Genomic DNA, 72,089 nt, shown 5'->3' with positions numbered 1-72,089 from the left:
GGACTGGCTCGGGCCTGATCGACTAGACTGACCACTGAAAGCACCTCGTATAGGAGGTACAGAAGATACTGGCGGTGCATAATATGGAACCTGAGGTCTGGGAGTAGCCGGAATACCACTGGAAGCTGGAAGTGCTGAATGAATAGGACGACTCACATAACCTCTACCATGACGGGCTGCAACTGGGGCACGAGAATTATTATATGTGCCAGAATCTCGGGGTCTCTTAGCTTCTCTCTCTTCCCTCTCCCGAGTCTGCATACCTTCTAATCTCTTAGCAATTGACACCACCTGTTGGTATGTGATATCCATCTCTAGCTCTCGGGTCATACTGTATCTGATACTAGGGTGGAGACCTCAATAAATCTGCGAACTTGCTCTCGAACAGTAGCAACTAAGGCTGGTGCATGCCTAGCCAAATCACTGAATCGGACTGCATATTCTGACACGGTCATAAAACCCTGGCGCAGCTTCTCAAACTTTGCGCGCCATGCATCTCTAAGACTCTGAGGAACATACTCCCTTAAGAACATATCTGAAAATTGAGTCCAAGTAAGTGAAGTTACCTCAGCCGAACTATCCAACTCATATTCCCACCACTACTGGTAGGCTGCTCCTCTAAACTGGAATGCCGTGAAAGAAACCCCACTGGAATCCACAATACCCATAGTACGAAGGATATGGTGACATTCCTCCAGAAAACTCTGAGCATCCTCTGAAGCTAAACCGCTGAAAGTGGGAGGGTGATACTTCTTGTAACTCTCGAGCCTGAGCTGCTCCCCCTCTGATACATCTGTCCTAATCTCAGTCCGAACTGGGACAACTGGTTGCACTGGTATAACCTCTGGGGCATGGTCAACTTGGGCTCGTGGCTCTGGAGTACGGGCGGCGGGAGTCTGCGCTCCTCCCCCAGCCTGAGATGTGGCAGGAGCAAGTGGAATTAATCATGCCTGGGCTAAAGTGCCCAACATGCTCAAAAACTGGGCAAGAGTCTCCTGAAGTGCAGGAGTAGTAACAGGCATCTCAGGTGCCTGCTCTCCAACTGAAACTACTGGTGGCTCTGGTGAAGCAGCTCGTGCAGGTGCTCTGGCTGCACCACGTGGTCTTCCTCGGCCTGTGCCCCCGTCCCCGGCCTCTTGCAGCTCCAACAGGGGGTGCGGGTGTCTAATCATCAGATCCAGTTGTGCGTGTCCTCACCATCTGTGAGAGAATAGAAAGATAATTGTTTAGAACTTTGAAATCAACAAAGGCGCACGAAAAGAAATCTAAGAAGTGAATATTTCCTAACAGTTCCATAGCCTCTCGAAGATAAATACAGACGTCTCCGTACCAATCCGCAAGACTCTACTAAACCTGATTGTGACTCATAACACCTATGAACCTAGTGCTCTGATACCAACTTGTCACGACCCCAAATTCCCTACGTAGGATGTCGTGATGGAACCTAGTTTCTAAGACTAGGTAAGCCTGTCAATGCAGAATAATAATAAATATATGAAATAAATAAACTACAATTCAAACAATTTCAACTCCCAAAACCCGGAATAAATAAGTCACAAGCTTCTAAGAATTTATTCTCAATGTCTCTATATATCAAGGTCTAAAGAAAAATAAGTAACATAAAAATGATAGAAGGGGACTCCGGAGTCTGCGGACGCTGACAGATATACCTCGAAGTCTCCGTGCGCAGGTAACTCACTGACGTCTAGACTGGTAAGATGTACCTGGATCTGCACAAAAAGATGTGCAGAAGCGTAGTATGAGTACACCACAGCGGTACCCAATAAGTGCCAAGCCTAACCTCGATAGAGTAGTGACGAGGTCAGGTGAGGCTACTGGAATATAATAATGGCATGGTAAATGTTTAACAATATAGTAAAATAAAATAACATTGGAAATGAATCAAGTAGTGTGTCACCATTTTATTAAGGAAAATAATGGCAAATAATATCTCGTGGAAACAAAACAGAATTTCAAATAATATCTCGTGGAAACAAAACCGAATTTCCTTTCAACTTTAAGAAAATCTCAACAAATAATCAAGGCAATTACGGCCATAAATCAATATCAATAAGGGCACTCTCGAGGAACCGCTTCGTAGTTCCAAATCATAAACAAATTCACAATTGAGCATTTCCTTATCTTACCGCGGGAGCCTTCACAATTTATTTGAAAGAAAATATTTTTTCCGAAATAGCATCCCGCTTTTTAGCCATCCTTATCACACCGCATGGCTTCTAGTAGTTCCCCCTACTAGCCGCGCGTATCAAGCCACCCTTATCTCACCGCATGCATTTCAATACCCAGACCTTATACTACCGCATGCATATCTATATCACAATTTGCACCTCAAGTGCTTAAATAATGTAACTTACCAAAATAATTCAACAATAATATTTTTTCACAATAAAGAACTCACGGCTCATGCCAAAATAAATCATCAATAATATTTTTCCACAATAAAGAGCTCACGGCTCCATCACAATGAGTACAAAAGTCTTACAAAATATTCAAGAATAAATAATTCAGAAAAATAATATTTCAAAATCTTTAATACGTTGCTTCAATATCAAATTTAAAATGTCAAATACTTCATATTAATAATATTTAATTTAAAAAATATCACCCTTCAAGTAATACACAGAATAAAAGAAACCAAGTTTCAACTAAACATGTATAACAATTAGCAGGAAAAGGTCAAACAAATTTAAGATATATAACTCAGATCAATGATGAAGAATATAACAAGATAAAATAATTTAATAAATAATGCGACAATGATCTACACAATTTAAAAATATAATCTTTCATATTTAACCCGTGTACACACTCGTCACCTCGTGTACACGACCTTCAATACATTTCAATAATTACACTAATATCAATTCTAGGGAAAATTTCCTCCACACAAGGTTAGACAAGTCACTTACCTCGACTTGCTCCAATTTAACCAAGTAGTATGTTTTTTCCTCGATTTTTCGATTCCGATCGACTTGTATCTAGTCATAATTAATTCAATACAGTCAACAAAAATTATAGAATCAATTCCATAAGAAAATACTATATTTTTCAATAAAATCCTAAATTAATTCAAAAATGGTCCGTGGGGCCCATATCTCAGAATCTGGTGAAAGTTACGAAATACAAACGCCGATTCAACTACGAGTCCAACCATACTATTTTTACAAAAATCAAACATCAGCTTGACCTTCAAATCTCAAATTCTTATTTTGAATTCTCTAAGCCCAAATCCTTTAATTTCACCTCAAAAACATGTAATCTATTCGAAATATTCAATGATAATCCAATATAATTGACTAACAATGATCACATGTGACTTACCTCAACTTTTCCCGTGAATTCTCTCTATACAATCTCCCAAAACCCGTGTTGAAAATGTCCAAATGACAAAAATATCGGAACCCCTCTGTTTTTATAATCTGGTTAGTGCTTTTGCACCTGCGGACAAAATTCTCGTACCTGCGGTCCCGCATCTGCGGAAATTGCTCAGCCTAGTTGCCTTCGCTTCTGCGAGGTTTGGACCGCATCTGCGCCTTCGTAGGTGCGGAAAATTCCATCGCACCTGCGGACCTGCCCGCACCTTCGCCTTTCCTCTTGCTTCTGCGCAACATGAGCCGCATCTGCGGCTCCAACTGGGCAGCCCTTCGTCTGCTGTTGTGAGCCACAGCTCGCTTGTGCGAGTCCGCACCTGCGGTCAGTCTCTCCGCAGGTGCGATGACACCAGAAGCTGCAAATTTCAGAATTTGCCTAAGTTCAAAAATTGATCCGATTTCGATCCGGATCGCACTCGGGGTATTCGAGACCCCGTCCGAAAATACTAACAAGTCCTAAATCATCATACGAACTTAGTCGAATCTTCAAATCACATCCAATAACATTAAAAATACGAATCACACATAGATTCATGCCTAATAAATCTTAAGAATTTCTAACTTCTACATTCGATATCGAAACCTATCAAATCAAGTCTGATAGACCTCAAATTTTGTACACAAGTCATAAATAACATAACGGAGCTATTAAAAATTGAATTTTGACCCCGATATCAAAAAGTCAACTCCCGGGTCAAACTTAAATTACTATTTTAGCCATTTCAAGTCTAATTTCACTACGGACTTCCAAATAAAATTCCGATCACGCTCCTAAGTCCAAAATCACCATACGAAACTGTTGAAATCATTAAAATTCTATTCCGGGGTCATTTGCACATAATTCGACATTCGGTCACTATTTGAATTTAAACTTTTAATTTTTCTTCAAAATTTTATATCTCGGGCTAGGGACCTGAGAATTTGATTCCGAGCATACGTCCAAGTCCCAAATTATGATACGGACCTATCGAAACTGTCAAAATACCTATTCGAGTCCGTTTGCTTAAAATATTGACCAAGGTCAACTCAATTGAGTTTTAAAGCTCTAATTCACATTTTAATTCATTTTTCGCATAAAAACTTTCCGGAAAATTTTACGGACTGCGCACACAAGTCGAGTAATGATAAATAGTACTTTTCGAGGTCTTAGAATATAAAATTAATTATTAAATTTAAAGATAATATTTTGGGTCATCACAAAAGCGATCAGTTGAACACCCTTTTATCGAAAAATTATACTATATATAAAAAAAATTATACCATATATAAATCAAAAAGAATTTTTATATATGTATATTAAATCTTGAATATGCTTAATGAAACTTTTGACTTCTCCACTATTTTCCCTCAATCTAATTCTGCCACTAAACACGAAAATTTAGAAAAAAATATCAATTTTTAAAAATTGTCATTTATTTTAATTATGCCATAATACTTTTGTGGTTGTAAACGAATATTATTAAATATAAAATGAAAAATTTAGAATAAAATAATTTTTCAACAAATTATTTTTTCGAAATAGATTAAAAAGAAAAGAATGATAGAGAGGAAGTATATTTTAATGAATGGTGGTGGAAGAGACAGCTGAGTGCATAACTGCATATATAGGTTTAAAGGTCTTTTTCCTAACCCTCCACTCCTGCAATTATGGGCACCAGACAGAAAATTTGAACTACCACCGCATTAAAATAAATCTTGTAATTATAATAGTTTGCTATCTAAAATAGAAATAATAAACATTTAGACATTGATATATTTTTAACTATTAAGTTACTTGACGACTAATTATAATTATCTGACAGCAAACATGCATGTATGGTAACTTAGAAGATAGTAATGACCTTTTATTAAAGGTAAACCCATACTGAAATTGTATAAATTATTAATATTATTTGTATATATAAGCTAAATTAATCTTTTATAATATATCGATATTTCTTCATAGAAATACAAGAGGCCTAAATCAAAGCTATTGCGTTTGCTTGAATCCATAGATTTGATTGTACATCCTCCCACGGTTGTAGTACAATTTTAAGGAAGTGAATATATTAGTTTTTGTTTATCTCCGTAGAATTATTTTATTGTGTGTGATAGACAAATGCAAAAGTAATTAGTGTTAGGTGTTATTTCTGAACACAAATATATAAGTATATGTAATCGATAAGTAATAAATTAAAGTACTATATATAAGTAATAAAATAATAAGTTAAGTACATATTTCACGAGCACTTATTAAAACGACCACACGTCTTGAATATTTTCAAGACAGTAAATGACTAAATGATAGTTTTGTATGCATGATAAGCACGTGGGAATGATCTTGTGAGAGTGCCGGAACATAATTATAAACTACGTGACTAGTGACTAGATCAACTAATATTTGTGATGTTCCTATATATTATGACTATCACATGAAAATATATTTCATGTAATAGGTCATCAAATGAATAATGACTTTATTGGCGACCTACTCAACTTTTAGTAGCAACATAATCAATATTAAGTGGCAATTAAAATTGGCTACAAAACGTAAATAATTATGCCGTAAAATTAAAAAAAAACTACTTTTACGTATGACCTATTCAACTTTTGTAGCGACTACAATTGTTACAAAATATCATCACTTATGCGACTAAAGGGAATAAAGTTAAGGCTATTCTGGTCAAAAGAGTCGCCTTTGAAAGGTCAAATTATTTTTGTGGCAACAAAAGTCGCCACTAAAAGCCGGATATATTGCCTAAAAGTCAGCAGGCCGCCTCTTCTAGTAACGAGCAGCCATGCATCCCGACTTTTGGTAGGGAAATTTACACTTTTAGTGGCAGACATATTTCAACTTTTGGAGGATATATTTTACTTTTAGGTCACAAAAAATAATATATCCTTTAAAAAATAACTCTCTTGGCGACAATTGTCTTAGCTTTATGGTAACTTTAATTGCCGCAAATACTATTCTTTTTTATACAATTTATGTTGTCTTGTTTTAGTTCAAACTATATTTTATTTGCTTTAAACTTCCATTATATTAAATCAAATTCAATGAATATTTGTTTTTGAGTTCCTTCAAAAGGTTATTGTATGGGTCAAAATCTATCTCTAGAATACTTAAGTTAGGATGGCATTAGCGAAACATTCTCAGGCCGCCACGTGTCGAAGTTGTTTAAGGAACGATGAAGGTCGTGGTCGAAGAGTCAGTAAGGATTTAGGTCGAGGAGTCGTCAAGGATCGAGACCGAGGTCGAATACCCATGACAGAGTTATAACGGTTAGTTTCAAGATAGGATATTAAAAAATATATTCTAGTGGATATTTTCTTTACTTGTACTATTAAGGTTTCTAGGAACATGTTCCCTATAAATAGAAAGAGGCACAATAATATGAGATATGAGATATGAGATATTCATTTATAAAATACACTTTGACTTTATAGAGAGAATCCGGTCTTATTATTGGCATACAAAAATAACCTTTATACTAAGATTCTTGTCCACATTATTCCACTAAATTCGAGAATAACTCGGATATTCAAAGGCTTATCAATCATACATCATTGTGAGAAAGAACATTCACTGATTTCATTCTTTCTTGGGTGACTCATCCGTTTTATTTACATAAATATTTTTTATTGCTATTCATCACTATTTAATGATACATTTCTTCTTATCAGGTCCTTGAATGTTATCCTTATTGTGCACCATCATAACCTTCGGAATAGATTTACGTGTTATTTATCATAATACCGAAATTTCGTCTGTAGGATATTATTATTAATCAAGATTAACCCTTATTTGCATAAATCTAATTAGTTGAACCAAGATTTATATTTTTGGTTAAACAATTTGGCGCCATCTGTGGGGACTTCTTGGTTAAATTTTTAGTTTTCTTTAGATATGCAGCTAACGTAAGTCACTAACCTCACAAACCTCGAGATCTTTCTTTGCGCGTACAAAAACATGCATGGTAGGTAACCAAGGAGAGAGGACAAAAGTAACGGGTGATCTCCCTAGCAACCTCATGAATGCTATCAACGAGATCTATGAAACTCTAGGCGAAGACGTGACGCCCACTGCCTCCCCTAGAAGTGAGAGGTCGCCCCCTCCCCATTGCAGCATAACAAAACCTAACGGAAGAGGGGCTTCCACGTCCATAGAAAAAGGGATGCCACTAGGTGTGAAAAAGCTCCTCGAAGCATGGTTGATTGATACGCTGGTGAGTGTGCTCAACTCTAAGCACGACTACAGAAACCGCAAGAGCATGCACAATACAACGAGCAAATGAACAGAGCAACCGACCAAACCCTCTGATACCAGGTATAACTCACAATGTCACTAACAATGCAGGTGATAGCGCCCTTGCCACTGTTCTAAAGAGGATGGAAGAAATGGAGAATGAAAATAAAACACTCAGAGATCAAATGAAATAACACCAAGAATTAGTCGACAAGATACCGGGCACCCCTAAGCTATTGCCAAAAAAGGACGCAGGCAGGTTCGTAGAGCAGTTGTACAACAACGAAGCAGCCCTGCATACTATACTAAAGACCTTCAAAATGCCGCCCTACCTTAGAATATATGACGGAACGACCGACCCTGAAGATCATGTGATCCATTATGTCACCGCCGTGAAAGGCAACGATCTCACCAAGGAACAAGTGTCCTCTATTTTGCTGAAGAAATTTGGCAAAATCGTCACAGGAGGGGCATTAATATGGTACTCACAGCTACGAACTCGCTCCATAGAAAATTTTGAAGAAATGGCCGATAAGTTTGTAACGGCACATGCCGGAGCCAAGAAGGCCGAAACAAGGGTAAACGATATATTCGCCATCAAACAAACCTTGGTAGAAGGACTGAGGGATTTTCTATCCCAATTTAATAGGGAAAGGATAACTCTGCCGAACGTATCCGAAGAGATGGCAGTCCCCGTCTTTCAAAACGGGTTGAGTAGAGATGGTTCGAGAGTAACTAGAAAATTGTTGAGCTGATTGATGAAATATCCTCTAACCATTTGGGACGAGATCCATAATGCTTATTATGCTGAAGTCCGAGCAGATAAGGACGACCTTAACGGACCGACCCATCGGCTCGTCTCGGTACAAGACGAGTCCAGAAAAGAACGAAGAGATAATATCGGAAGAGATCACCCGGTCTCACGACCCAACAAAGAATGACACCAACCATATGTCAAGGCCCACGCCCCACCTTCCCTCCGCTACAAAAAAGGCACATCCAGGCCGAGGACAGGGACTCATCGGAACGAGAGAGGTATGTCCTCCTTTTTATATACTCATAATTTTTGTGTATCACCTACAAAAATAGTCTACGCTCTGGAGAAGCTCGGAACGAAGGTAAAGTAGCCGTCGAATATGAGGTCCTACCCCAAACACCAGAAAGTCTGACGCCCTCTATGAGTTTCACCAAGAATAAGGGAATAAAATAGAAGATTGTATCGCCCTCAGGCAAGAAGTCATGAACATGTTGCAGCAGGGACACCTCAAAGAGCTGCTAAGCGACAAAGGGAGAAACGACTTTATTAGAGGACGTGAACATCGAGGTCCGCTGAAGCCGCCATTACTAGCTCGTACTATCAACATGATCATCGACGGCAATGATGATGCCTCTATCAATGGCGTGAAATTCACCACCACTCACAAGCTCAAGCGATCTATCACCCGCGAACGGTACGACATATCGATATTATGTAATTATAGAATGATCGGAGGAATTTGTACAAATTTCTCGAGGTGAAGCATTTGGTATTTCGGCACGAGTACTGTGAGTAGTAATCTTACCACAATTTATGTTTTCATAACTTGAATGATTTACACATGATTTTTAATAAGAATATGTTACCGATTATTTTGAGTTGCATATGGGACAAGTCTTTTACTCGATATGATACCGAAATAGTTATTTGAGATGATTACCATTGTTTTAAATATTCTTGTTGTCACTAGATATGTTTTACCGTTACTTGAATTTACGGTTATCGAAATAAAATTACATGATTTGATAAAAACCGAAATTCCCTATATTGTTTTAAAATACTTTCTTATGAGTATATACGGGTTAAAGAGACAAGTATAAATTGGAGTAGACATTGAAGGATCCTGTAGCTAACGGCGGGTTCGTTAGACCTAGTGCACCTTGTAATTACCGATTACCATTACAACCCTCGCTAGTGGGAAGGTAGAACTAGCATACCATTACTGATTTCCCTCGAGTAGGAACTACTCTTATATTTGACTTCTTGCGAAGAAGACCACAGTTATACCGATTACATGATCTGTTCCTTAAAACCTCCCAAACATGAATATTGATACTACATAGTATTTATCGAGCTTATTACCGAATTGTCAATTGATTTATATTACATGAAAAACATGATGAGACTGATTATTATTTATTGTTCTCAAAGGGAATTCTTATGATATTTTCTGTTTAATATATATACTAGAATATTTTCAGACTTGTCCCTAATAAAAATAGTTGTGGTTAAGTGTTATTACTCACTGAGCTAGCGATTAATTCCCCGCTAATTTTTTTACAGAGACGGCAGTTGACGCGGGCGAGGATTTCGTTAATTAGAGCGCACATGTTGATAGTTCTTGGTGAGCTTCGCACTTGTTCGCGTGGGCGGAGATTTTATTTACTGTTATGGTCTTTTCTTAGAACTCTTAGAGTCGCTCCATAGTCATTCTTTTAGTGTCTTGAGTATTCTTTTGTTATTATAGACTTATGTTGAGTATCGCTCATTATTATCAAAGTTGGAGATAAAGTAGTATTTCTAGTTGTTAGTGGGTGGGCTATTAATGGTAGATATTTGTTTTGGTTAATTGATAAAGTCATTGTCGTTTGAATTGATATTAGGATATTTGGTTGTTGATTTGAGACAGGGAAGTTTTAGGGATAGTCCAAAAATAGGAAAAACTCTATTCGATTTACTGTAAAATACCGATGAGGCTTACTTGGGGGCACTTGATCCTAAGTGACGGTCATGATCCTGAATTGGGTCGTGACAAAGTTGGTATCAGAGCTTAGGATTTAAGTCCCGAGTTATGGATAAATGTTTAGTAGAGTCTTGTTCATGGGTATGTAGGCGCCCATACTTATGATCTTGAGGCTACTGAACATCTAGGAATGTTTTCCCTTCTTTCATTCTTTTATCGTGCGTTGAGATAACTTGAGATTGACTTTGGAGTATTTCTTTCGCAGATGGCTAGAACACGCACACCTTCATGTGATGACCCAAAAGGTCATATTATATTTTAGAAGTTGAACCTGCACTCTTAAGCCTTAAAAATCTCATTTCTACCCTCCTCGATTTGCGTGCGCAGTCCGGCAGGTTTTCAGAAAGCTTTTATGTTAAAAATTGATGAAAATAAGAATTTATGCCTTAAAAGTTAATTTTAGTTGACTTCGGTCAATACTTTTAGTAAACGGGCCTGGATCCATGTTTTGATGGTCCTGGTTGGTTCGTATCGAATTATGGGACCTGAGCGTATGTCCGGAATCGAATTTGGAGGTCCATAGCTCAAGTTATGATTTTTGATGAAAATTAAAAGTCGAAAAATTAATTGTTTTTAAGAATTGATTGATATTTGGCATTGTTAGTATCGGGTCCGTATTTTGGTTCCGAAGCCTGGTATAGGTTCATTATGATATTTAAGATTTGTTTGTGAAATTATGTGAGAAACGGAGTTGATTTGACGTGATTGGGACGTCCAGTTGAGAAGATATGAATTTTAAAGTGTTCTTGAGAACTTCATTTGATTTGGTGCTAAATTCGTAGTTCCAGGTGTTATTTTGGTGATTTGATCACGCGAGCAAGTTCTTATGATGTTTTAAGACTTGTGTGCATGTTCGGTGTGGATCCCCGAGGGCTCGAGTGAGTTTCGCAAATGCAAACATCTACTCGCATTTGCGAGGTTCAGTGGTCGCAAATGCGACACTTTCCTCGCATTTGCGAAGGCAGCGGGATTGTGAAGGGCATTGCAATTGCGAGTGTTATTTCGCATTTGCGAAGCTCAGGTCGCAATTGCAACACCTGCAGCCGAGTAAAAGGGACTTAGACGGGATGTTTCATCCATCTTTTCATATTTTCAAAACCCTAAATCTTAAGAGGCGATTTTCCAAAGACCAAATCTTCCCCAAATCATAGGTAAGTGATTCCTAACTCTTTTCTTTCAATCTTTTACATCTTATAACAAGATTTCAACCTAAAGTCTAGAATTTTTATGGTGAAATTAGGATTTTTGGGTAGAACTTAGGAATTTTGAAATTTGAGGATTTAGACCTCAATTTGAGGTCGGATTCCAAAACTAATTACATATTCGGACTCGGGGGTGCATGGGTAAAAGGATTTTAGTCCGAACCTCGAATTTTGACCAAGCGGGCCCGAGGTCGATTTTTTCGACTTTTTGGAGGAAAATTTGAGAAAATTTAACTTACGCAATATAATTGATTCCTTTAGAAATATTTGATATTATTGAGTCATTTTTGAATAGATACGAGTGGTTTGGAGGTGAATTCCAAAGAAAAAGTTTTGATTGAGAATTACGTGGCCTTCGGAGCAAGGTAAGTGTTGTGTCTAACCCTGACTTGAGGGAATTAGGAAGCTCAGATTACTTGCTTAGTGAAATTCATGTGAGCGGCGTATATGTGAGGTGACGAGTACCTATACGCCGCCAATTTACATGTTTTTCCATGTTTCTCAGTTTTTCTTATATTGTCTCATTCCTATGCCTAATTACTATGTGTTATACTAGTGTTGTTCAATTTATCGTTCTTATCATGTTTACGGATTTTCTGGTGATAATTGAGTTTTTATTTCAAAGTTGAGATTGATGTTATGGAACAAAATGTTGAAATAAGGTTTGTACTTGTTATTTTATCTCCCTGCTGTTATTTTTGCATTGCATTATGGTAAGGGAGAGTGTTAATGCACGAAGGGTGATGCCGTGCCATATTGTGAGTGTTAATGCACGAAGAGTGATGTCGTGCCATATTGTGAGTGTTAATGCACGAAGGGTGATGTCGTTCCATATTGTGAGTGTTAATGCACGAAGGGTGATTTTGTGCCACATTGTGAGTGTTAATGCACGAAGGGTGATGTTGTGCCATATTGTGAGTGTTAATGCATGAAGGGTGATGTCGTGCCACACTGTGAGTGTTAATGCACGAAGAGTGATGTCGTGCCATATTGTGAGTGTTAATGCACGAAGGGTGATGTCGTTCCATATTGTGAGTGTTAATGCACGAAGGGTGATGTCATGCCATGTTATGAGAGTTAATGCACGAAGGGTGATGCCGTGTCGTTTCTATTAATTTTATGGTAAGATTGAGAGTAAAAGCACGAAGGGTGATGCCATGCATTTTTCTTTAATGTATTCACTATTCCTGTTGATTCATGGTATATTGGCTGCTCCGGTGATCATTTTGTTGTAGTTCTTTATCTTGCATTCCCCCTCAGTATGTTCCCCTCCCGACATTTCCTGATTAGTTCTTCATTTCTGTGATTTGTATATACATTGTTAAATTGTATAGGTTGATTTGTAGGTGCCTTGCCTTAGCCCCGTCACTACTTCGTCGAGGTTAAGCTCGACACTTACCAGTACATGGGGTCGATTGTACTGATACTGCACTCTGGACTTTCTGTGCAGATTTTGTTACCGGCTCGGGTTGATCAAGATTTTTTGCTATTAGTCCACGGTCCGGAGACTCAAGGTAGATTTGTCGGCGTTCATAGACCTTGAAGTCCCCGTCTATCTTTTTCTGTTCTACTGTTTCTTTCATTCAGACAATTATATTTCTTTCAGACTATTACTTGTAGTAAATTCAAGAATGCTCGTGAATTGTGACTCTAGATCCGGGTGGTAGTAATTAATATAATTTTATGATATTCCGCACTTATTATATTTTATCTTAGTTAATTATTGTTAATTACTGAATGGAAATAAGGAATTGGTTTAATGATTCTCTAACATTGGCTTGCCTAGCAAGTGAAATGTTAGGCGCCATCACAGTCTCATCGGTGGGAAATTTCGGGTCGTGTTGCCTAGGTCTCACGATTCACGAGCAAGCTTAGTAGATTCTGGAGGATCGGTATGGAGACGTTTGTGCTTATCTTCCAGAGGCTATGAAGTTTAGGAAAAAGTTTCATTTATATTCTTCTCTATCGTGCGATTTTTCTCTCTCAATACTTATTGAACTATTCTACTCTTATTCTCTCGTAGATGGCAAGAACACGTACCGCTTCCTCAGCTGAGCAGCAGCCAGAGCCTCCAGTGGCAGCTCCTACGCGGGGCAGAGGTCGAGGCCAAGGTCATGCCAGAGGCCGAGGCAGGGGCAGGGCTCAACCTAGGGCCCGAGCAGCATCCCCAACAGTGGAGCCTCAGATAGAGCTTGACGAGGAGGTTCTATCCCAGACTGTTCCTATCGGACCAGCTCAGGTTCCGGAGGGGTTCATTGCCACCCCATTACTTTAGGACGCTTTGGTCCGTTTGGTGGGCCTTATGGAGAGTGTGGCTCAGACTGGCGCATTTCCCATGGCACCAGCAGTCTCTCAAGCTGGAGGAGGATCCCAGACTCCTACCACTCCTGCTCTAGAGTAGATAGCTCCCCAGTTGCAGGCTCCAGCAGCTCAGCCAGTCGGATTAGTTCAGTCGATTATTGCGGCACAGGTCGGAGATGGGCCAGCTATGTCTTCTGAGGCTTTATGGAGATTGGATAGGTTTACCAAACTCTTTCCTATTCACTTCAGTGGTGCTCCTTTAGAGGATCCCCAGGAGTATCTTGACAACTGTCACGAGGTTCTACGAAACATGGGTATAGTGGAGATTAATGGGGTCGATTTTGTTGCATTTCAGATGGTTGGTTCCGCCAAGAAATGGTGGAGAGATTACTTGTTGACCAGACCAGCTGGGTCGCCTACTCTTACTTGGGACCAGTTCTCTCAGCTCTTCATAGAGAAGTTTTTGCCTATCATAGTGAGAGAGGAGTGTCGCCTTCAGTTTGAGCATCTCCAGCAAGGCAGTATGACTGTTACTCGGTATGAGACCCGCTTTGTGGATTTGACCCGTCATGTCATTCTTCCGCTTCCTACCGAGAGAGAGAGAGAGAGAGAGTGAGGAGGTTTATTGATGGACTTGCTCAGCCTATCAGATTGCAGATGGCTAAGGAGACTGGGAGTTAAATTTCTTTTCAGGCGGTTGCTAATGTCGCCAGACGGGTCAAAATGGTTCTTACTCAGGGAGGTCAGGGGTCTGAGAAGAGACCTCGTCATTCCGGTGAGTTCAGCGGTGCCTTATCTAGAGGCAGGAGTACTTTTGGTAGAGGCCATCCTTCCAGGCCGTTTCAATCAGCGCTTCAGACATCCCACGGTGCCTCAGGTGGTCGTGGCCCTCAGATGCATTATTCTGACCAGCTAGCCTACAGTGCACCACCAGCTCCTATTAGTGCACCTCCACTCCAGAGTTATCAGGGTGGTTATTCAAGTCGACAGGGTCAGTTTCAGGGTCAACAGTCACAACAGCCGAGGTTATGTTATACTTGTGGTGATCCGAGACACATTGCTAGATTTTGCCATCGAGCAACTGGCAGCTCACAACATCAGAGTTGTCGTGCCATAGTTCCGGCACCAATTGCTGCACCACCTACTCAGCCAGCCATAGGCAAGGGTCAGGCAGCCAGAGGTAGAGGCCAGATTGTTAGAGGTGGAGGTTAGGCCGTTAGAGGTGGAGACCAGCTAGTTAGAGGCCGTCCCAGGGACATAGTTCAGGGTGGTGGGGCCCAGCTCCAGTGTTATGCTTTCCCAGCCAGGCCTGAGGATGAGTCATCTAACGCTGTTATCACAAGTACTGTTTCAGTTTGTAGTAGAGATGCTTCAGTTCTATTTGATTAGGGATCTACTTACTCTTATGTGTCATCCTATTTTGCTTCCTATTTGGTTGTGCCCCGTGATTCTTTGAGTGTTCCTGTGTATGTGTCCACACCAGTGGGAGATGCTATTATTGTATATCGTGTTTATCGTTCGTGTGTGGTCACTATTGGGAGTCTTGAGACTCATGTAGATCTTCTACTTCTTGACATGGTTGATTTTGATGTCATACTGGGTAAGGATTGACTGTCACCTTATCATGCTATACTATATTGCCACACCAAAACGGTGACCTTAGCCTTGCGGGGGTTGCCTCGATTAGAGTTGAGAGGTAATCTTGGCCATTCTGCCAGCAGGGTTATTTCTTATATGAAAGCTCGGCATATGGTAGAGAAATGGTGTCTAGCCTATTTGGCTTATATTCGTGATCCTAGTGCGGATGCTCCTTCTATGGACTCAGTACTAGTTGTTCGTGAATTTCCAAAAGTATTTCCTGCAGATTTGTCGGGGATGCCACCCGACAGAGATTTTGACTTCTGTATTGATTTGGCTCCGGCCACTCAGCCCATTTCTATTCTATTATACCGTATGGCCCCGTCGGAGTTGAAAGAATTGAAAGAGCAGTTATAAGACTTGCTTGATCAGGGATTCATTAGACCCAGTGTCTTGTAAAGAAGAAAGATGGCTCTATACGGATGTGTATTGATTATCGGCAGTTGAACAAAGCCACTATCAAAAACAAATATCCACTGCAAAGAATTAATGACTTATTTGATCAACTTCAGGGTGCCAAGGTATTTTCGAAGATCGATTTGAGGTCTGGTTATCATCAGTTGAAGATTAGGACATCTGATGTCTGAAACAGCTTTTCGAACACGGTATGGGCATTACGAATTCCTAGTGATGTCATTTGGGTTGACAAATGCCCCAGTAGCATTTATGGATTTGATGAATCGGGTGTTCAAGCCTTATTTGGATTCTTTTATAGTTGTAGTCATTGATGATATCTTGATTTACTCTAGCAGTCGAGAGTAACATGAGCAGGATCTTCGAAGTGTGCTTCACACCTTGAAGAATAATCAGTTATATGCCAAGTTTTCAAAATATGAGTTTTGGTTAGACTCAGTTGCCTTTTTAGGGCATGTTGTATCCGCATAAGGCATAAAGGTAGATCCTAAAAAGATTGAGGTTGTTCAGAATTGGCCTAGACCTACTTCAGTTATAGAGATCCGGAGTTTCCTGGGTTTAGCAGGTTATTATCGTCAGTTCGTGGAAGGGTTTTCATCTATAGCAAGCCCATTTACTAGATTGACACCCAGAAAGGTGTCCCATTCAGATGGTCAGACGAGTGTGAGTTGAGCTTTCAGAAGCTTAAGACCGCTTTGACTACGGCGCCAATGTTGGTATTACCCACAGGTTCAGGATCGTATACGGTATATTGTGACACATCTCACATTGGGCTAGGTGCAGTATTAATGCAAGATGGCAAGGTAATTGCATATGCGTCGTAGCAGTTGAAAGTTCACGAGAAAAATTATCATGTTCATGACTAAAAATTGACAACCATTGCTCATGCGCTGAAGTTTTGGAGGCATTACCTCTACGGTGTCTCGTGTGAGGTATTTACTAATCATCGTAGCCTTCAGTACCTGTTCAAACAAAAAGATCTTAATTTGATGCATAGAAGATGGTTGGAGTTGTTGAAAGACTATGATATCACCATTTTGTATCACCCCGGAAAGGCCAATATGGTGGCCGATGCTTTGAGTAGAAAGGTTGTGAGTACGGGCAGTCTTGCGTATATTCCGGTTGGTGAGAGGCCATTAGCTGCAGATGTTTGGACTTTGGCTATTCTGTTCGTAAGTTTAGATATTTCAGAACCCAGTCGGGTTCTAGCTTGCACAGTCGCTCGATCATCTTTAATTCTTGAAGAAGCACACAGTTCCAGGTATTCTATTCATCCATGTACCGCCAAAATGTATCAAGATTTGCGGCAACATTATTGGTGGAGGAGAATGAAAAAGGATATAGTTGCATATGTAGCTCGATGTCTGAATTGTCAGCAAGTTAAGTACGAGCATCAGAGACCTGGTGGTTTGCTTCAGAAGTTAGAAATTCCTGAGTGGAAGTGGGAGCGTATCACTATGGATTTTGTTGTTGGGCTACCACGGACTCAGAGAAAATTTGACGCAGTTTGGGTCATTGTGGACAGGTTGACCAAGTCAGCCCATTTCATTCCAGTGGCAGTTACCTATTCTTCAGAGAGGTTAGCTGAAATTTACATTCATGAGATTGTCCGCCCTCACGGTGTGCCCGTGTCTATTATTTCATATCGAGGTACCCAGTTTACCTCACATTTCTGGAGGGTTGTACAACGTGAGATAGGCACGCGGGTAGAGTTGAGTACATCATTTCATCCATAGACAAACGGACAGTCAGAGTGCACTATTCAAATATTGGAAGATATGCTCTGCGCTTGTGTTATAGACTTTGGAGGTACTTGGGATCATTTCTTTCCACTTGCGGAGTTTGCTTATAATAATACCTACCAGTCGAACATTCAGATGGCTTCATATGAGTCATTATACGGAAGGCGATGTCGATCGCCCGTTGGTTGGTTTGAACCGGGGGAGGCTCGGTTGTTGGGTACCGATTTGGTACAGGATGTCTTGGATAAGGTCAAGATTATTCAGGATCGACTTTGCACAGCTCAGTCTAGACAAAAGAGTTATGCAGACTGAAAAGTTTATGATATTGCATTCATGGTTGGAGAAAGAATATTTCTCCGGGTTTCACCTATGAAAGGTGTAATGAGGTTCGGGAAGAAGGGCAAGTTGAGCCCTAGGTATATCGGACCCTTTGAAATTCTTGAAAGGGTGGGTGAACTAGCCTAAAGGCTTGCATTACCACCTAGTTTATTAGCGGTTCATCAGGTGTTCCATGTTTCTATGCTTCGAAAATATCATGGTGATCCGTCCCATGTGTTAGATTTCAGCTCGGTCCAATTGGACAAGGATTTGACTTACGAGGAGGAGCCGATGGCAATTCTAGCCCGGCAAGTTTGCCAGTTGAGATCAAAGAGTTACCCTTCAGTTCGAGTGCAGTGGATAGATCAGCCTATTGAGGCAGCTACTTGGGAGTCCGAGTTCGATATGCGTAGTAGATATCCCCACCTTTTCACCAGCCCAGATACTATTCTATGTCCGTTCGAGGACGAACGGTTGTTTTAGAGGTGGAGAATGTGATGACCCAAAAGGTCATCTTATGTTTTAGAACTCGAACCTGCGCTCTTAAGCCTTAAAAAATCATTTTTACCCTCCTCGATTTGCGTGCGCATTCCGAGCAGGTTTCCGGAAAGCTTTTATGTTGAAAATTTATGAAAATAAGAATTTATGCCTTAAAAGTTAATTTTAGTTGACTTCGATCAACATTTTTGGTAAACGGGCCCGGATCCATATTTTGACGGTCCTGATGGGTCTATATCGAATTATGGGACCTGGGCGTATGCCCGGAATCGAATTCGGAGGTCCCTAGCTCAAGTTATAAATTTTTTATGAAAATTATTTATTTATAAGAATTGATTGATATTTGCTATTACTAGTATCAGGTCTGCATTTTGGTTTTGGAGCTCGGTACATGTTCATTATGATATTTAAGACATGTCTGTGAAATTTGGTGAGAAACAGAGTTGATTTGACGTGATTCAGATGTCCAGTTGAGAAGATATGAATTTTAAAGTGTTCTTGAGAATTTAATTTAATTTGGTGCTAAATTCGTAGTTCGAGGTGTTATTTTGGCGATTTGAAAGTTCGTATGATATTTTTAGACTTGTGTGCATGTTCAGTTTGGAGCCCCAAGGGCTCGGGTGAGTTTTAGATAGGCCATGAGATGTTTTGAACTTAGAAACTTTTGCTGGTATAACTGAACCTATTGCAGGCCTCTAATCTCGCAATTGCGAGATCAGGCTTTGCAAATGCAAAATAAGCAGGCCTGGCAATTGCGAGGTATCTATCGCAATTGCGAAGAAGGCCTGGGCGAGCATGTTCTCACAATTGCGAGATTTTCTTCGCAATTGCGATGGGAGTCTGGGAAGGGCAGGTTCGCAAATGCGAACATCTACTCGCATTTGCGAGGTTCAGTGGTCGCAAATGTGACACTTTGCGAAGGCAGCGGGATTGTGAATGGCATCGCAATTGCGAGTGTTCTTTCGCATTTGCGAATTTCAGATCGCAATTGCGACACCTGGAACCGAGTACAAGGGACTTAGACGGGATGTTTCATCCATTTTTTCATATTTTCAAAACCCTAAACCTTAAGAGGCGATTTTCCAAAGACCAAATCTTCCCCAAATCATAGGTAAGTAATTCCTAACTCTTTTTTTTCAATCTTTTACATCTTATAACAAGATTTCAACCTAGAATCTAGAATTTTTATGGTGAAATTAGAATTTTTGGGTAGAACTTAGGAATTTCAAAATTCGAGGATTTAGACCTCAATTTGAGGTCGGATTCCAAAACTAATTACATATTCGGGCTTGGGGTGAATGGGTAAAAGGATCTCGAGGTCGATATTTTTGACATTTTGGAGGAAAAATTGAAAAAATTTAACTTACGCAATATAATTGATTCCTTTAGCAATATTTGATATTATTGAGTCATTTTTGAATAGATATGAGTGGTTTGGAGGTGAAATCTAAAGGAAAAGCTGTGATTGAGAATTAAGTAGCCTTCGAAGCAAGGTCAGTGTTGTGTCTAACCCTGACTTGAGGGAATTAGGAAGCTCAGATTACTTGCTTAGTAAAATTCCTGTGAGCGGCGTATATGTGAGGTGACGAGTACTTATGCGCTGCCAATTTACATGTTTTTTGATGTTTCTCAGTTTTTCTTATATTGTCTCATTCTTATGCCTAATTACTATGTGTTATACTAGTGTTGTTCAATTTATCGTTCTTATCATGTTTACGGATTTTCTGGTGATAATTGAGTTTTTATTTCAAAGTTGAGATTGATGTTATGGAACAAAATGTTGAAATAAGGTACGTACTTGTTATTATATCTCCTTGTTGTTATTTATGCATTGCATTATGGTAAGGGAGAGTGTTAATGCACGAAGGGTGATGTCGCGCCATATTGTGAGTGCTAACGCACGAAGGGTGATGCCTTGCCACATTGTGAGTGTTAATGCACGAAGGGTGATGCCGTGTCATATTGTGAGTGTTAATGCACGAAGGGTGATGTCGTGCCACATTGTGAGTGTTAATGCACGAAGGGTGATGTCGTGCCATATTGTGAGTGTTAATGTACGAAGGGTGATGCCGTGCCGTTTCTATTAATTTTATGGTGAGATTGAGAGTAAAATTACGAAGGGTGATGCCGTGCATTTTTCTTTACTGTATTCACTATTCATGTTGATTCATGGTATATTGGCTGCTTTGGTGATCATTCTGTTGTAGTTCTTTATCTTGCATTCCCCTCAGTATGCTCCCTTCCCGACATTTCCTGTTTAGTTCTTCATTTCTATGATTTGTATATACACTGTTAAATTGTACATGTTGATTTGTAGGTGCCTTGCCTTAGCCTCGTCACTACTTCATCGAGGTTAGGCTTGACACTTACCAGTACATGGGGTCGGTTGTACTGATACTGCACTCTGCACTTTCTGTGTAGATTTTGATACCGGCTCGGGTTGATCGAGATTTTTTACTATTGGTCCACGGTCCGAAGACTCAAGGTAGATCTGTCGGCATTCACAGACCTTGAAGTCCCCGTCTATCTTTTTATGTTCTACTGTTTCTTTCATTCAAACAATTGTATTTCTTTCAGACTATTACTTGTAGTAAATTCTAGAATGCTCGTGAATTGTGACTCCAGATCCGGGTGGTAGTAATTAATACAGTTTTATGATATTCCGCACTTATTATATTTCATCTTAGTTAATTATTGTTAATTACTGAATGGAAATAAGGAATTGGTTTAATGATTCTCTAACGTTGGCTTTCCTAGCAAGTGAAATATTAGGCGCCATCATGGTCCCGTCGGTGGAAAATTTCGGGTCGTGACACTTCATCTGCTGGACGTGGTACTACCCGGGGTGGCGGTCAAGTTGGGGTTCATCAAACTAGAAGACAGGCCACTCCTCAACCTGAAGTTTGGAAGATGGGTCAACCCCAAGCTGCTATGCCAGATCAAGTGCAAGAACAGGGGGTTCAGGACGCTCCATTACCAGTGCCAACTGTTATACCTATTATTGCCTTACCTGCAGACGCAATGGCAAGGTTATTGAATGTTTTAGAGGCATTGGTGTTTACTCAGGGTGGAAGTTCAGCTCCTCATGCTACTTTACATACACAAGCACCTGCACAGACTTAGACTTTCGGGAATAAGGAAGTATCCCTACAAGAGTTCCTGAAATTGAAATCATCAAAATTCATAGGTTTTGATAATTCTGCACTTCTGCAGATCCTCAAAGTTTCTTGGATAGGACACTCAAGGCATTACGTGCTCTAGGATGTTCTAGTGAGAGAGACGTGGAGCTCGCAGCATACAAACTAGAGGATATGGCCAATACATGGTATGAAACTGTGTTGTTGGGAAGGCCAGCAGGTGCAACACCACTGACATGGGAAGAGTTCACTAAGTTATTCATGAATCATTTTCTTCTAGACAGCCTGATGCAAAAATATGCTAGAGACTTTGAGAGATTGGTTCAGACTCCAGATATGGATGTGTCAACATATAACACCAAGTTTTGTAAGTTGGCAAGATATGCTCCTTACTTAGTGCCTGCCGAAGAAGCTCGAGTTCAGAGGTTTGTTGATGGATTGGTTGGTCGTCTATACAGTGCAGTAGCCCCACAGATGAAGACTTTATCCTACTCTGATGCTATTGACCTTTCTAGAAAAATTGAAACCAAGGGACGTGATGAGTGTGCAGCTAGTGATTTACGTAAGAAGGCCAAGACATGGGGTCTTTCAGTGGCGGTTTTAGTGAAAATTGAAGAGTAGGAAATAAGGGACAACAAAACCAGGGTTCTCAGACATGGACATACCTGTCTTCACAATCCACATACAGACCACATTACAAATAGAGTACTAGGGGACCATTATCATTTGGACATCGTAATTCTGTGTAGATATATGCCACTACTTCAGTCTGTCAGACCTGTGGTAGATCACATTTGTGCCAATGTCGTGTTCTAACTTGAGAGTGCTTTCGGTGTGGCCAGTTGGGACATCACTTGAGGGATTTCCCTCAGCCTCCAAGAAATTTCAACCAGGCTTCTATTCAGTCAGCAGCACCTACTCAAACTACTCGTAATACTTCAGATGCTACAAGTACAGGAAATAGAGGTCGAGGTGTTGGAGACCGTGCTACTATGAATCAAGGACAAGGGAATGTTGGTAGAGGTCAGGTGAGAGTTTTTGCATTTACTAGATAGGATGCTCAGGCCTCGAATGTCGTGGTCATGGGTATTCTTTCTGTATGTTCATTTGATGTACTTGCATTGATTAATCCGGGATCAACTCACTCCTATGTGTCCTCGTACTTTGCTTTGAGGTTTAATAGACAACCTGAGCTATTGAATGATCCTTTTCTAGTTGCCACTCATGTTAGGGAGTCTCTATTAGCTGAATATATGTATTGTGCTTGTCAGATTCGGATTGAGGGTAGAGATACTCTAACTGACCTTATTGTACTTGATATGATTGACTTTGACATGCTGCTGAGAATGGATTGGTTATCTTCTTGCTATGCTATCGTCGGTTGTCATGCAAAGATAGTTAAGTTTGAGATACCAAACGAACCCAGTTCTATTCTAAGAGGGAGTCAGGTTCCAGAGATTTGCAAAGTTGTATCTTTTATGAAGGCTCAACGACTTCTGAAGAAAGGTTGCTTGGGTCTCTTAGCTATTGTAAATGAAACAAGAAAGGAAATAGTCAGTATAGAAAATGTACCAGTAGTGAGAGAATTTACTGATGTATTTCTTGAGGATTTACCAGGATTGCCTCTAGTACGAGAAATAGATTTTGGTATTGATTTGCCACCTGACACACAACCCATATCAATACCCCCATATCGAATGGCACCAGCAGAGTTGAAGGAGCTAAAACAACAACTGCAGGATTTGTTAGATAAGGGTTTTATCATACCTAGTATATCTCTATGGGGTGCACCAGTACTGTTCGTAAAGAAGAAAGACGGATCCCTGAGAATGTGTATTTACTACAGGCAGTTGAACCAAAATAACAATATGCAATAAATATCCTTTGCCTCGTATAGACGACATATTTGATCAGTTACAAGGAGCTGCCCACTTTTCAAAGATTGACCTCCGTTCTGGTTATCATTAGCTTAGAATCAAAGATGAAGATATTTCTAAGTCTGCTTTCACTACTCGATACGGGCACTATGAGTTTCTTGTGATACCTTTGAGACTGACTAATGCTCCAGCTGCATTCATGGATTTAATGAATAGGGTGTTCAAGCCGTTTCTGGATAGATTTGTAATAGTATTTATTAATGATATCCTGATATATTCTCGTAGTCAAGGAGAACACGAGAATCATCCCAGGACTGTATTGCAGACATTGCGAGAACATCGTCTTTATGCTAAGTTCTAGAAGTGTAAATTTTGGCTAGATTCGGTAGCATTTCTGGGGCATGTTGTATCCAAAGATGGAATTATGGTAGATCCTAAGAAGGCAAAAGTTGTACAGAAATGGCCCAAACCTACTTCTCCTACAGAGATTCGTAACTTTTTTGGCTTGGTAGGCTATTACAGACGTTTTATGCAGGATTTCTCCAAAATAGCAGTGCCACTAACTATGCTAACATAGAAAAATGCAAGGTTTCAGTGGACGGAAGAATGTGAGTAGATCTTTCTAAAACTCAAAACGTGTCTGACAACCGCACCCATATTAGCCTTACCATCGGGTTATGGAGGATTTACAGTATTTTGTGACGCCTTGAGGGTGGGATTAGGATGTGTTCTCATGCAAAATGGTCCCGTTATAGCTTATGCTTCGAGATAATTGAAAAGGCACGAGCAAAACTATCCTACACATGATTTGGAGACGGTTGTAGTGGTATTTGCTCTAAATTTTTGGAGGCATTACCTATACGGCAAAACTTGTGAGATTTATATTGACCATAAAAGTCTGAAGTATATCTTTCAGCAAAGAGATCTATATCTTTGGCAACGTCGGTGGATGGAACTACTCAAGGACTATGACTATTCTATTTTGTATCATCCTGGAAAAGCGAATATGGTAGCTGATGCATTGAGTAGAAAATCTATGGGGAGTTTGGCACATATAGCTCCTACAAAGAGACTTTTGGCCAAAGATATTCAGAGACTAGAATGTGTGGGTATTAGATTTAGTGTCGGAGATTCAGAGGCATTGTTGGCTTGTGCTCATGCTCAGTCTTCATTAGTTGACCGCATTAAGGCCACACAATATTAGGATGAGCGATTTTGCAAATACAAAAATGAGGCCTTAGCTGGTAAAAGCAAGGATATGATTGTTGAAAGTGATGGTGTTCTTCGAATGGGTGACAGGCTATGTGTTGCAGACGTAGATGGGTTGAGGCATGCTATTCTTAAAGAAGCTCACAACCCTAAATACACTATATATCCTAGATCCACAAAAAAGTATCATGACCTAAAGCAATTTTATTGGTGGGAAAGTATGAAGAAAGATGTTGCTAACTTTGTTTTCTAGTTGTTTGACTTGTCAGCAGGTCAAGGCTGAGCATCATCGACCCGCAGGACTGTTACAACAAATTGAGATTCCAGAGTGAAAATGGAAAAGAATTACTATAGATTTTGTCACCGGTCTACCACGAACCCTTAAAGGTTATGACTTGGTATGGGTAATTGTAGATCGATTGACAAAATCAGCAGACTTTTTGCCAGTGAAGACTATATATAATAGAGTAAGATATGCATAGATATTTATCAACAAAATTGTCCGACTTCATAGAGTTCCAGTATCCATCATCTCTGATAGAGGATCACAGTTCACTTAACGCTTTTGGAAATCTTTTCAAGAAGCATTGGATACACGAGTAGATCTTAGTACTGTATTTCACCCAAAGGCAGACGACCAGTCTGAACGTACTATACAGATCTTGGAGGATATGTTGAGAGCTTGCATTCTTGAGTTTGGAGGTAGTTGGGACGCTTATCTACCTTTAGCTGAATTTGCTTATAATAATAGCTTCCAGTCCAGTATTCAAATGGCACCGTACGAAGCACTGTATGGAAGAAGATGTCGTTCTCCTATCGGATGGTTTGAAGCTGGCGAGAATAACTTATTGGGACATGACTTAGTACAAGAAGCTATGGAAAAAGTCCAATTGATCAAACAGAGATTGCTTATAGCTCAAAGCAGGAAAAAATCTTATGCGGATAAGAGAAGAAGAGACTTAGTGTTCGCAATTGGAGACAAAGTGTTCCTACGAGGCATTCCCTCCTGTCAAGCAAAAGGGAAAAGAGATAAGTTGAGCCCCAAATTTGTAGGACCGTATGAGATACTAGACCGAGTGGGAGCTATGGCTTATCGTTTGTCACTTCCTCCTGAGTTGTCTTTTATTCATCCAGTATTCCATGTCTCTATGCTTAGAAAATGTATATCGGACTCCTCTCATGTGCTTGAAGCACCGACTGTACCGCTTGATGAGAAGTTATCTTACGAGGAGGAGCCGATGGCAATTGTTGATAGACAATTAAGAAATCTACGGTCAAAGGAAATTATGTTCGTGATAGTCATATGGAGAAACCATACAGTTGAAGAAGCTACATGGGAAGTGGAAGATGTTATGCGAGTCAAGTATCCTTATTTATTTCAGTCTACAGGTACGTACTTAAGTTAAATTCAGAGATCGAATTTCATAAGGTGGGGAGGATGTAATACCCCAATATTTTAAAAGAGGACATATGGGATATTTAGTGAATAATTTAAGTCCAAAAAAATAAAATAATAATAACTAATAAAACAAAACAAAAAAAAGGAAAAAGGGATAATGAATTAAAAGAAAAGGGTCGAAGCCCATTAGAACATATCTGCCAATTGAAAAGGGGTAGGGGAAGGGGAACAAAGCAAAAGCCTCAGAGAAACGAAAAACCAAAAAAAAACGAGCAGAGAAGGAAAGAAAGAAAAGAGAAAATAAGGAGGAAGAAGTTGATGCAATGCATTGGAACCATAGCTATAACTGTTGAGGAATCTTAAGCATTAATTGTGTCTTACGGGTATTACTTGAGTTTCTTCTTCTGGTAGATTTTAATTTCGATTCTCATGATTAAAAAATTCTACAGAGTAATAGAAATTACACTAGTTCATTCACACAATTGAGAATTTTCTTTCTAAAGAATCAATAGAACTTTATGAAATTGGATTAATAAATTATATGAATAGGTTGGAGTTGATAGATTAGTAATTACTCATATGTGGGTAAATATAATTCGGCGAATTAAGAGTCAAATATGAAACCTCGAGGGTTTGGGTATTCTAAATTAGCTATGAATTAGCCTAAACAAGGAAATTAACATGAGATCGATATTATGTAATTATAGATTGATTGGATGAATTTGTACGAATTGCTCGAGATGAAGCATTTGGTATTTCGGCACGAGTGCTGTGGGTAGTAATCTTACCGCAATTTGTGTTTTCATAACTTGCATGATTTACACATGATTTTAATATGAATATGTTACCGATTATTATGAGTTGCATGTGGGACAAGTCTTTTACTCGATATGATACCGAAATAGTTATTTGGGATAATTACTGTTATTTTAAATATTCTTGTTGTCACTAGATATGTTTTACCGTTACTTGAATTTATGGTTATTGAAATGAAATTACATGATTTTATAAGAACTGAAATGCCCTATATTTTTTTAAAATACTTTCTTATGAGTATATACGGATTACAGAGACAAGTATAAATGGGAGTAGACTTTGAAGGATCCCGTAGCTAACGGCGAGTACGTTAGACCTGGTGCACCTTGTAATTACCGATTACCATTAAAACCCTCGCTAGTGGGAAGATAGAACTAGCATATTGTTACTGATTTCCCTCGAGTAGGGACTACCGTTATATTTGACTTCTTACGAAGAAATCCACAGTTATACCGATTACATGATTCGTTCATTGAAACCTCCCAAACATGAATATTGATATTACACAATATTTATCGAGTTTATTACCGAGTTGTCAATTGATTTATATTACATGAAAAACATGATGAGACTGATTATTATTTATTGTTCTGAAAGGGCATTCTTATGATATTTTCTATTTAATATATATACTAGCATGTTTTCTGACTTGTCCCCAATAAATACGGTTGTAGTTAAGTGTTATTACTCACTGAGCTAGCGACTCATTCCCCGCTAATTTTTTTTACAGAGAAAGCAATTAACGTGGGCGAGGATTTCGTTAATTAGAGCGCACAGGTTGATAGTTCTTGGTGAGTCTCGCACTTGTTCGCGTGGGCGGATATTTTATTTATTGTTATGGTCTTTTCTTTGAACTCTTAGAATCGTTCCATAGTCATTCTTTTAGTGTCTTGAGTATTCTTTTGTTATTATAGACTTATATTGAGTATCATTCATTCTTATCAAAGTTGGAGATAAAGTAGTATTTCTAGTTGTTAGTGGGTGGACGATTAATGGTAGATATTTGTTTTGGTTAATTGATAAAGTCATTGTCATTTGAATTGATATTAGGATGTTTGGTTGTTGATTTGAGACAGGGAAGGTTTTGGGATAGTCCAAAAACAGGGAAAACTTTATCCGATTTTCTGTAAAATACCGATTAGGCTTACTTGGGGGCACTTGCTCCTAAGTGCCGGTCATGATCCTGAATTGGGTCGTGACATCTCCCTTTCTCCTTTTAGCTTTAGTCATTCGAGTATCTTATTCGAACATTCTGAACTCATTCCTGCCTTTGCAATACCAGCGCTTACTTCGTTTCAGGCCATGTTATTTAGTCTTATAGAACTAAACTCTTAGATGCAGCATGCTACCGCCTCCATCCATCGACACATTCGCCCCAGATCCACGCTTAGTCGCATTGTTCACCTTAGGAGCCGCGAGGTGCTGTCATATCAAGCCCAAGGTTCGTTCTACTGCTGTAAAATTTCTGCCATTTACACGTCTTGATGGGGGGTTTTCTTGCAACGATCTTCGTTTCTTCAGGAATGGTGGCGGCCAATTGGTGTTATGAACTTATAAAATCTGATGATCGATTCGATTCCATAATTATAAGTTCATTCCATGCCGAAATAGGATTAAAGTTTTTTTCCTAAATTAACTGGCCCACACTTCGGCTACTAATAATGGGATAAGACCTTTTCTCCACGGTAGAAAAAAAAAAAAAAAGGAAAGAACAACATTTTCAGCACATTTATCCGAAAAAGTCAACTTTTATGAATTGGAAAAATGGGGGATAAAAAATTCCGTAAGTTTTCTTATTCACAATGGCTTTATCCCGACACCAGGCAGACTGAAAATAAGGCCACATCTCTTTTAATATAAGATGTTTGTTTAATATATTTTTTTCTCGTAGAAGTGTAGAGTATATGGCCCTTTCCGAATTGGGAATGAATTACTGATTTGAGAATTAAACTAACTCAGGCTTTTATTTTGTGAGCATGCATGTCATTTTATCATGAGGAACTTTAATTGGTGCATTGCTAGTTAATTTAAAGTATTGGGTGTGATTCATAAAATTAAAGAACTTGTCAGTATGTGTATAGAGTGGCGGAGCCACATGCACCCAAGGGGTAACCGACACCCCTTCATAAAAAAATAACACTGTTTAGCTCGGTAAAATTTTTAAGTATATATATATATATATATATATATATATATATATATATATATATATATATATAATGACACCCCTTGACTTATTGGTGAGTTTATTTCTTTATATTTTGACTCCCCTTAATGAAAATACTGGCTCCGCCACTGTCAGTATAACCGCGTACCGAAAGACTAGTATGTGTATAACCATAAAATTAATATATATTTTATGCGTGTGTGTGTGTGTGTGTGTGTGTGTGTGTGTGTGTGTGTGTGTGTGTGTGTATATATATATATATATATATATATATATATATATATATATATATATATATATATATATATATATATATATATATATATATATATATATATATGCCTAAGAAAATTGGCCCATGTACATAGGGCTTTTGGAAGAAGAAGAAGAAAGTTTAAGTGTTAACATACATAACAATCAAAAAATTAATTTTATGTGCCCAAAATTAGATGTTAAAATTTAGAAAATTCAAAACTATTATAGAATTATTAACTAAGTAGTTTATACATTCTAACTCCTGAATTTCCTACATCATTTCTACTTTTTTTCTTTTCTATTGATTGGAAGAGAATCGCAACTTGAAGTTCTTTCGCAGGATGTATTATTGCAAAACTTAATCCTTTAAAACGAAAAAAGGAAAGAAGTTTACTAATGCTTTACGTTTAAACTTTAAACACCAACAAACAAAATCAAGTTACGCAGATAAAGTAAATTTTAGGATTTAACAATTGTCGGATCCTTTACCACGTCGATAAAAGTCTCATCATTCGTCTACCTCTTTTTTAAAAAATTATATTATAAGCAATAATATATATAGAGGCGGACCCATAATTTAAATTTTATAAATTTCTATAACGAATCAAATTAATATATAATAATAATCGAATTATCGGTCAAATATTCATAAATATTAGTAAGTGAATTTCTTGGCCAAAAATTAGTATATAGGTTCCTATAAAACCATATGTTATACTCTAGATCCGCCTCCAAATGTATGCAACATTTCACATAAATGGTATCGGCTTATTTTCATAATTCTTGTAATGTGTTTCACATTTATTTTAAATAATGAGATGTGGGATAACCATTAAAAGTTGTGATGAGGTGTTAAGTATTCATTCATCATTAATTAGAGATGAATCCAAAGTTTGAGAATAAAATAGTTTTTGATAGAGTACGTTTTATCCTCAAAATAAGACTTAGATTTGAGATACCGGGTGTAAAACCCCAAAAAAATAATTTGGGGTCTTTTAGTGAAAATTGTGTTTCAAGATCTTTATATAAAGAAGATACATAAAAATAAAAAATTGTCGTCTAAGGTTTCTTTCTTATTACATCTTGTTTATTTTAATCTTGAGATTTTGGAATGTTCTTTTGTTTGCCGCATAAGTGAACTGTTTTTGATAACAAAATTATAGCTTCGACTTATTTTCCTCTTATTTGAGCAATTTCATGATATAGAGTACGGTAATAATTTCTTCTTGGTTTAATACCAGCTCAAATTCGAATATCTTATTAAAACTGGTAAGATAATTTATTAGGAAAAATAAATCAAATGAAGTGACTAAAATATATATTTTAGAAAAATAGGACCAATTTCTGTAATCATAGATTTCAACAACATATTCGCCGTTTACCTAATAAAGTCAAAAAAATGAATCATTAGATATAATTATTTTTGTGTCCGTTTAGTGACCATCACTATAACTAATGTTTCCAAGTGTCTCACGCTCTTTGCCTAAAGTTTAAAAAGTACCCATCAATTTCACACTATTTGGTTTTCAAAATTACATCATATCATTTGTGCCCAACCCCATTTGAAAAAAGCAGCCATCCTTAATCATAAAATATTTCACGTTCACGTAAAATTCGTAAAAAAGGCGGCAAGGATGCAATAGAAACAGTCTACCCTAATGCAAGTGTTATTGACTAATTCGTTATCGAACCGCGATACGAAGTTCCTTACCTTAGCTGAATCTCGTTGGTGCCACCTAACGGTAGGTAGGCGGCAGATGTGTAACTTTTGAAGTTGTCGTTCGTGCACTTGTCCCGTAACATATAGGTCATATAAAGACAAATTTATCATGTCCAACCCAAATGTAAGGAACAAAAGTAAAAATAAAAAGCACAACATTAATGTCAAATTGTCACATAATTTCACATTGCTTACTAAAAGAAGGGACATTGAAGTAATTTCACAGAATTTAGCCTCTATAAAAATCACACTTCAAAAAATTCCAAGTTCTATAACTCAAGAAAAAATGTATCCAAAACTTCTTGTTTTGGTACTCACTAACTTCTACATTATTTGCTTACTAGCCTTGGCCTCTGACCCTGACCCTGTCCAAGATTTTTGCATACCAAACACAAGAAAATCAAGGTTCAATTTTTCACCATGCAAAAATTCTAAGTTACTAACACCTGATGATTTTATATTTTCCGGCGTAAAATCGCCGGGAAATTTCTCCGATACCGGACTCGCGGCCGTGTCGGTAAACCCCTTAATATTTCCAGGACTCAACACGTTAGGAATGTCATTTGTACGTGCTGATTTGAAGATTGGTGGTATAAATCCTCCTCATTTTCACCCTAGAGCTACAGAAATTGCTTACATTTTACGTGGCAAAGTTTATTCAGGTTTTGTCGATTCGAATAATCGAGTTTTTTCTAAGGTAATTGAACAAGGAGAGGTCATGGTTTTTCCTAGAGGACTAGTACATTTTCAGATGAACGTAGGAGAAATTCCGGCGACGATTTTCGGGTGTTTTAACAGCCAAAATCCAGGCAATATGAAAATTCCAGCAACTATTTTTGGTTCTGGAATTAATGATGAGCTTTTGGAGAAGGTTTTTGGATTAAGTCTTAAGCAAATTGCTGCAATTAGAAGGAAGTTTTTTCCTAAAAAGACAAGGTAAAGTGTGAAGGGCTTTATTGGTCTTCTTTGGATATTAAATAGAAAATTGTTTAAGCAGTTGGTTGAGCGACTATTTAGATTAATTCTTCTAATAATTACTCGGATCTCTTTTGAATAAAGAGTTTCCTGAGAATTGGTTGAGATGAAGGATAAGTTTCCCTTTTTGTTATTTTTGTAATTTGTTTTCGATTACCCTTTTTTTTTGGCTTATGAATTATTTTTGTTTGTTATTGTCCTTAAAAAGAACTGTAGTGAAATGATTTATGACATATTCTTTGTGTTGGTACTTTACAACTAGGTCTTTCTGCAATATTCATAGTTTAGAACATTTTTCTCAGTTTCTTCGTATCTTATTTTTCGAATCTTATTTTTCGATTTTTATTATTGCCTGTTGTTACCCTTGCTTCGGTTGCCTTATTGCTTTGCTATTTGTTATTGTTACTGTTCTTGTTTTTATTAGCCTCAACATGGCTGGCTTCTTCACTACTGATTTTCTTTTTCAAAACTGTTGAGAAATGCTTTTCTTGAGTCGAGTTTCTTCTAGAAACAACCTCTTCTTCACTACTGCTTTTCTTTTTCAAAACTGTTGAGAAATGCTTTTCTTGAGTCGAATTTCTTCTAGAAACAACCTCTCTACCTTTACGAAGTAGGGGTAAAACCTGAGTACACTATACCCTCCCTAGACTCCACACTATACTGATTTTTTTTGTTGTTGTTATTCTCTTTTCTTGAAGCTTAGATACTTCTGCAAATTATTTGTAAAGAAAATATATGCAAGTCATTTTATTTCTTCTAATCAACACTACTTATTTCTTCAAGACATGCCACATCACCATTCTCCATATAAAATCATATTTATTCACAGTAACAAAAAATTTACACTATCAGTGTAATATAACGGTTGAAGGGGAGCCTTGGAGCAACGGTCAAGTTATCTCCGTGTGACCTATAGGTCACGGGTTCGAGCCATGGAATCAGCCACCGATGCTTGCATCAGGATATGCTGTTATAATACATTCTCTTGGGGTGCGGCCTTCCCTCGAAACTTGCATGAACGCAGAATACTTTGTTCTGCCTTTTAGTATAATATAACTGCTATAATAAGTTATTACTTTATCTGAATTATTTATAATACTTGTTATGAAATGCAGTATATTGTGACACCATGTTTTTCCCCACATCCCATCAAGAGTAGGGAAACATATCAAAGGCAAAATATGTTTAATATCACTATCACTGATTACAAAGGAGCAAACAATGGTAATACAAAATATATTCTCTAAGTCAAAACTTTGACATCAATATATGAGACTGAAATGAAGGATAAAACACAAGATATATAGGCAAATAAGACACATCATGACGGGCAGGATGAAACCTCGCGCAACAATAAGAATGATCAGTCTACCCAGTTAAAAGCGCCTTGATGATTTTGACTCCCATTCCGTCAAGCATTGGGACTAAGTGACCAGAACCTGGAATTTCATGATATTTGATCCACGGCAACTGCTGTGCGATATACCTTTGTAGTATGACAGGTGAGAGCTTATCCTCGTCGCCTTGCCACAAGTGAACAGAACCTTCATTGTTAGGAAATGGGTTCTCAATATCCATCGGGTCAAATTCCCATGCTCCGAAGCTAATCATCAAGTCTCGGTGGAGGGACTCGTATTCTCCTTGTTGTCTTATCTGGGACTGAAGTGTCACCGGACAATGAGTAACAGAAACAGTGGAATTTAAGAGAGTAGTTTGATAACCGCAAAGAGAATGAAGACTCTACAAAACCACAAAGAGAGACCAGAACAAAGCAAATTACAAAAATGTACACATGTTTGGCCATTTAGCGTAATCTCAATCAGTTTCTGCACTTGACAGCATAGTATAGAAAACGAGAACCAAACATGAGAAAATGAGCAGAAATAAGCAACTTACCGCTTGGACCTTAATTTTCATAATCTGGAAAGTTCATACAACAATAGGCCACAACTAGAATGGACTATGATTTGAAAATGGCTAATGCTCAAACATTGTGGTACAATCGTGTAATAATCCTTCACCATTAGTACCAAGCACAAGCTAATGAAATGGCATCCCAACAATGTTACCAGCCAAAATGGTGTTCTCTGTTGCATAGTGTGCCTTTTGCATGATTTCCCTTCTGCAGAGAGTCACCCTAAGGCCCATTATCCTATACACCACATAATCCTACACAACAAACATGTTTTTCTATCGCGATGGTTTTCAGGCAAACTCGTGTGCACCTTGACTAATTCATTGGATACCTGCTACCTCCAATCGACACATGCCCCAGGTAACTCTATCCACTCAGATGAGAAAAAATCACCTAGAGTTTATTTTTGATAGGATTTCACCCACTTCTCCATACGGAGAAAAGACCCAAAATAGTCCAGTATCTTTGGACTTTAACTCAAATTAGTCCTATTTCTGTCGCATGGAGCACTAATAGTCCATATTCTTTAATAAAGTGGCACACTTTTACTCTACATGTTTGATATGAAAAAAAATATTTTTCGATTTTCTCATATTTGGTTGGCTTAAATGTTTTGGAAAATATTTTTCTCGTGAACTCATTTTCCTCCAATTGGAGGAAAATATTTTTCCTGTCAAGAGAAGGAAAAATAATTTCCAAAACTTTTTTTCAACTTTCCACACCCTTTTCTTCAAACTTTTCTTCACTGTTTACATTTTCTAGCCATATACATAGATTATACATTTATTATACATAATTATACACAAATAATACATAAATTATACATATATTATACCTCCACCGACTATTTTTAGTCTAAGCAATTAGGTAGGCAGCTATTTGGGTTAATTCTTCTTTTTATGATGTAGAAAAAGTATTTTCTTTCATTTCTATAAAATGATGTAGAAAAATGTATTTTCTTTTCATGATATAGAAAAAGTATTTTCTTTCATTTTAACAAAATGAGTACTTTTTCATGTTGTAGAAAGAGCACTTTCTTTTTCAACCAAAAAAAAAAGTGTTTTCTTTTTACTTGTGTAACACAAATTTCAACATTGTTTTTGCGAGAAAAGGTAAAGCAACACATTAGTCATTTTGGTTTGTGTAAAGTTTTAAAAGAATAATTAAATTCTTGAAAAAAACAGAGTCTTGAAAACGTTGGGTAATTCGGATTGGGGTTGGGGGAGGGGGGAAGGGGAGCACGGGAAACATGGGGATTTGGGAGAAGGGGGAGAGGTAAGAAAAGTAGCATAAAAAAATTTCTAAAAAATATTTTTTACTCTCTAAAGAAACACTAGAAAAAAATTCCGGAAAAAGTTTTTCATTCACCAACCAAACAAGGAAAAATATGAATAGGAAGGGAGAGAGGGGATCTCCCTGCCTCTCAAACCTCTTTGTGGTGAGAAGAAACCAACTGGGCTTCTGTTGACTATGATCGAATACTTGACCGTGGAGATATTAAATTTGATCCACTTGATCCACCTGTTGCCAAACCCTATCTGTCTGAGTATTGAGATAAGATACACCCAATTTAATTGATCAAAGGCATTCTCTATGTCCAACTTACATAGAATGCCTGGTCCTCCCCTCTTTAGTTGCCAGTCCAGGACTTCATTAGCAATCAAAGAGACATCAGTGATTTGCCTATTCTTTATGAATGCATTTTGCTGATTTGAGACTAGCTTCTCCATCAATGACTTGAGCCTTTCTGCTAGAATTTTTGCCGCGATTTTATAGATACTTCCAATGAGGCTAATTGGTCTGTAGTCTTCGAGTTCCATGGTTCCTTTTTTCTTAGGGATCAGAGCGATAAAGGAAGCATTGCATGACCTCACCATCCAACAATGATCATGATAATGGTTTAGTGCTCCCATGATGTCTGCCTTAATAAAATCCCATGATTTGTGATAAAATGCCATTGTGTATCCATCAGGGCCAGGTGCCTTGTCGGGACAACATGACTGTATAGCTGCTAGAACTTCTTCCTCCTCAAAGATTGCCTCTAGGTTGAGACTTTCTTCTTCTGTGATACTGGCCATGCCTTCAAAGGTGACAGTAGGTCTCCAGTCCTTATGCTCAGTGTAAAGCCCCTCATAGAAATCCAGTATCTCCTTTTTAATATGATCTTTGTCCTCAATAATTTCTTCTCCCACCTGAAGTCTATCAATACTGTTGTACCTCCTATTGGAATTTCCAATCTTTTGGAAGTACTTGGTATTCCTATCCCCATCTTTAAGCCAAAGACACCTTGATTTTTGCCTCCAAGAGACCTCTTCTGCACTTGCTAGCTGCTGCAATTCTGTTTTCAAAGTCATCATGTGAGTGATCTGTTGTTGTGTGAGATTCCTCCTCTCTTGTTCCTGTTCAAGTGCTAGGAGCTCAGTCTAAGCTCTAGTTCTTTTGGTTTCCAATTTCCCAAACTCTTCCTTGTTCCAGGTAGTAATATCTTTCTTTAAGGTTTTCAGCTTCTGCATGAGTATGAAATCTGCACTACCAGTGAAAGAATAGCTCTGCCACCACCCTTTCAATTTCTCCACAAACCCTTCTGATTGCAGCCACATATTTTCAAATTTGAAATATGAAGGGCTAACATCCCAATCACCACTTTCCAGCATGATTGGTTTGTGATCAGAGATCACTCTGGGAAGTATTTGTTGCTTCACTACTTTGAAGGATTCATTCCATTCAGGGGAGATGAGGAACCTATCAATTCTTGAAGCTTGAATGCAGTTCTCTCCTCTGGTCCAAGTGTAACAGGTCCAAGTGTAACAGGCTCCTTGAAGTGGCAAATCTATTAAACACAGGTCTTGTATGGTTTCAGAGAATACTCTCATAGCCTTGGATCTCCTTGTGCAATTGAGTCTTTCTCTTTCAAATCTGCAAACGTTGAAATCCCCCCAAGCACCCAGTGACCCTCCCATAGAACCCTTACACCTGCAATTTCATGCCACATGACCTCCCGTTCTAGGTTGGTATGAGGCCCATATATACCTGTAAAGCACCATCTGAACTCCTCCTGAGTACTCTCTAAAATGCAAGAGATGGAGAAGGAACCTTGCATATTCTCAATGTTATTCCATTGTCTTCTATCCCATACCACTATAATCCCGCCCCTGTTACCGCTAGCTTTCAACTCAGCCCACTCGGCCCATCTATTTCCCCATAATTTGTAAACTTCACCTGTTGGCCAGTCTTCAATTTTGGTTTCTTGTAAACACATGACATCAACCTTCCATTTACTAACCAGAGACTTGATAGTACTCCTTTTCCTACTGTCATTCGCCCCCTGCACATTCCAGCTTAGAATTTTTAATTTCATCCAGAAACAAAGCGATAATGCCTGCCCTTAACCCCTTTTAACTGTTGTTTCTTTCTATCGTAATTCACCCCACATATTAGTCTCTTTCTTTCCCCTTCCCCTTTGCATTTGCCCTCCTTCCCCAACTTGGATGATGACTTTTGTTGTTGTAGCTGAGATTGTCTTCTCTGTTCCATCCTTAGAACTAGACCCAACAAATCATGCTCGAATCCCTGTGCATTGATCCCAAATGCTTTGCATGCCTTACCCATTGTAATCTTAGTCCATTTCGAAGTTTCAACAACTGTCTATCCTCTGCATACTCGTTTCTCCTTCGTACCATGTTAATGGAAGAACTGCAGAAATTGATTGAGAGGAAAAATTTGAATCTGAGTTACTCATCAAAGCCAGCTCCCTGTGTGGCGATGGCTGACGACGCAATTGAGGAGAAAATTTTGTTGGATCTTCTTCGTCATCAGCTTCTGTAGAGCAGGTCCCTGTGCTTTGTTCTGGGAAAGCAACTGGGAGGTGATTAGGTTCTGGAATATGTAAAATATCGATGGAGTTAGTGCATGGCTCAACTGATAATTTATCAAAATTATTAGTGATTGGGCTGGTTTTCGGCCCAACTACCCGCCAGATCTGCTTCTCCTTTAAAAGGTTGGCCTCCTTCACTAGGGTTTTCCTCTTTGGGCCTGTCTTATAATAACTCCTGTCCATATTCTAGCCCAAGTTTTGGCCCAAAATTTGTGGGCCAGATTTAAGATTTGCCTTGTGTGTAATAACCAACGGTTTAACAGGTGATTTAATTTTTGAATTAAAGTTGTTTTGCTGCATGCCCACGTGCGTACTAGGGTTGGCAGGAACGTGTCTAGATGTACCTGCTTCGTCATACCCTTTTCCCATCAACTCGTCGGAGTCACCTTTTCTGGTTGGACTAGGCTTGACGTGAATATCATCAAGAATTGAAACTTCAAAGTTCCAATCTCCCAAAGACAGATCTACCTTCGCCGGAAGTTTATCCTGATTCCTCATGCAAATACGGGCCCAAAAAAGATGAACTTTGTGCTTTGTATCCTCGTCGATTCCCACAAATCCACCACATTTTTCTCCGATGGTCTTAAAAGTGCTTTCCGACCATGCATGAAGAGGGATACCAAAGGCTTTGACCCATCTAAGTTCTGAAACTATATTTTGCGGCTGCACGCCGGTCATCGGGGACCATCAGTCCAAGGATAATCTTCTGCCATTCCAGAACCATTCTCCTGCCTTGATTCTGACAGCTTCTTGTCTTGAGGGAAAGTCGAACAGGAACTGATTGTGATTCATGGAGGTGATTTTAAGACCAGCAGTAACCTTCCATCTCTTCACAAACCATTCTTGGATCACTACTGGGTTTGGGCTCTTACTGAGGGCATCATTGAAACATCCGACAAGACATTTCGAGAGAAAGTGTTCATTCTCAGTCGCCCCATCTGCTAGACCTTTTGTTTCCTGGGTGGTTGGCCATTGCGTGATCTTCGCAGCTTCCATGTATGTCCTGGACTGATCTGTCGCAAGCTGGAACCTTGGGTTTGAAGCCTTGCCCAGAGATCTTAAAATTTTATCTGCAATGTCCCCCCATCCCTTGTTGTAGTCATTTTCAGGGATTATTATTGCAGATTTCCTTCCCCCTAGAATGGTTTCGATTCGCAAGAACCTCCCGTAGATGTTGAAATTTTGAATTACTCTGAATGTATAGGCTTGTATCCTTCTGCACCATCTTCTGCATCTATTTCCAGTGCTAAGCGTTGCTTCTTTCAAAGCTTCGCAAACCCATCGCAAGTTACTTTCATCGATTTTGATGCTGCTTGTAAATCTTCTATTGCGCTCATAGAAAATAAACCATCTATCATAATCCTCGCTAATATCTCTTAACTCGAAGGACTTATCCACCGAGATAAAAAGTATTCTCCAATCCATTAAGGAGTGTACATTTTTACTGTATTGATTCAACTTCTATAAGCACGAACTTGCTACATTTTGGTGAATAGGAATTTTCCACATTTATTCATGTAAACTGCGATTGCAATAATCACAAAAAGGAGGTTCTTGTTCTAGGCCCAAAATATAAAACTAGAAATTCCAAGTAACTCATTAGGTATGCATGCCATAGTCCAAAGAATAGACTAACTTTATAAACTAACTTACAAGAATGTCAAACATTAAGTGGGCGTTTGGGCATAAGAATTGTAAAATTCCGGAAAAAAGTGAAAAAAAAATTCAAGTGAAAATGGTATTTGAAAACTAGAGTTGTGTTTGAACATGAATGTAATTTTGGGTTGTTTTTATAGTTTTGTGAGTGATCTGAGTGAAAATTTGAAAAACAGCTTTTTGGAGTTTTTCAAATTTTCGAAAAATTCCAAAATCCATCTTCAAGTGAAAATTTGAAAATTTATGACCAAACACTGATTTCGGAAAAAAGTGAAATTTTTCTTATGTCCAAACGGGCTCTAAATGTTCAGACTTTTGAAACTGCAGTTGGACTCAAATAGGTTCCCTTTTCCTCATCTCTTGTTCTTTTGTTCGCCAATCTCTCTTCGTCGCTCACCCCCATCCCTCTGAAGCATTAACCCACTTTGTAAACCAATTTACCAGAATGCCAACCATTATTCATTTAGTCTTTTTGAGAGCTTATATGATTGGCAAACTGATAGTACAAGTGCAATTGATGACATCTATACTTGCATCGTCATAAAAAATGGATGCTAAAGGAAAGAGCTCTTACACGATAGTCCTGGGACTCTTGGCTCGAACGATGCTTGGAAATTAGCTCTAGGTCCTGCGAAGAGAAAACTGCAGGGTTGCGACCTGCAGCACTGCATGCAGGAAAGAACTTCTGACTGTTCCACCAATAGGTAAGCCACGGTAAGTAATGAGCAACGCGAAGTGTCCATTGGTCTTGAGGAAGCCGAAGGTTGAATGCTTCTTGCGACAAATTGGCGGGGAACCTAGGCCACCAGTAGTTGACGACTGGTGCAATAAGAGCCGCGCCTGCCAATCTATTACAAGAAACGGAACCTGATTCTTGAATCTTGATATTTATTTTAAATTACTTAATAAAACAAAAAAAAATCATATAAGAAAAATCTTAAATTTCTGTTCCTGACAAAAGGAGTTGAGATCCCAGAAAAAATTTCAAGCTTCTCTTCTACAACAACTAATGAATCTACACAAATTCCATATGACGTCTAACGCTCTTCTAACGTACATAAAATGAAAATGAGATTACCTATAAGGTATGTATCTGAGACAGGTCCAAACAGCCTGTCCCCCCATTGAATATCCCATAACATAGAATTTGGATCCTAGACCTAATTGATCGGCAAGCTCCTGTACATCAAACGCCAAGCTCTTGACTGTGCGTTTTGGATTAGGATCACTTTCTCCATAACCAGGTCTGTCAAAGGAAACAATGTACACTCCTAAACTTTCAATAACATCCTGCAAAAGAAGATTTCTTTTTTCAAAAAACAGAGTTGGTCCGTAAAAGAATACGAGCAAAAGGATCAAGTGACATTTACTTGAGAGAGGGTGCCGGTAATTGGGACATCATGTCGGCAACAATCGTACCCATGGATATACACAATCTTATACTTCGCGTTCTCTTTAGGTACACCAATCTCCTTGTAAGCCAAGTGTCTTCCGTCACTAAGTTTGATCCTAGGTGCAGTGACAGAAGGACCATCGGGGGACCCACAGGTCTTCGGGGGAGGCGGCCGTGTTGCCTGATAAGCCCATGCCAAGAGCCCCGTCAAAACAACCAGAAGAATTTTCCCAAACATCCCTGAAATGTTCTCATTTGAGTTGCAAGATAATCCCAAAAATCAAATAACTTTGAAGCACAAAATAACAGAGCAATCTCATTCCAGGATCTAATAATAATAACAAAAGAATGGAGATTGTGTAGAGAAACATTTGCACACTCAAGCAACCTAAATCAAGTTAAACCGAAATTTCCGCTTCTAAGAGAAGACAAATTGGTTCTATTTACAGTTTAAACTTGTATAAACAAAATGATATAACCAATTCCAAGATTGATAAAGAGCATCTCATTTAATACAAGTCGAACAAAAAAAGGAAATTTTGTATAGAAGCATTTGTAAACTCAAGCAACTTAAGGCAAGTTAAATAAAAATCTTGCAATTCTAACTAAAAACCAATTTAAACCGAACTTGTATAACTAATAAGTAAGATATATCCAATTCCAAATATTGATTTAGGTTATATACACTGACAATGTAAAGATCTTTTTAAACCATCAGTAAATTTTAACATTGTGATAGCAGGTTAATTACCATTTTTACCAAGATAACGTTAATACATATCAAGAAATTTCGACCTGATTGTGTAAATAGTTTTTATAATATCGGTGCATAGAATGTAAACTCAACCAAGACTCACCGAAAGGACCCATTATCTATAGTAATAGGTGTGCATGTGAAAGCAAATCAAAATCATAACTTTCACACTAAATGTAATAAAGTTATCAACTTTACATAATTAAGATTCAATTCATCACTATATCGTTTATTACGGTGTAAAGATCTTTCTACACTATCAGTAATTTAACCTATCATAGCACGCTGTTACTATTTTTACCAAGATACCAACATCAAGATAACACGTGATTACTTGATAAATGACTTGATTGTGTAAATATTTTTTACATCCTTAGCGCATAGGCGTGCATGCCCCAATAAACTCATTCAGATGTGAGAGAAGATCAAAATCAAAACTTTCCACCAAATGTAACAAAGTTATCAAGTTTACATAATAAAGATTCAGTTATTCATCACTATATATTCTAACATATGATAAAATTGAAAATTCATACCAAAAAAAAGAAAGAAAAAAAAACAAAAGAAAGAAACCCAAAATCAAAAGTTTCTCCACCAAATATAACAAAGTTATGAACTTTACATAATCAAGATTCAGTTTTTTATCACTATATATTCTACATATGATACATTTGAAAATTCATATTACCAAAAAAAAAAAAGAAAAGAGAGGAAAAAGAAAAACGAAAACCCACCTGAAGAAAGAGGGAAAGACGTTTTTTGTTTAGCTTTACGAGTGTGAGCTCTGGCTGAAGCTGCTGAAATTTTCCTTGTAACCCCAGCTGCCATTTTTTCTTTTTTTTTCTTTTTTAATCACTTGTAAATTCTTGATTTTGAATTTACTAGCTCTGTATTGTTGTAAAGTGTAGATTTATTCACAGATTTAAACTCAATTCAGACACAAAAGAAGACAGAGCGATCTGAGTCTGAGCTCTCTGATCTAATAATAGTTGCACTTTTGAACATATCGATGGTAAGGACAACCTTTGACCCAAGCATCTTTTATTTCCTTTTTTTAACTCTTTCCCTTTTCTGTTTTTTTTTTTTTTTTTGGTAAAAAGAAATTCTTATTACACCGGAGGTTAGTGAAAATAGTATTTACACCTACTATGTGGAAAATTCTTACCATAATCAGATAGCACTAGATTATAAGATTTGATCCTCTCTTTTTTTGGGTTCCTAATTAATTTTTTAATATGTATAAAAGCTTTTTATTATTACTCTCTCTATTTTATTTTATATGTCTTAGTTAGACTGACTATGAGGTTTAATAATGTAAAGAAGAATTTTGAATCTTCGAATGAGAATGTTGGAATTATAAACTTACTGAGTATAGAAAGAGGCATTATTTTTTTTAAAAATAAAGGCTAAAAAGAAAAGTAAAACACATAAATTAAGGTGGATGTATTATTATTATTATACCTTCTCTGTTCCCAAAATATATATAATTCAAATTGAAAGTTGATAATCGGCTTAATGTATGCATATTTTGATATATATCGCCTCACATTTTGCTCATGTCTCGACGATTTGAGATGTTTAATATGATTATTTGTGCTACATTTTGGTATTTCTATGTGTAGGGATCATTCGGATGCAATTTGGGATGAAAGGGCGCGAATTAGAGCGAAATCGGGACAAAATCGCAAAAAGTGAGATTTGAGGGCCACAGCCAGCGTGGGGCGCTGGCTGTGGCGCAATTTACAGCAGCTAAAATATTTGAGCGCCAGGGCCAGCGCCCCACGCTGCCCTGGACGCTCAAAAACATGAACATGTCCTATTTCGACCGGGACTCGGTTATTTCCACCCCAAGATGCCCACAACTCATATAAAAAGCCAACCTAAACCTATTTTAAAAGGAGGAGGACGTTTTTGAGAAAGAAAACACAAGCACAGAGCCGCCGTGGAGGCCGAAATTTATCAAGTTCCATCTTTCTTTCACCAAACTTAATAATTTTTATGTTTCTTTGTATGATTTGTTGTTTGGCTACCATGTCTATGTGGAGCTAAACTTCACGTTCTAGGGTTGTGGTTCTTTCATGACTATTGTTATTCGGATATTGATTTTGCCTTCTTGATTTATCATATTGGTTTATTTATTCATTCTTGCGCTTAATTATTTAATTTCTTGATCACCAATTGAATACTATCTATGAATCTAGAATTGAACTCGAAAGTGGGAATTCTAGATTGCATATAGGATTGAGTAGAGCAAGTTCTTGAACTCGGACATCGGGGAACGAATTCGTGGTTAGGATAGACATATACCTAATTGCCTCGCTTGGTTAATTTACAGGAATTATAAATGCGTTCTTGTTGATTCTAACTCCACAGACATATAGGCGTTAGGTTAGCTTGAATAGGCGAGCAAGAACTCGACAGATTCTTATGAGCAATATTAACCCTGTCAACCAATAAGCTAGATAAATTAGTCGGTCAATTCAATTTAAGAATACAATAGGATTGTTAGAAGCCCATAACCCTGAATCGTTTTCATTACATTGATATCATAAATAATCTGCTCTTTCTCTGTTCAAAGTTCATTGTTTATATTTTTTTATTTAATTAGTTTAGAATAAAATATTTTTAGGTTTAATTCTTGTTTAGATAATTAGGATAGTCTAATTTAGTTAATAGTTAATCACAAGTCCTCGTGGGTTCGACATCCGACTTTTAGTCACTTTATTACTTGACGACCGCGTATACTTGCGTGTGCGTTTGGCTGCAATAAGTTTTTGGCGCCGTTGTCGGGGACTTAGAAATTAACTATTTTTCTACATTAGGCTTTTACTTTTATCATTACAAGTTTTTTTTCCTTCTCTTTTTGTAAATATTTTATTTTTATAACTATTTGATTTTTCTCTTAGTGTGTTTCTAGTTCTTTCACCATGACATGTGGGGATGAAATATATGGAGGTAAGGTTATTGATGAATAATCTTGGTTGACGGAAGACTTATATGGACCGTTATTTTGGGCTTGTCATGACCTGAACTCTTGGAAATCTGAATTTGAATATGGGAGTAAGGGTTGGTATTAGGACGAATATTCTCGATTAAGGGAATATGCGAAAAGACGTTGTCTTCTGACAACGTTTGTGAATGATTGGTCTAAGGAGAGAGATGATCTTGCACATAAAATTGATAATTTTGGCTTGGCTGTGCATAACTTGGATGCAAATTTGAATAAAAAAGTTGATGCGTGTAATGGCCAACAATTTAATGATGAGTTGTGTGAAGCTAAAAAAAATCTTCTAGACCAAATTGAGGAGCTAAAACGAGAATACCAATCATTAGACCATGTTTTTCTTGAGGATGCCAATGTTGAGAAGAATGCTCTAGAGTCATATGAGGGAATAGATAACATTACTTTGGGAGACTTGAGTGTGTGTATATATGGGGATGTAAATAGTAGTACAATTCATGAGTTAAGGCGCATTAGACCTCATTCCAATATTTTTTCCACATTGTGTTTAGATAGTAAGATAGTAATCGAGCCATCTGAGCCAATGAGGGGGTCAAAGGGTGAGGATGAGAGTGCCTATATTCTTGATTTTGTTGTGCCAAAAAGCAAAAATTACATTCCTCATCTAAAGGCCGAGAAGTGTAGAGTGAAAAATTTATTACTTGGCCTGGTTATCGTTGTAGCCCCACCACTGGAGCATAGCCGCAGACTGGATGCCATGTTAGGGGCTCAATTCATAAGTTCGAGGTGGAGGCAAAAAGCGATTCACGTCGTGCCGCTACATTAAATTAGGCACTTGTTGGGAGGCAATCCAGCTTTACTGCTTTATTTATTTTTGTTTATTTTATTATTTTTGTAGTGTTGTTTTATTTTGTAGGATTATGAGCATAGGAAAAAAAGTCACTGGAAGCGTGCAAAAGCGAGCCAGATGGTTGGAACTAGTGTGAGGTACCCACACAAAGGACCATGCATGGGGGAAGTCTGAGTACCCCGTGAGCTGCTATTGCTTCGGCCTTTGGTCTTTCAGGGAGTTTCTTGTCCACCCTTGTTATTTTTACTTTATTTGTGCATTGAGGACATGGCACTCTTTTAAGTGTGGGGTAAAAGATTCTCTATTCTTTCTATAGTATTATATTAGTATATTGTTAGTTTCTTATCTTTTTATTGTTAGCTAGCTTCTTATTTTTAATAGCATAGTTAGTAGAATTAATGGTGTAGTATAGTAGTAGTAGTAATTAAAAAAAACAGAAAAAATTGAGAAAAAATTAAAAAAAAAATTTGGACTTTTTCCGACGATGGATTTGTTGGACAATTTTCTTGAGGGATTAAAGTCCGATTAAAAATACCAAAAAGATTTTCTTTTATTTTATTTTTGATAGTTAGGTAGTATCCCTTGGTTTTTCTTTGGACGCCGGTTCTTTTCCAAGGGTGTAGCTCGAACCGGGTGTTTTGTTTTATTTTTTTAGGAGTAGGATAAGGGAGAAAACTGAGATTGCTCTGAGGTACCTGTTGACATGTTTGGTGTTGGCAAGTTAAGTTAGAGCATGCGCTCTGTCTTCCTGCATATATGATTTGAATTGTAATGCCCAAGTAGATTAAGTAGCCTACTCTTTGATGCCTTTTTCTCAGTTGATTGACTTGTATGCCACTAGTGCATTGTTGCTTAAAAATTCTCAATTTGATATGCTTGCTTGAACTGAGAGTCACACAGAACCATCTTGAGTGAGTCAAGTGTCATGTGTGTGTAAGGATTGTTGATATTCTGTGCTATTATGTGTAGTCTAGAACTTGCCCCGTGTGCTAATCAACGCGAAATTATTAAGTTGTGCTAGTTTAGGAGATGACATAGGCGTTTCTTGCTTGACCATAAAGGTGCTTGTCACTGACAAATAAAATTTTCCCATTGCTAGCCCCTTTGAGCCTATAGACCGTTACCTTGGCAACCACATTACAAGCCGTACTCCTAGTTGTTCTTAATTTGAGATTGTTGAACCTTTACCTCCTAAGGCACTTAGTCGCTAAAAGAAGTAAGGTGAGAGATTAGAAAGTGACTTTCGAGTGGAACCATGGAAGGGCCCTTAAGGTGCACTAAAATTGTGAATAAAGGTCACTAGCTTATGAACTTCAATGTATGGAGTGTGTGAAAAAAAAAAGGAGGAAATATTTTCACAAGAAAGAGCAAACAAAAGTTTAAATAATGTAGAAAGACACACCTCCTAATTCTTCTCACTCGTGCTAGTGAAACCATAGAGGTGCTTGATGGAAAAGAGGGTTATGTTAGTTATGGTGTATGACAAGTGAATGGGTTGCGAAGCAATTGCGCTTGAATTGTGAGTGTAGTGTATTAAAGTGCTTAGGAGGGTTAGCTACTATTCTTAAATGTATTCTACCCGTCCCTTAGCCTACATTACAACTTTAAAGTCCTAATTGATCCTAGATTTAGCTAGCTTAGATTAGTAGAGATGTACACTACAGGCAAGCTTATAGTACGATCACGGGATGCACATGAATTCTTTGTGAGAGTGAGTGAATGTTGTTCAATTGTATGATGTCCTTAATTTATGTTCAATGACATATTTAAATTTGTGGACTACTTTGATAGTCACTCTTTTGCTTGTGGTGAGGGCACTTGATCTCATGACGGATTGGTAAAATTGTACACTTTCTTGTGTTGGGTGAGTGCGTGTGTTGAGGATGCTCAGTGGTAACGAGTCGTCTCTTGAGGTAAGGTGGTTGTGGAGAGGTAGCTGGAGTTGATTGAGTTGGTTGAAAAACATTGAGTATACTTGGGCTATTTAAAAACGGGAAGAATGTGAAATTTGTGTGTTCATGCTTAATTGCCGACATCGATCATAGTCAAAAGGTAGGGTGTTTGATTGAATTAATTGTGAAGTCCTCTTTTATAGTGCTAAGTACGTTTTGGGGGTGTTAATATAGTTCCATTGCTCGAGGACGAGCAAGAGTCTAAGTGTGGGGTGTTGATAATCGGCTTAATGTATGCATATTTTTATATATATCGCCTCACATTTTGCTCATGTCTCGACGATTTGAGATGTTTAATATGATTTTTTTTGCTACATTTTGGTACTTCTATGTGTAGGGATTATTCGGATGCAATTTGGGACGAAAGGGCGCGAATTGGAGCGAAATCGGAATAAAATCGCAAAAAGTGAGATTTGAGGGCCACAGCCAGCGTGGGGCGCTGGCTGCGGCGCAATTTACAGCAGCTAAAATATTTGAGCGCCAGGGCCAGCGCCCCACGCTGCCCTGGACGCTCAAAAATATGAACATGTCCTATTTCGACCGGGACTCGGTTATTTCGACCCCAAGATGCCCACAACTCATATAAAAGCCAACCTAAACCTATTTTAAAAGGAGGAGGATGTTTTTGAGAAAAAAACACAAGCACAGAGCCGCCGTGGAGGCCGGAATTCATCAAGTTCCATCTTTCTCTCACTAAACTTAATAATTTTTATGTTTCTTTGTATGATTTGTTGTTTGGCTACCATGTCTATGTGGAGCTAAACTTCACGTTCTAGGGTTGTGGTTCTTTCATGACTATTGTTATTCGGATATTGATTTTGCCTTCTTGATTTATCATATTGGTTTATTTATTCATTCTTGCGCTTAATTATTTAATTCCTTGATCACCAATTGAATACTATCTATGAATCTAGAATTGAACTCGAAAGTGGGAATTCTAGATTGCATATAGGATTGAGTAGAGCAAGTTCTTGAACTCGGGCATCGGGGAACGGATTCGTGGTTAGGATAGACATATACCTAATTGCCTTGCTTGGTTGATTTACAGGAATTATAAATGCGTTCTTGTTGATTCTAACTCCATAGACATATTGGCGTTAGGTTAGCTTGAATAGGCGAGCAAGAACTCGACAGATTCTTATGAGCAATATTAACCCTGTCAACCAATAAGCTAGATAAATTAGTAGGTCAATTCAATTTAAGAATACAATAGGATTGTTAGATAGCCCATAACCCTGGATCGTTTTCATTACATTGATATCATAAATAATCTGCTCTTTCTCTGTTCAAAGTTCATTGTTTATATTTTTTTATTTAATTAGTTTAGAATAAAATATTTTTAGGTTTAATTCTTGTTTAGATAATTAGGATAGTCTAATTTAGTTAATAGTTAATCACAAGTCCTCGTGGGTTCGACGTCCGACTTTTAGTTACTTTATTACTTGACGACCGCGTATACTTGCGTGTGCGTTTGGCCGCAACAAAAGTGTCAACACATCTAGTTTTAGGTATGAATTTGAAAATCAGTTTGTCTAGTTGCTTATGCTAAAATTTACATCTTCGCCAGAAGGGTAAAATGAAAAGAAAAAAAAAAAACTACATTCAGAAGAGTACTTGAATATAGAATGATGACAAATTTTTAGTAATCCTTCTTTTCCTACAAGTTTGAATTCAAGCTGAAGGTTGTAGTTAGTGAGAAGAGGCACACGATTTATTAGATGAAAGGTTCTGCAAACTTTGTTTCTCATATATAGCTTTTTTTCTTCTTCTGATAACCGAGAAATTGCCGATGGTTAGCGGCATACCATTTGAAACTCGACGAATAATAGGATCATCCCTTTACCCTTGCCACTTAAATATCAGTATATATATCATTATGATTATAGTACTCAAGACAAGGGGCTCAACATAACATCTTGAGACTTATAGTCTTATGTCCTCCATAAAAGCTTTAAATGAAACTGAAATGGTTCTATAAATTCTTAAAAACAATTAGGCAACAAAAATTCTATACCATATGTTTGGCTATAAAGGAGGAAAAACACCAAGTTCTCACGCAATAGACCACAAGTCTCTAAATGCCAATTCTCTTATTAAAAACTATAACAAGCCGCATGGAATATACTCAAAGTACAAGCTAGGTAGCGAAAATGATACGCATGATATAACATGTCAAACGATCTAGTGTATGTAACTCTTAAGAAACATTTTTCTCGCCAATTAAAAGAGCCTTGACGATCTTGTCTGCCATGCCATCAACCACCGGAAACATGTGACCAGCACCTGGAATTTCATGATATTGAATCCATGGTTGTCGTTGTGCAATATATCGTTGTAGAGTTACAGGTACTAGCTTATCCTCGTCCCCTTGCCACAGGTGGACTGAACCTTCATTGTTAGGAAATGGATTTTCCAAATCCACAGGGTCGAACTCCCATGTCCCGAAGCCAATCATTAAGTCACGGTGGAGTGACTCGTGTTGTCCCTGTTGTCTCACCTGAGCCTGAGGGTTGTCATGAAGTTAAGACTAATGGTCAGGTACCAATAAGATAAGAATATCAAAGCTATGCAATACACAAACAGACACTAACAAGCAGCAGCATTCTCGCGGATCCATGAGGGTCTGTAGTTGCATATACATAAGTGGTAAAAGCTCTACTTCCTCATTTGACTAACAACAAAAGAAACAGTATGTTAATGTGTTAAAGATGTGGAACAGTGTCCGCTGGAATGCTCTCGCAGTTGAACCACTTTAGTAAAGCATAGCTAATTATATGTACTATGGATTCAGAGATGTGATATGGGATGTGAGTGTTACACCGAGTTAGCATGAAATTGAATGACTAAAACACTTGTTCAATGGGAAGAACTCAATGGCCGAGCCAAATCTTATCCAACACAATTGGATGATCAGTGATATTGTGATCTCATTAAAATAGAGATATCCAAATTGCAACTTATGTTCAGGCTAGCACCTTGGAGAATCTTCTCCACAACAGAAACTAGAAGTCTCTCAATTAATTAGAGCAAGAGCCTATCAGAGCATACGTAAAAGTGCAATGGAGTTTGATATTCATCAAAACAACCTTTACATGTGCACTTGTAGTATGTTAGTCTCTTATACTGTTTATTCTCCCCTTTACTCTGTCCAAGTAGTAGAACATTGTAAAATATCACGAATACGAAGCCACCCTCACGCAGAATGGGAGTTAGGATAAAGGAAGGCAAGCGCCAGAGCACCATTTGCACGAGGCATTTCCCACCATGAAATTCTATTGAGAGTTGATATTGGCAGTTCGGCACCAGCTCACGAATGTCATTCAAGACTAGAGCCTAGCGAGACAACCACTAAACGTAAAATACACAAACCAAGCCAAAGATATTGCAACTCAAGACAGGCAACCCAGGCCTCAGCCAAAGGGTTTTATCTCTCTTGCTCAATGCTATCATACTGTAGGATTCTCCGGTACTTCCATAGGTGCTACATCTACTCAGGGTGAACTATCACTCTGTTTCTCTCTCTCTCTCTCTCTCTCTCTCTCTCTCTCTCTCTCTCTCTCTCTCTCTCTCTTTTTGTGTTTGGTTGTGACAAGGACCCCAGGGTGAACTATCTTAAGTGTCTTTGACTAGTTTGCCCCTCCTTAATTCCTCCTTGCCCTTATTTTGATTAAGCATTCTTCTCAAATTCAACCAATTATCCATCATCAGATGGCTACACCACTTTTCATGCCCTATTATTTTCTTCTGATAGGTAATGCCTCAGTATGTCTGGTAATTCAATGCTGATCATCGGATTGTTTAGGGTTAGTACCGTGCAAAAGCCGCCCTATTTCTTCTAATGAATTAGATAGATGCACCTCAGCAATAAAATACCCTGTTGTCACTCTTCAGATGAACAAATCGCCTCCCTTTATCCGGAGTAAACTACTACCACTCGTGTGTGCACGTCTAGCTAAGACCTTATTGCTAAGAAAAAACTTTATGACTGTTAGGTTATCTTACTCTACTTAACTCAAACTTTTGGCATTGTAAGGATAAACAAACCCGATCTCTCCAAAAAAACAAATGAATGTATGCCAAATATTTAAGTTCTTCCAATATCACTATAAATAGAGAAAAACATATTCTCTTTCAACTGAACTTATTCCTGTCAAAAAATGGTTTATTGTAGCCGTTTATCACATGATTTTTAGTGATATACAGTAAATCTCAAGAGAAATTTGGATTTCAGCAGTAAAACTGGAGAAAGTAATTCTATCAAGTAAAAATCTTCAACTGATGGAAAGTTTTGCTGATAAACTTGCCTTAATCCTTAGATTTGGAAAGTTTATCGTGCGAAGTTGTTTATCTTAGAATATATAGGGGAAAGAGTTTGAAACAGAAATAACCAACTAATGACATTAATATTTTACAACTCGTATGTCATAAGATCACAAGATGAACAAGCCAAAGTTATATCTTTCCGTGCAGTATGAGAAGAGGGATGATCTCAAGAGAAGAGCACTTACATAAAGGTCTTTTCTGGCACGATACGCGGGCATTAATTCTAAGTCTTGGGAAGAAAGAGCACCAGGGTTGTAAGAAGCAGCACTACAAGCTGGAAAAAATTTCTGAGTGTTCCACCAGCAGGTAAGCCACGGAAGGTAGTGAGCAACACGAAGATTCCATCTATCCTGGGGAAGCTGATGGCCGAATGCTTCGTTGGACAAGTTCGCGGGGAAATTAGGCCACCAGTAGTTGGTAACTGGTGCTAGAAGAGCCGCTCCAGCCAATCTGTTACATTTCAAACGAGTAAAGCTTATAAGATGGATGAAACCGATTACTAACAAGAAAAAAAATAGGTCACAACAGCTGCTAGTATCAAATCTAACACCATCTGGTTTGTGTCATTTCTTCCCCTAACATTGTTATGCAGGGGCGGAGCTAGAAACCGATGTACGGGTTCGACCGAATCCAGTAGCTTTAATCCAAACTTTGTATTTGTATTAAAACATTTATTAAATAAGTAAAAACATTCAATTCAGAACCCAGTTACTAACACCTTATATCGCTATTCTAATTCAATTTAGAACTCATAAAGTTCAAATCCTGACTCCGCCTCTATGCAAACGTTCCTATATGGGTCGACTCTCTGGCTAGTATATAAGGAATAGTATAAGTACCTGTGAGGAATATATTTGAGCAATGTCCAAACAGCTTGTCCCCCCATGGAAAACCCAACGACATAGAATTTGGACCCAAGTCCTAATTGATCAGCAAGTTCTTGTACATCAAAAGCCAAGCTCTTCACTGTTCGCTTCGGATTAGGATCACTTTCTCCATAACCAGGTCTATCAATGGAAACAATGTATACTCCCAAGCTTTCAGTAACCTCCTGTCAAAAACATGTGTTTTATACCATAAATGTAAGGCCTTAGAAGGGTATAAGCAACAGAAATGACGACAAACTGCAGGTGAACAGATGAGAGTTACCTTAGAGAGGCCGGTTGCAATGACAGCGTCATGTCGATTAGAATCATACCCATGAATGAACACAATCTTATGCTTTGCCTCATCTCTTGGTACACCATGCTCCTTGTAAGCCAAGTGCCGCCCGTCACTTAGTTTTATTCTAGGTGATGTGATAGGAGGGCCATCTGGGGTGCCACAAATCTTTGGAGGAGGAGGCTGCATTGCCTTATAAGCATATGCCAAGAACACCACAAAGAGAACCACAAGAATTTTCCCAAACATCCCTGAAAATTTCCCACTTTTTGCTATCATTAGAACCTTAAAACCAAGAAAACAAAAAGCAATCTCTTCTTTCCGGGGTTCAAAATCACATTAGAGACAAAAAAAGCTAGGTGATTTTTTCCCAATGGGACTTGAACGAACCTATGGCTTAAAGCAATTTTTGAACTCCTTCGCGAACACAATTGAATCTTCCCTTATTTCAAGGGGATTCAACAGTTTATATATAACTAAGAAAATTCCATTTTTACTGTACAATATAATTTTCGGAAAACGGGATTCAATTAAACCCTCTTGCCTGAATCTAACTACGCCCCTGGCTGAGAGGCGTGCAAGTTGGCCTAGACACATAGGCGGATGCAGTGTGTTAGTTATGGGTTCAATTAAACCCATAACTTTCGACGCTGAGTAGAAATTTATGTGTAAAAATTCATTAAAATTGCAAAAATAATAGATTTGAACCCATAACTTTAAAAATATAATGGGTTCAATGTTAAAAATCTTAAAAGTTGAACTCATAAAGTTTAAATACTGGATCCGTCTTTGCCTAGACACCACTTTTATCAAAAAACAAGAAAAAAACAATCTCGTCCTTGCACATTATTCAGCTAAATAGACCCCTCTTGTGCAATAACAATTTCACATTAAATTTTATGATTTCCGGTAGCTTGGAAGCACACCTTTAGCAACTCAAAACAAATTTCAACCAACTTTCTCAAACTCTACATTTCAGTGTATGCTAAATTTACCCAGCAAATTCCAATAAAAAGAAAAAAAGTCATTTACCATTGATACATCTTTTCTGACCATCTTGTCTATTAGATTATAACCTTCCTGAGTCCTTAAAGTCTCAAGCAGAGGCTGATAGAGCCTTTGTTTAAAGCGTCAATTGAACCCAGTATTTTTGACACGAAATGCAGATATATATGTGAAAAACTATTAAAAATTCAACAAATACGCATTTTCTGCGCCCCAAAAAAACTGCTTCTGCGAATACTCAAAAGTATTTTTTTGGCTTCTAAAAAGCTTGGCCAAACTTCTAAGTAAATGGCATTGTAATAACTAAAATGAAAGGCAGATTAATCAAGATATCTCCAATAACAACAGCAACAACAACAAACCCAATGGATTCCGATAAGTGGGGTATGGGGTGGGTAGGATGTACGCAAATCCCTGGGAGGGCGAAAAGGTTGTTTCCGATAAACCGTCGGCAAATTCTCCGATAACAAAAAAAAAAGGAGCTAGTAAAAGATTTAGCACCTGAAGGAAGAGGAATTGAACTCTTTTGCTTAGGCTTTCTAGTATGAGACCTGGCTGATGCTGCAGAAATTTTTGTGCTCATTTTTGCTGCCATTTTTTCTTCTCCCAAATTCCTCAAAGAATTTAGAGCACAATTTTATAAACTCTTAAAAGGACTATTTGGTAAGGTTTGACCAATAGGCATTGTCAGTACCATTTCTTGATGTTATCAACTAATCATTGTTTGTTTTTTAGCATTAATTATGTTTGCTTCACAGCAAATATTTGTGAATTAATGTGATTCACAATTTAGTGCATTATTTTAATAAAAATAGAGATTACAGAATTTGAAGTCTTAAAAATTGGTTTGAAGACTAATTCAAGTGAATAATGGTCTACTCATTAAAATAATTCGTGAAATTCATGTTCGAAACATAATTCAAATAGTTTTATTGGCGAAGCTTCTGCAATCACCTTATTTGATGAGAAACAATGTATATTTTTTGTTTATATTTTTTCAAACAATGTATTTGGTCAGCTTTAAAAAGTAATTCTAAATATATTTTTCTTAAAATGTTTTCGGCGTCTCAAAAACTGTTTTTTCCTTCTACTCAAAAATATTTTTTTTCTTCTAAGAGCATGGCAAAACTTTAAAAAAATACTTTTGACTTAGAAGAAACTTCGCCATACAGAATAATAATATTATATGATTAACTAATTAAATTAAAAAAGAAAAATAGTTGAAATATCTCGACACGTGCTTTCCCGTCAACATGAATTGGCAAGGATATTATTATTAGGAGAGAAAGTACAACATGAAAATTCAAAAGTTGTTCAAAAAAGAAAAGCAAAAACGTAGCAAAAACGTAAGGCATGCACTTTCTTATTTTTCTCTTTTTGTCTAATTAACTTTTTAGGTTATAGTCAACTTCGGGTTGTTGAACAACATTTTCAAGATTGCAAAAAAAACAAGATTGAAAATTCTAGCCAACCACCACGTTTTTTGAAAATTTCAACTTTCCAAATTTTATAAATACAATTATTTAATTCATCTTTAGCAGAAATATTTAGTCAGTATTCAGTAATTCTCTTTCCTTGAATTTTCATTACAAATAAATCCCACTAGTGCTTTGTCAAGTATATCTTGGAGCAAGTTCAGTTGCATTACACACAGTGTTGTTGAAGGCGCGCTTAAAGCGTACTTAAACCCTGAAGCGAAGCGTAAAATATGTTGAACGCTTCTCCTTGTTTAGCGAGGTTTCAGTGTCGTCATCAAAACTCTAAGGCATACTTCTCTTTGCCAATGAGCGTTATTCTGAAGAGGCGACACTAAACGATTGCTAGTGCACTTTATCGGAAAAAAATTCAATTTCATCGTTTATATATTTATTATCATGCTTATAATTATTTGTGTTGAACATATTTATACTTGTTCTCTATTTGCTTCTTTCTTCAGTAAAGTTGACATTTTATTTGCGTTTTGAGCTTAAAGTCCCAATAAACTTTAGATGGGGGCTTTAAGCAAGTTTGAGTTTCGCCTTTGATAACAATAATTACATGGATACATTTATTTAACTTTTTAAATAAAGCTAACAAAATAAAAACTATTCATACCGTAATATACTTTGTGCCTTAACGAAAAAACAAAAGAAAGAGAAGCAGGTTTAATGAGACAATATATGAAATGTTGAAATGGTTACCATGAGTTGTCCTTAGTTGACAAAGAGGTTTAATATATTGTAAAGCTATTTGAAAACTGGAGTCAAATTGTAAACCTCGGTTATTATATAAATCTTCACTTAAAACGCATTAAGAACTTAGTAACTGGACCTTGTAAACGTGTGGCAAACTTTTTTGTATCAATAAGTAGGTAATTAACACCAAAAAAATAAAAAATACAAAAGCCAAGAGATTTTTTGTCAAAAGCCGAGTGAATTATCTGCAAATGTTTATAGGGTGGTTTAAGTGCTGATTTTGAAATTGTGTAAGATTTTCAGTGTTTACTCTTAAAATATAAAGTTGTAACACTAAACTATTTAAAACAATTTGAAGTAAACATTAAAAAAGAAAATAAATTACTAAATTTTCCCTTTATCTTCTCCCAATAGAAAGCATATACTTTAAAAAGGAAAACTATTTTTCGGAGATTCAGGCATGTTGCCCGAGTTCATGCAAATGACGTGCACTATAGCATACGAAAATATGAGAATTGTCCTAAATTCTTGTTTTATGGCCCTAAAACGCCAAAAACCAAGAAATAGTCATGGCGAAGCGATGACTATTGTTCATTAGGTCGTTTTTATGTGCCCGCAAAATTTAGGAGATTCGGGGCCGGTCGCCCGAATTCATGCAGATGACGTGGACTATAGCACATGAAAATCTAGGAATCGTACTGAATTCCTGTTTAATAGCCCTAAAACGCAAAAAAAAAAAAAAAAAAAAAAAAGAGGAACGGTAATGGCGAAGCGATGATAATTTTTTACTAGGTCGTTTTTTATGCGTCTGCAAAATTTTAGGATATTTGGGGTCGGTCGCCCGAATTCAAGCAGATGGCACGGACTATAACACACGCAAATCTGGGAATCATCCTGAATTCCTGTTTTATGGGCCTAAAACGCCAAAAAATGAGGAACAGTCATGGAGAAGCGATGACTATTATTTATTAGGCTATCTTTTATGGGCCCGTAAAAAATGAGGAGATTCGCGGTCGGTCGCCCTGATTCATGTAGATAACGTGGACTATAGCATATGAAAATCTGGGAATCGTCCCGAAGTCCTGTTTTATGGCCCTAAAACGCCAAAAAATGAGAAACGATCATGGCGAAGCGATGACTATTGTTCATAAGGTCGTTTTTAAGGACCCACAAAATTTTAGGAGATTCAAGGTTGATCGCTCGAATTCATGCAGATGGTGTGGACTATAGCACACGAAAATGTGAAAATCAGGCGAAATTCTAGTTTATGGTCCTAAAACGGAAAAAAACGAGAAACGGTCATGGCGAGATGATGACTGTTGTTCCTTAGGTTATTTTTAATAGGCCAATAAAATTTTAGGCGATCCGGATACGGTGGACAAGACCCATGCAGATGGTGTGGGCTATAACATACGAAAATCTGGAAATCAGACAGAATTCAAGTTTTATGGCCCTAAAATGCCAAAAAAATTAGGAACGGTCATGGCAAGGCGATTACTATTGTTCCTTAGGTTATTTTTGATGGACCGGTAAAATTTTAGGCAATTCGGGTTCGGTCGCTCGGACCTATGCAGATGGCGTGGGCAATGGTATACGAAAATCTAGGAATCGAGCGGAATTTCAGTTTTATGGCCCTAAAAGGCCAGAAATGAGGAACAATCATGGCGAGGTGATGACTATTATTCCTTAGGTTATTTTTTATGGGCCGAAAGTTTTTTAGACGATTCGGAACCGGTCGTCGGGACCCATGCGGAGGGCGTGGGCTATAACATACGCAAATCTGGGAATCAGACGCAATTCTAGTTTTATGGCCCTAAAACGCCAAAAAACGAAGAACGGTCATGGCGAGGCAATGACTATTGTTCCTTAGGTCGTTTTTATGTGCCAGCAAAATTTTAGGCGATCCGGGTCTGGTCGCTTGGACCCATGCAGATGGCATGGGCTATAGCACACGAAAAACTGAGAATCGGGCGGGGTTCAAGCTTTATGGCCCTAAAACGCCAAAAATCTATAACGACCCGATCAGTCGCTTTGTGTAATTGCGCCATGTTTCCTCTTTTGATGCTTCACACATGTGTGTTTATGATTTTATAACTTGCGGGGCTGGTTAATTTCTTTCCTGGAAGCTTCCGGATTGATTTAGACCCTTTGATTCTTAACATAGAGGTTTAAATTAGAAAATATTGATCAAACTTTGACTTTTGTAAAAATGACCCCGAAATCGTATTTTGATGACTCTGATCACATTGTATCATGATTTCGAACTTGGGCGTATGCCCAAAATTAATTTTGGAAGGTCGTAGGTTGATTTGTGTTGGTTTGCCGAAACTTGGTAATTTGAAGTTGAAAAGTTTGACCGTAGGTTGACTTTTAGCTATTGAGCTCGGGATTTGATTTTGGAACTTGGAATAGGTCTGTTATGGTATTTAGAACTTGTTTGCAAAATTTGGTGGCATTTAGAGTTGATTTGATAGGATTCGGACGTTTAGTTGTCACTTTAGAAATCCTTAAACCTTACTTTGAAATTCATGCGTTTTAGTGTTCGATTAGTAGTTCTAGATGTTATTTTTGTGTTTTGATCGCACGAGTAAGTTCATATGACGTTTTTAGACTTGTGTGGATGTTTGGTTTGGAGCCCCGAGGATGAGTTTCAGATATGTTTCGGAATGGGTTTGGACTGTTGGTGCTGATGGTGCTCAGGTATCGCAATTGCGAGCACCAACATCGCAATTGCGAATGTGACAGTGGGGGCTCTGATGTCGCAATTGCGACTCCTCATTCGCAATTGCGAAGACTGCTAGATTTTACCTTAGTTCGTATTTGCGAACAATTGTTCGCTTTTGTGAAGCCTCTATCGCAACTGCGATGAATGCTGAGGTTGTCAGGGTTCACAAATGCGAGCCCTGGTCCGCAATTGCGAGGGTTCACAAATGCGAACCCTGTGTTGCAAATGCGACATTTGCAGCTGGTTAAAGAGCTGGAAAATGGGATTTTTGAACTCATTCTCTCATTTTTTTTTAATCCTAGACTCGGTAAGAGGCGATTTGGAGAGGGGATTTTCACCTACAAACTTTGGGTAAGTGATTCTAATCTATTTTTAATCATATTCCATCAATATATCTTAGATTTTAACGTCAAAATCATGTGAATCAAAGTAAAAAATTATGAAACCTTGTCAAAGTTTTGAAAAATAAAAATTTGAGTTTTGAGAGTCGATTTGGACTCGAATTTTGAAACTAATCACATATATGAACTCGTGGGATCATAGATAGTTAGAATCTACCATTGGACCCGGGTTTTGACCGGACGGGCCTCGATTTGACTTTTCGAAAAAATGTAAAGATCTTAGCTTTATCTATTGCAATTGATTTCCCTAGCATTGTTTGATGATATTGAGTCGATTTTGGTTGGATTTGAGCCGTGTAGAGGCGGATTTTAAGGAAAAAGCTATTTTCGAATGTTGCATTGTCCTAGTTGAGGTAAGTGTCTTGCCTAACTTTGTAGGGGAGAAACTACCCCTTAGGATTAATATTGATTTGATTCATTTGTGCTATGTGAAAGCCGTGTACGCAAGGTGACGAGTGGGTACATGGGTTGTACGTGGTATTTGACCGGTTTAGGTTACTTAGACTCTTTCCATGCTTTAATTGAATTGTAGTATCATGTTCTAAATTCTCATAGTCAATCTATTCTTAATTGTGTTAGTGTATCCTTACATGCCTTAAATGATTTCGTTAATACTTGTTCTACATTCTAAGTGATAAATTGCTCTCATGCTTTAGTTGAACTTGTTGCCTCTATTATTGTTACATGTTACCTTTTTCATTGTTGATTATCATTATTCAAAGTTATTGTCCGTGTTATCTCTTTCATTATTGATTATCATACTTGAAGTTATTGTTCATGTTATCTCTTTTCTTGTTGATTTCCATTATTTGAAGTTATTGTTACACGTTATCTCTTTCATTGCGAGTTATTCTTATTTAATGTCGTGGTTATACATTATCTCTCATTGTTGAGTTATCGGTGTTGAAGTTGTGAAGGTCGTTGTCACGTTGAGGCAAAATTGTTGTTGTTGAAACATCTTCCTTGTTGGGCATTTTACATTCATTGTTGTTGTTGATATTCGTGTACCCGTTGTGGTGGAGCCATGGGCTATTGTTGTGGAAACACAGTACCTTGTGTAGCCTTGTGACAACCTTTCTTGTTATGGCCTTTAGCATGACAGTTGTTGCAGGTCATCTGTGTACCTCTTTTGGGGTTGATGTGCATGCGGCGGTATAAGATGGGACTTATGTACGTGTTGCTTGTAGGGGAACTACGTGAAGCCACGTGGCGTCATAAGGTGGGCTAAAGTGCGTGTAGATATTTTGAGAAAATTGTTTTTCAAAACCTATTTCAAATGTAAGGCTCACGCGGCGATATAAGGAAAAATTGTGATTGAAACTAAGAAATGTGAATACGAGGCGATACCTCAGTTGTAATTCTTGATTATACGAGGCGGTACCTCAGTTGTGATTTTATTGTATATGAGGTATTACCTCGTTGCGATTCTTGCTGTTTATTTCATGTTGCAAAGAGTTTTGGTGGGAATATTTCTTGTTATTTTGTTCTTCCTTGTTCTAGCAGTGTTGTCCGTATATGATCATTGTGGTTCTCTTTAGTTGCTTCTTTTATGTTATTTCCATGTTTAATTTTCGGTATTAGTTCATGCTATTATCTTGGTTCGTATCAGATATTTCTCTGCTTTCCGTTATTTATCCTTATTACATTTTCATATTGTTTATCTATATATATCCTAGTAGGTATCTTGATCTGGCCTCGTCACTACTCTACCGAGGTTAGGCTTGATACTTACTGGGTACCGTTGTAGTATACTCATACTATATTTTTGTGCAGATCCAGGCATGTCTGCTCGTGCCGGACACTTGAGTTGATTTGAGTTGTTGCTTTGGAGATTTCAAAGTCTACCTGTTCCACGTCTGTTGGCCTCAGAGTCACCTTCCCTTATTTTTATTTACTGTTGTATTTTCTTTCAGACAGTGATGTACTAGACACTTTAGCTTACTTTGTAGAGCATATGACTATGTTCTACTGTTCTTGGGGAGTGTATTGTCGAGATCCGATTTTTCGAAAGTATATATGAGTTTATCAGACCGTGTTTTTAGTGTTTTGTAATTATATATGTTCAGTTGTTATCAAATGTTAGGCTTACCTGGTCATAGATACTATATACACTAGGGGTGTTCAAAATCGAACCGAAATCGAAAACCGAACCGAAACCGAAGCTTAATGGCTTATTGGTATCGGGTTAACGGTTTAACGGACGGGGAACAGATTGAAATTTTTTTATTAACGGCTTATCGGTTTGGGGGCGGATTATTCAATTTTCTTAACGGATAATCCGTTAACCCGTTAAGAATATATATATATATATATATATATATATATATATATATATATATATATATATATATATTAAAGATCAAAAACCCTTCCACTTCTTCCAGTACTCTATCTCTAAGTTCTAACGCCTAATTCCTAAATAATCAGAAACCTTACGTACTATGCATCAGAGGATCCCAGGCTTGGCTTAGCTTAGCTTATTCTCCCACCCTATAACAAGATTGTTTAAGTTGATGTCTATGGTTCACCTCTGCTTTTGTTTTTTAAAACTAATGCATGTTGTCTATGTTTAATAGAAGAACAACAGTATTGTGCCATATCTTTTTTCACTCTACAACACATGACACACTACATCATTCTTATGCAGGCGTTAACAGACATGTATGTCTGGACTCAATGTATAATTTACTATTCTGAATTTGTATGTTAGGCGGTCAGCAAACAATTAATACACGCAATATAGATTGAATTAGGCCGATAGACCGCCCAATAACCGCCCGATAAGAGCTAAACCGATACCAATCCGCCTGATATCTTATCGGGTGGCTAGCAGATTAATACATTTAAAAGCCGATAATCGTTAAGCCAAACCGTTAAGAGTAATTAACCGCCCAATCCGCCCGATAAGCACCCATAATCACGACATCCTATACAGGGAAATTAGGGTCGTGAAAAAAATCGAGGAATGGTCGTGACGAGGCGATAACTATTATCCCTTAGGTCTTTTTGATGGGCCGACAAATATTAGGCGATCCGGGTCTATTTGTCCGAAACCATGCAGATGGTGTGGGCAATAGACAACGAAAATCTAGGAATCAAGCGGAATTCCAGTTTTATGGCCCTAAAACACCAAAAAATAAGGAACGATCATGGCGAGGCGATGACTATTGTACCTTAGGTCATTTTTTATGGGTCGGAAAATTTATAAGCGATCTTGGTCCGGTCGCCTAGACCCATACGCATGGTGTGGGGTATAATAGCAATGAAAATCTGAAAATTGAGCGGAATTCTAGTTTTATGGTCCTAAAGCACCAAAAAACGAGGAACGGTCATGGCGAGGCGATAACTATTGTTCCTTAGATCATTTTTGATGAGCCGGAAAACATTTAGGCAATTGTGGTCCGGTCGCCTGGACCCATGCGGATGGCGTGGGTTATAGCACACGAAAATTTAAAAATCGGGCGGAATCTAGTTTTATGGCCCTCAAATGCCAAAAACCGAGGAACGGTCATGGAAAGGCGATGATTATTGTTCCATAGGTCAATTTTTATGGGCCAGCAAAATTATAGGATATCCAAATATGGTCGCCCGGACCCATGCAGATGGCGTGGTATAGCACACAAAAATTTAGGAATAGTGCGGAATTCCAGTTTTATGTCCCTAAAATATTAAAAACGGGGAAAGGTCATGGCGTGTGATGACTAGTGTTCCTAAGGTAATTTTTGAAGGGCCGACAAAATTTTAGGCGATCTGGTCCGGTCGCCCGGACCCATGCAGATGGTGTTGGTTATTTAGCACACGAAAATCATGGTATTAGGCAAAATTTAAGTTTTATCGCCCTAAAACGGCAAAATACAAGGAACGGTCATGGCGAGACGATGAGTATTGATCCTTAGGTCATTTTTGATGGGTCAGAAAAATTTTAGGCGATCCAGGTGCGGTCGACCGGACCCATGCAGATGGCAAAAGAAAATTTGAGAATCGAGCGGAATTTAAGTTTTATAGCCCTAAAACGCCAAAAATGAGGAATGGTCATGGCGAGGCGATGACTATTGATCCTTAGATCATTTTTGATGGGCTCGCAAAATTTTAAGCAATTCGGGTCCGGTCGCCTAGACCCATGGAGATGGCGTGGGCTATAGCACATGAAAATCTGAGAATCGGGCGGAATTCCAATTTTATGGCCCTAAAACGCAAAAAAAAGGAACGGTTATGGTTATGGCGAGGCGATGACTATTGTTCCTAAGGTCGATTTTGATGGGCCGATAAAATTTTAGGCGATCGGGTTACGGTCGTCTGGATCCATGCAGATTGTGTGGGCTATAACATATGAAAATCTGGGAGTCGGGCGGAATTTCAATTTTATGGCCCTAAAACCCCCCCAAAACGTGGAACTGTCATGGCGAGGCAATGACTATTGTTTCTTAGGTCGTTTTTAATGGGCCTACAAAGTCTTACGCGATCCGGGCTCGGTCGCTAGGACCCATGCAGATGGCATGAGCTATAGCACACAAAAACCTTGGAATCGGGTAGAATTCCTTTTTATGGCCCTAAATGCCAAAAAATGAGGAACGATCATGGTGCAATGATGACTATTTATCCTTAGGTCATTTTTGATGGGCCAGCAAATTTTTAGGCAATCCGGGTTTGGGCTATAGCACATGAAAATTTGGGAATCGGGCAGAATTTCAATTTTATGACCCTAAAATGCCAAAAAATGAGGAACGGTTATGGCGAGACGAAGATTATTGTTCCTATAGTCATTTTTGATGGGCTGAAATTTTTTTAGGCGATCAGGGTACGGTCATCCGGATCCATGCAGATTGTGTGGATTATAACACATGAAAATATGGGAGTCGGGCGACATTTTAATTTTATGGCCCTAAAACTCCAAAAAATGAGAAACGGTCATGGAGAGGCAATGACTATTGTTCCTTAGGTCATTTTGAATGGGCCTACAAAATCTTACGCGATCCGGGCCCGGTCACTAGGATCCATGCAGATGGCATGGGCTATAGCACACGAAAATCTGGGAATGAGACAGAATTCCAATTGTATGGTCCTAAAACTCCCAAAATGAGGAACGGTCATAGCGAGGCAATGACTATTGATCCTTAGGTCGATTTTGATGGACCAACAAAATTTTAGGCGATCCAGGTCTGGACCCGGATCCATGCAGATGGCGTGGGCTATAGCACACAAAAATCTGGGAATCAGGCGGAATTCCAATTTTATGGCGGCCCTAAAACACTAAAAAATAAGGAACGGTCATGGCGAGCCGATGACTATTGTTCCTTAAGTCGTTTTTGATGGGCCGACAGATTTTTTAGGTATTCCAGAATTGGCCGCCTGGACTCATGCCGATGACGTGGGCAATAGGACATGAAAATATGGGAATCAGGCAAAATTCTAATTTTATAACTCTAAAGCACCAAAAAACTAGGAGCAATCATGGCGAGACGATGACTACTGTTCTTTATCATTTTTGATGGGCCGGTAAAATATTAGGCAATCTGGGTCTGGTCCCCCGTACCCATATAGATGGCGTGGGTTATAGCGCACAAAAACCTTGGAATCGGGCAGAATTCCTATTTTATGGCCCTAAATGCCAAAAAATGAGGAACGGTCATGGCGCGACGATGACTATTGATCCTTAGGTCGTTTTTGATGGGCCAGCAAAATTTTAGGCAATCTGGGTTTGGTCACCTGGACCCATGCAAATGGCATGTGCTATAACACATAAAAATTTGGGAATCAGGGAGAATTCCAATTTTATGACCCTAAAATGCCAAAAAAATGAGGAACGGTTATGGCGAGACGAAGATTATTGTTCCTACAGTTGTTTTTGATGGGCCGACAAAATTTTAGGCGATCAGGGTACGGTCGTCCGGATCCATGTAGATTGTGTGGTCTATAACACATGAAAATATGGGAGTCGGGCGAAATTTTAGTTTTATGGCCCTATAGCCCCAAAAAAGAGGAACGGTCATGGCGAGGTGATGACTATTGTTCCGTAGGTCATTTTTTATGGGCCTACAAAATCTTAGGCGATCCAGGCCCGGTCGTCCGGACCCATGTCAATGACATGGGCGATAGCATACGAAAATCTAAGAATCGAACATAATCTTAGTTTTATGGACCTAAAATGCCAAAAATGAGGAATAGTCATAGCGAGGCGATGACTATTGATCCTTAAGTCGATTTTGATAGGTCGATAAAATTTTAGGCGATCCAGGTCTGGACCCGGACCCATGGAGATGGCGTGGGCTATATCATACAAAAATCTGAGAATCGGGTGGAATTCCAGTTTTTTATGGCCCTAAAATGCCAAAAAACGAGAAATGATCATGGCGAGGCGATGACTATTGTTCCTTAGGTCATTTTTTATAGGACGAAATTTTTTAGGTATTTCGGAACTGGTCGCCCGAACACCAAATGGCATGGGCAATAGCACACGAAAATATGGGAATCCGATGAAATTCAAATTTTATGGCCCTCAAATACAAAAAAATAAGGAACGATCATGGCGAGGCGATGACTACTGTTCCTTAGGTCATTTTTGATAGGTCGGCAAACTTTTAAGTGATTTGGGTCCGGTCGCATGTACCCATGCAGATGGCGTGGGCTAGCACACATAATCCTAGGAATCAGGCAGAATTCCAGTTTTATGGCCCTAAAATGCTAAAAAATGAGGAACAGTTATGGCGAGACGATGACTATTATTTCTTATGTTATTTTTGATGGGCTGAAAAAATTTTAGGCGATCCGTGTCCGGCCGCCCGTACCCATGCAGATGGCGTGGGCGTAGCTCAGAAAATCTAGGAATCGGGCGAAATTCTAGTTTTATGGCCTTAAAAAGCAAAAACAACGAGGAACGGTCATGGGGAGGCCATGACTATTATTACTTGAGTCATTTTTATGGGCCTGCAAAATTTTAGGCGATCCAGGTCTGGTCTCTCTGACCCATACAGATGGCACGGGTAATAGCACATAAATATCTAGGAATCGAACGAAATTCAAGTTTTATGGCCCTAAAATGCCAAAAAACGAGGAACGGTCATGGCGAGACGATGACTATTGTTCCTTAGGTCATTTGTTTTGGGCTAACAAAATTTTAGGTGATTCGAATCCGGTCCCCCAGACCCATGTAGATGGTGTGGGCTATAGCACTCAAAAATCTAGGAATCGAGCGGAATTCCAACTTTATGGTCCTAAAACGCCAAAAATCGGGAAACGGTCATAGTGAAGCAATGACTATTGTTTCTTAGATCGTTTTCGATGGACATATAAAATTTTAGGTAATCTAAATCCATTCACCCGGAAACATGCGGATGGCGTGCGCTACAACACAAAAATCTGTTAGTCGGAGGGAATTCTAGTTTTATGGCCCTAAAATGCCAAACAATGAGGAACGGTCATGACAAGGTCGATGATTATTGTTTCATAAGACATTATTTATGGGCTGACAAAATTTTAGGCGATTCGTGTCCGGTCGTTCGGACCTTCGAGATGGCGTGGGCTACATTACACAAAATCTGGGAATCGAGATGAATTCCAGTTTTATGGCCCTAAAAATGCCTAAACAGAGGAACGGTCATGGCAAGGCGATAACTATTATTCCTTAGGTCATTTTTTATGGGACGGCAAAATTTTAGGTGATCCGGGTCCGGTCGCCCGGATCCATGCAGATGGCATTGGTTATAGCACACGAAAATTAGGGAATCAGGCGAAATTCCAGTTTATGGCCCTAAAAGGCCGAAAACTGAGAAACTGTCATGGCGAGGCGATGATTAATTTTTATTAGGTCATTTTTAATTGGCTGAAAAGTTTTTAGGGGATCCGGGTCCAGTCGCATGGACCCATACATATGGCACGGGCTATAGCACATGAAAATTTAGGAATTAGGCGGAATTCTAATTTTATGACCCTAAAACGTCAAAACACGTGTAACGGTCATGGCGATGCCATGACTATTGTTCCTTAGTATGTTTTTGATAGGCCGACAAAATATTAGGCAACCCGGATCCGGTCGTCTGGATCCATATAGATGGATTGAGCTATAACACACAAACATTTGGGTAGAATTCCAGTTTCATGGCCCTAAAACGCCAAAATACGAGGAAAGGTCATGGCGAGATAATGACTATTGTTCCTTAGGTTGTTTTTTATGGGATGACAAAATTTTAGGCAACCAGGGTCCGGTTGCCCGGATCCATACGGATGGCGCGGGCTATAGCACACGAAAATCTGAGAATCGGGCGAAATTCTAATTTTATGGCTCTAAAATGCCATAAAATGAGGAAACGGCCATGGCAAGTGTCACACCTCCTTTTTACGGGTAAAGAAATGTTTTAACTTTAAGTGACATTATTGAAATGGGATTGAATGATTTATTTTTAAGAGTCGACACTCGGAATTTTTTAATTGTGGTGTTCTGAGTCACCATTTATTATAGAATCCCAAATCAAGAAAAATTGACTCTGTTTACGGTCCGTAAAACACAGAAGACCGGGTAAGGAATTTTGTTGACTCGCCTTAATTATTTAATTATTACGTATTCTAGAACTTATGTGCATTTTTATCTTTTAACGCCTTTTAATTACTTAATTATGGTGTTATGGAATTATCTTGAAACGAACCACATGTGTGTGAATCCATTTTATTTAGTGCGCTAAAAATCATGTCACGTATACATGTACACAATTAATAACACGTTATTTATTTGTTAAGATTGTTTGGCCAAAGTCGGACAAATGCGTACCTTGATATATTTTGGGAATCATAATTATGTCACGCGAACGTGTACACAATCACGATAATACATTAGAACGCGCCTAAAGCATCCTACGAATATTCATATGTTAATTAATTTCCTAAAGAAACTTGTTTGAGATTAGTGTGGGGTATGATTATGAAAAGCATTGTGGGCTTAAGGGGGTAGTTTTTATTGCTTAACCTTAACAAAAGACTAGTGTGTGGATCAATACCTTAATTCTATGGGGTGATAAAGGACAATCACCCACTGTTAATTCAAGTTTATACTCTCGAAGTTTGGTTGATTGAAGGACAAGGGTGTTGGAGTTAATAATACCACTTAGGCTTTATGATTTAGGCGCAATTTGGCCTGATCAAAGTTTAGGCGGAACTCCTATGGGTTTGGGCCTGGAGGCCACCGAAATAGGCCAACTAAAAGTTACGCTCACAGCAAATCTTATACATAGTCGTTTTCTCATAATTGGGTTCCAAGTGAAGCCCAAACGTCAAGGAAAGGAGTAATTCAGCATATGCTCATTTGTGTGAGCTTCATCAGATCTAACATCACTTACACAATCATAGGAAGGAATAATTCAATTACAAGAATTTCAACCAATTAGAGAAAAATAATATAAGTAACAATTGTAACCCCTGATTAATTACAAAAAAAACTAATGAACTAAGTTATTACAAACTCTCTAATTCAATCCTTAGACTCATGAAAAATGGCTTCACAAATTCTAAACTAAATGAATTAAAACAGTATACAAATGATCTTTTCTCTGTTCCTTCTTCAGATTTCTATATGCAAATGCGCAATAATCAGAATAGGGAGACATAGATGGACGTTCCTTTCAGCTTCATCTTTAACCAGAAAATCTCTAACTCCAATTCTGTTTCTAGCTAGACGAACAAACTACGTCTCAACATGTTGTATATTCTATACTACAGCAGAAATTTTATCATGAGAAAACAACAGATACAGTTAGGTACAGATCTAATGATGTCACGAGATGTTTAAACATGCCGATATGTTGATTATCAACATGCTTAAATGCAATAGAACATTATCAATAGCAACTAGTCTAGTTAGTGAGTAATTCTAACTTAGATATTCAGCTCAAATAAACAAGCATAATCAGATACTCATCAAGAAGCAAAGATGAACAGATCTCACATTCAAATATCAGGAACATATAGAAGTAGGCATAGTCAGGGAATCAACACATCAACTCTTCATTTCTACATTCACAAGAGTTACAGGAGGAACTTTACATACCTACTAGCAGGAAACAATCAGCAAATGGCCAAATAAAGGCAAGGAGAAATGAGAGGAAGCCCAGCTAGTAAATCCAACAAACAATAGCAAACAGACAACACTTCTACCACCTTGAAACTCCCAGAGAATGTAAAGTAAATGAGCTGAGATTTGGATCAGCTTCTGATTCCTTTTATTTTCAGCTTTTGGTTTTTGAAATTTTTTGAAGTTCAGATCTGGATTTTTTATTTTCCAGCTGCTACTAAGGTGTTTTTAGCGTGTATGAGAGTGAGTGAGAGTGAGAAAATGAATTGCCAGTGAATGTGTGAGAATAATCAGTGAATGCGTGAGTAATCATGAGGGAATGTACTGCTCTTATAGCAGAATGCCAACTGCCTTGTTCTGTTATTTCTCTTTCTTTCCAGTCCATTTTATTTTATGTGTTTTAACCCTTAAGTCCGCTTTTTACCTAATGTTTACTGTTTTATTGCTTTCCAACCTTTACTGCCCTATTATAGAATATTACAAGTCAGTTACACCCATGATTCCCAAGATTTCTATTTCCTTTAGCCCCCTCAAGTTCCTGTTAATACCCTTCTTTTAACCTTTTCTTTTACCTCAACAATTACTAACTTCTGAAATCAATTGCCTTCTTTCACTTAGCAGGATCAAACATTTACAAAACAACAACTAACTAAACTGAATTGACAAATGGCTAATATACAAAAACTAGACAGAACTGACTATGCCAATAAAAAAAGCATGAATCAACAATTAATTAAACCTGCTAAACTAGAAACTACGCAATTTAACACAACAATTCAACTAGAACATGAATCCACATCTAAACTTAAATGATTAAAATAAGTCGGATACCAGAAATGAATCACGAGGTTGAACACAGTGAAGGAAAAGAATGAATTACACCTGTTTGAGCTGGATTAAAGCAGCGACACTGACTCCGATGAGCTAAAACTAGACTCTGGCGAGCACACAAAAATTTCGGCGCGCAAGAGGCATTGTTACACAAGAAATGGCCATCGATTTCTCAAACAGGCCAATGTTATGTGTCACAATGCTTGTGGCGAGCCAGATTGGGAGCAGAAATAATAGTTTTGGAAGAGGACTGGACGGTCAATGGGATTTTGATCGATTTTCGGTAGTCTCGACATGAATTGAAACTACAATGAAATGATGGTTAACAACGGGAAAAGATGACTGACATTGATATTAAATCTAAATAAACCAGAATTTAAGGAAGAATCAGAGAGGAGGTAGATTTAGGGTTTATGATTTCCTAGATCTACAAATTGAGAGATTCTGGAGGGTTTTGAGAAGGAGGTGGGGATTGTCTAATGACTATTTAGAGGTTGGCCGCCGCCGTGGGCGATTTCCGGCGACGACAGAAGATGGGGCATGAGAGAGGAGGTGAGAGATGATCTGAGAGGTCATTTAGGGGGTAGGGGGTGTCTCCGACAATTATAAGGGGAAGGGGGCCAGTTCCAAACCGTTGGATTAAGTCCGATGAACGACTGAGATTGAAGGGAATGAAACGAGGTCGTTTGGTTAAAGGGGAAGCCTGGACCGGGCTAAGGGAGTTGGTCTGGGCAAATCTGAACGTAATTGGGCCTCTATTTTTGTGCAGCCCAAATGAGATGCAGGAAAAATAGCACCAATTAACCTTTCCTTATTTTTTACACAATCAAACATTTTAAAGTTAACCAAAAATTAATCACACTTTTACACAAACAGCCTACCCAACTATTTTATCTATTTAAAAAGTTAAACTAATTAATTGTTTACACTAAAAATGCCAAGAATTTTAGTAATTAGAATGCGATAAATGAAATCAAAAGTATTTTTGGTAGTTTTATATGATTTAAAAATGCTCCTAATAATGCAATTAATCTAAAAATGAAAACAAACAACCAGGAAAAATCTTTAGAAAATCTACAAAAATCCATATAATTGAAAACAATATCTATATTTGAGTCTTTTAGGAGTGATATACACTTAGGGCAAAAATTATGTGCTCACAGCAAGGTGATGACAATTGTTCCTTAGGTCGTTTTTGATTGGCTAGCAAAATTTTACGTGATACGGGTTTGATTGCCTGGACCCATACAGATGGGTGGGCTATATCACACAAAAATCTAGGAATCTGGCGAAATTCTAATTTTATGGCCCAAAAATAACAAAACATGAGGAACGGTCAAGGCAAGGCGATTACTATTGTTCCTTAAGGTCATTTTGTATGGGCCGGCAAATTTTAGGTGATCTTGGTCCGGTCGCCCAGACCCTTGTAGATGGCATGGGCTATAGCACACACAAATCAGCATATCAGGCGGAATTCCATTTTAATGGCCGTAAAACGCAAAATAATGAGGAACGATCATGGCGAGATGATGAATATTATTCGTTAGATCATTTTTTATGGGTCGGGAAAATTTTTGGCGATCTAGGTGCGGTCGCCCTGACCCATGCGGATGGCACACGAAAATCTGGGAATCGGGCGGAATTCTAGTTTTATAGCCCTAAAAAGCCAAAACAAGAGGAACGGTCATGGCGAGGGGATGACTAATTATTCCTTAGGTCATTTTTTATGGTCCGACATAATTTTAGGTGATCCGGGTCCGGTCGCCTGGACCCATTAAGATGGCGTGGGCTATACATGAAAATCTAGAAATCGGGTGGAATTCCAATTTTATGGCACCCTAAAATGCCAAAAAATGAGGAACGGTCATGGTGAGGCGATGACTATTGTTCCTAGGGTCGTTTTTCATGGGCCGAACAAATTTTAGGCGATGCGAGTCCGGTCGTCTGGATCCATGCAAATTGTGTGGATTATAGCACTCAAAAATCTGGGA

General features: G+C 38.2%; 4 protein-coding genes and 1 long non-coding RNA gene across 8 annotated transcripts; 3 read left to right on the top strand and 2 right to left on the bottom strand.

Annotated features, from left to right (window-relative positions):
• The first annotated feature begins 21,420 nt into the window (after positions 1-21,420).
• On the top strand, positions 21,421-24,728 carry LOC142173830 (uncharacterized). The gene is made up of 4 exons (XM_075239640.1): positions 21,421-21,583; positions 21,724-22,244; positions 22,490-22,675; positions 24,441-24,728. The coding sequence occupies exons 1-4, from the start codon at positions 21,421-21,423 to the stop codon at positions 24,726-24,728; spliced, it is 1,158 nt and encodes a 385-aa protein (XP_075095741.1).
• A 775-nt stretch (positions 24,729-25,503) lies between these two features.
• LOC107813922 (uncharacterized) lies at positions 25,504-26,139 on the top strand. Its single transcript, XM_016639246.2, has one exon. It carries the CDS (start codon positions 25,504-25,506, stop codon positions 26,137-26,139), a length of 636 nt encoding a protein of 211 aa, XP_016494732.2.
• Positions 26,140-31,350: 5,211 nt separating this feature from the next.
• Positions 31,351-32,173, top strand: LOC107813923 (germin-like protein subfamily 3 member 2). The gene has a single exon (XM_016639247.2). The coding sequence runs from the start codon at positions 31,377-31,379 to the stop codon at positions 32,028-32,030; it is 654 nt and encodes a 217-aa protein (XP_016494733.1). The 5' UTR covers positions 31,351-31,376; the 3' UTR covers positions 32,031-32,173.
• Positions 32,174-33,233: 1,060 nt separating this feature from the next.
• On the bottom strand, positions 33,234-54,581 carry LOC107824661 (uncharacterized). The gene is made up of 9 exons (XM_075229793.1): positions 54,412-54,581; positions 52,894-53,156; positions 52,584-52,795; positions 51,930-52,194; positions 49,712-49,924; positions 40,881-41,042; positions 40,589-40,800; positions 40,085-40,358; positions 33,234-33,805 (listed from the first exon to the last, which is right to left on the bottom strand). The coding sequence occupies exons 1-9, from the start codon at positions 54,503-54,505 to the stop codon at positions 33,434-33,436; spliced, it is 2,067 nt and encodes a 688-aa protein (XP_075085894.1). The 5' UTR covers positions 54,506-54,581; the 3' UTR covers positions 33,234-33,433.
• Positions 54,582-68,570: 13,989 nt separating this feature from the next.
• Positions 68,571-70,670, bottom strand: LOC107766462 (uncharacterized). 4 transcript variants are annotated; one of them, XR_012698803.1, is made up of 2 exons: positions 70,099-70,670; positions 68,571-68,909 (listed from the first exon to the last, which is right to left on the bottom strand). It is a non-coding gene; the product is annotated as an uncharacterized LOC107766462 (long non-coding RNA). The 4 variants fall into 4 exon arrangements; XR_012698804.1 differs by having other exon boundaries at positions 68,571-68,904; XR_001643700.2 differs by having other exon boundaries at positions 70,150-70,670.
• Between the last annotated feature and the right edge of the window lie 1,419 nt (positions 70,671-72,089).

This window comes from Nicotiana tabacum, chromosome 2 (genome assembly GCF_000715075.1).
Source record: "Nicotiana tabacum cultivar K326 chromosome 2, ASM71507v2, whole genome shotgun sequence".
NCBI classification, from domain to species: domain Eukaryota; kingdom Viridiplantae; phylum Streptophyta; class Magnoliopsida; order Solanales; family Solanaceae; genus Nicotiana; species Nicotiana tabacum.
Note: the sequence above shows the minus strand (reverse complement) of the source record. Positions and strands in the feature narration are given on the sequence as shown.

What these genes read in the sequence shown, in the direction of transcription:
- LOC142173830 (XM_075239640.1), top strand. Translation starts at nt 21,421, where the DNA reads ATGGGTCAACCCCAAGCTGCTATGCCAGATCAAGTGCAAGAACAGGGG. An exon ending in CATGGGGTCTTTCAGTGGCG is followed by an intron (nt 22,245 to 22,489) that starts GTTTTAGTGAAA and finishes CGGTGTGGCCAG; the next exon opens with TTGGGACATCACTTGAGGGA. An exon ending in GGAATGTTGGTAGAGGTCAG is followed by an intron (nt 22,676 to 24,440) that starts GTGAGAGTTTTT and finishes TATATCTTTCAG; the next exon opens with CAAAGAGATCTATATCTTTG.
- LOC107813922 (XM_016639246.2), top strand. Translation starts at nt 25,504, where the DNA reads ATGGCACCGTACGAAGCACTGTATGGAAGAAGATGTCGTTCTCCTATC.
- LOC107813923 (XM_016639247.2), top strand. Translation starts at nt 31,377, where the DNA reads ATGTATCCAAAACTTCTTGTTTTGGTACTCACTAACTTCTACATTATT.
- LOC107824661 (XM_075229793.1), bottom strand. Translation starts at nt 54,505, where the DNA reads ATGGCAGCAAAAATGAGCACAAAAATTTCTGCAGCATCAGCCAGGTCT. An exon ending in TTGCAACCGGCCTCTCTAAG is followed by an intron (nt 52,796 to 52,893) that starts GTAACTCTCATC and finishes TGTTTTTGACAG; the next exon opens with GAGGTTACTGAAAGCTTGGG. An exon ending in CTCAAATATATTCCTCACAG is followed by an intron (nt 52,195 to 52,583) that starts GTACTTATACTA and finishes GAAATGTAACAG; the next exon opens with ATTGGCTGGAGCGGCTCTTC.